The sequence below is a fragment of the Mauremys mutica genome, chromosome 11, assembly GCF_020497125.1.
Source record: "Mauremys mutica isolate MM-2020 ecotype Southern chromosome 11, ASM2049712v1, whole genome shotgun sequence".
NCBI lineage: Eukaryota > Metazoa > Chordata > Testudines > Geoemydidae > Mauremys > Mauremys mutica.
In genome coordinates, this window is record NC_059082.1 from 60,853,868 (window position 1) to 60,925,956 (window position 72,089).

Consider the following 72,089-nt stretch of genomic DNA (forward strand, 5'->3'; position numbering starts at 1 on the left):
GGGAGCCAGTTCCTAAGCTTCTCTCCAGTCCATTAGCTGATCTCCTCCAGCAGCAGTTGCTCTTCCCAGCCTCCCAGCAACAGAGGCCAGTCACTGCAGTAACTGGACTTCTGGTGTCTAGTCAGCAGTACTGACCGGACACTGCACAGGTCCCCTTTTGACCAGACTTTCTGGTTAATAAACTGGACATCTGGCTACCCTACGGATGATCTGGCCAAGATTATGAAAGTGATCTGAGACATAAAGGGGCCTGATTTTTCAGAGGGTGGATGTGTAGCGTGGCAGTGACCCCGATTCCTGGCTGAGAGGAGTTAAAAGCAGCCCTGGAGAGGGCTGCAGCTGAAAAAGGTAAGCTGATTGGGGAAACAGCCACAGCTGGGGCCACGACCCAATCAGGCCACAGCTGGCCCTATAAAAGGGATGTGAGGCAGCAGCTCAGGCAGTCTCTCTCTAGCAGCGGAGAGAGAAGGACTTGGCTGCCTGGGAGCTGAGCAGGGTGCCTGGAGTGGAGCAGGGCTGGGGGAAGGCCAGAGGATCTGGGGATCTCCAGCCTGGGAAACCCCCAGGCTGCAGGCCTTGCTGAAGGTACTGGGGTTGCAGAGGTGCAGCCCAGGGTTAGGCAAAGGCAGCAGGTCCATACCCCCCTTGCCAGTGATGAGTGGATTACAGACTGCAGTCAGCCCCAGGGAGCGGGGGCTAGATGGGGATTGAGGGTTGGGGGTTCCCCTGGGAGGGGAGACCCAGAGACTGTGGGGGTACTTCTGGGGGCTGAACCCTGATGTAGAGGGGCACCGGGGTCTGGTAGGGACATGGGGGCCAGCGGCAGACAAGACACTGGCCTGCAGAGGGCGCTCTGGGCTGGAAGAGCTAATTCCCAGGATGACCAGCAGGAGGCACCGTGCCGGCGAGTCATCGCCTCGCCACAGGATGCTTTTCACTTTTTGAAAATAATGGCCCTGTAATTGATCTCAAATTGGGCACCGAAAAATTCTGTTGTGCCTTGTATTTGCTTTTTGACATGTACTATTAACTGCAATGAGCTTTGCATCAGACCTGTGATGAGAACAATCCAGAAAATGTAAAACTCCTCGAGTAGAAACTTCAAATAAATATTTGAAAGGATGATAGTGCCTCAAAATTATTCATGAAAGCCCACTAAATGATCCCATCATGCACCTGTCATTATAATATTTAAACTCTGACTTTCCCCCTGCACTTGTGTTAATTAGTGATGGAACTGCTGCTTAAATATTAACATTTTTTTAGAACTGAGTTCAAATCAGGCTTACTCCTTTGTCTGAAACATCCAGCTGATTGATTTTTTTCATTGGAATTCTTGGTCCCAACCAAGTGCAGAAATCAGGTAACTTTATTTGTAGGAGGGCAGTAATGGCACAGTATTCTTTTGCTCTTGAGTAATCAAGGAAATGCAAATTCAAGGTCCAGTTGTGCCCCTACGTGGCCCTACTGATGCACTGATCTTGTCTGGTGGCTTTCCTTCATTATGCTCAGCATTTGTTTGAGAGGGAAGCTCCTCCCTCTCAGACAGGAAGCCAGCCCATCCAACTCATGTCACAAAGAAACCATTGTTGCATCTATGTTTTGGATGTATAAGTCTCAAGGACCCATTCTTCAGCCAATTGAGATCGAGCAGAAGAGGGGGGTACCACAACCCTGCTGGGAGAGGTCAAGTGAACAATAGTCTGGGCCAAAAGGGAGGACCACTCTTCAGGGAATGTGGAGTGAGGGGAAGTTAATGCTCATGTTAATCCTTCAGGTATTTAGGCCTTTGTACCAGATGAGTGTCTTTCGGTGAAGTGGGAGAAGAATCCAGGGTACTTGCAGATATGTAGTAACATCTGTGGTCTGGTTGGTGTTTGTCTCTGACCATACTCTGCAACCAGAGGATGGTGTCTGAGAGAGATGTTGAGTTGAGAGTCGTCTGGTAGTGCCAAGTCTCCACCTTATTACTAACCCCAATATCTTCCATGGCTGAGCTGTCCTCAGCCCAACAGTGCAAAGCCAAGTTGGGGTAAAACATGAGGTACCCACCTAAGGCAGGCGTTATGTTCATCTGCTCCAGACAGTCTGAAATGGAAGTGGATCCTTTGGGTGGCATTGCTCAGAAGGGTAGAGTCTGAAGGGAGGAGGGAATCCTCCATACCAACACTCACTGCTAGCATGAAAAAGTTAATCAGGACTAAAAGACAAAGGTTCATATATGGAGGGGAATCTGAATATTTGGTATGAGGAGCACTTATCTCTCATCTAGTATCACCTAAAGGGTAAGCCAACTGCCCAATAGGTATTACTCTCCCAGACATAACAGGCAGTTAACCAGGTTTCATATAGGTGTCACTTCCCAAGCTCTGCTATTTAAGTACAGAAGTGATCAAATAAAGATTATGCAGTTCTACTCCAAAAAGTCAGACTGTAGAAATGGCCCAATGGCAGGGCGAGGCGTGCTTATTGTCTATCAGGAATTCTGTTCTAAATGAGCTCTGCTTACACATTTAAAGTCTCTCTTCCTTGAACAGCCCTGCAAATTCCCCTTGGGAACTGAGAGTAAATCTGGATTTCTGCCGCCTTATCCGTCAACATCAGTAATAACAGTTCTACTGACCAAATTAGGCCCTTAGTGACCCCAGTGTCGCCCAATGGGCTCTCATAGGTGTAAATGTTTGGAAGTTAGTAAGCCACTCTGTAGATGATGTGCAAGAAGGAATAGAATTTCTCACTCTGTCTTAGCCTTCATGTCTATTAGGGAGGAAACACAAGAAAACCCTCTTTTTGTCAGTAGGGCAGGCAGATATAATTCTGAATACATATGCTGAGTAGGTGCCTTTTATTCCCATAGTCACTGTTCAGCACAGAACAACAATTTAAGGTCAATAGGTGCTGAATGCTTTCAAGTCGCACTGAAGTCAAAAGGAAATGAGTGCTCAGCAACTCACAGCACTGGGCTGAAACAAAATGCAATGCCTATGATTGTCATTAATTGTGGTACTCAGGCCAAATTCTCTGCTGATCTAATTCCGTTGAAGTCAGTGGAACAGACAATTTGGCTATTTTATTTTATTTAAAGTGTTGCCCGTCTTTTTTTGTTTGTTTGTTTTGTTTTCAAATGGCCCTTTTCTTTATTGGGACAGCTACTTAGCTGGGATGATGTGACATGGGACTAAGTGGCAGGCCCAATTAAACGTGCCATGTTCAGTTCTTCAGTCTTAAAATCCCACACACTTCCAAATTAATTTAGAATGGATTCAATCGTAGCCATTTAAAAGGTCTGCTGCTGGGCACTGCATGTAGCAATTTACTGGTGGGATTCTGATTCTTTTGAATGTGCAATAGCAAGAATTGCTCATGCCTCGTCCCACAGGACTAAAGAGCTGGAACTGTACGTTAGATTGTATGCTGTCTTGATACTAGATGTGCATGTCTGTTTACATTAAAATGCTCTAGAGAGTCAGGCTAGGTCTGTGAGTTAATGCTGTGCACCGCCACACAAGAATCACTTTACAGTCTCTGGTTTCTTATTACTCCCGGGGCCAAGAAGGAGCAGACTTAGGTCTTGAGTTGGAAGGAGTGCCTCCTCTTTTATCACAGTGACGCCTCTGATAATCTCGATCCCTTTACAGGCTCCCCATTTTACACCCCATCAAATTCAAGCTCCTTGTTTTCTCCTTCAAGGGCTTTCACGACTCTTATCACTACATTTTTGTCTCTTATTGGGGCAGCCCCTGCTCCCTCCAGTTGTTCCGGCTGTAATCTCCTCCAAATCCCTCTTCAAGGCTCACCTCTGCCCTGACACCTACAAAAGCCAGTCAGCCACCTAAGCTGACCAGTAGTTGGGCATAGCTGACTGTATTTATTAATTAACAAACCTTTCACAAGACATGGAATCACTAAGCTGAGCACACAGCTCACCTGTGTTACTGTGTCACCTCCTTACTGTTACCTTCCTCCTTATTCCCCATACTTGTTCTCTTGATTCAGACTAGATTGTAAGCTCTTTGGGGCTGGACTGTGTCCTTCAGCATCAAGTGCAATCTGACCTGGATCTTGATTGAGGCCGTTGGGTGCTATTGTAAAACAAGCAATTGCAATGTACTTTTCTGCCACACAAGTTATTATTGGGATATGAATAGTATTTTTTCCAAAGGGCAGAGACCTGGCCTCACTTCTTGCAGGTGCAATTTGTGTCTGGAAAAATGTGTTACTGCAGTATTTGATTAGTACTGGGACTGGCTGTGAAAAATGGACTCCCACTTCCATGAAAAATTTCAAGTTTTTGGAAAATTTATTATCCCAAATCCGGGTGGAAATCCAACACCTCAACATTTTTAATGGCAGTTTGTTTAATGGCATTTTGTTTAGTTAAGAACTAAATGTTCCCTGCAAAATGAACATTTTGGTGATTTCTGGAATGAAATATGCTCATAGGCTTGCAGTATCCTACCAGTCGAGCTATCAAGGAACTGGGGAGCTTGGGAGCCTGGGCAGGCTGCCACAGAGCCAAGGTTCCCAGGATTTCCTGGCTCATTAGTGGCTCACTGGAGTGCCTGGAAGCCCAGGCTCCCCCGCCACCTGCCAGGGGAGCTACTGAGGAGCCAGGAATGTAGATGGGCCGAGAGGCTTCCATCGAAACTTTGTCAGAATCAACATGTTCCCACAGAACTCTTCTACTTTGACCAATCAGCATTTTCTGACACAGAAAAATGTTCCAGTGGAAAATTTCTGATATCTCTCATAATCAGGTAAAGTAAATAATAATAATATCTAGTTGTTAAGTAGCACTCCTCTTCCATAGATGTCAAAAGCACTTTACAAAAGAGGAAAATATAACTGCCCATGTTTTACATTATATTGGGAAACAGGTATGGAGAGGTGAAGTGATTTGCCCGAAGTCACCCAGCAGGCCAGTGGGAAAGTTAGGAATAGAACCCAGTCTCCTGAGTTCCAGTCCATATCCTATTCTCTGGCACAAGTACTAAGGTTTGCACAAAATGTATCCACAGTAGAGAGCCAGCCCTGCTGAAAACTCACACTCCATTTTTCTGGCGACAAAGAAGCCAATTTCCCTAAAAGTCCACTACAGAGCTTTTGTTCAGACAGCACCAAAGTTTTTCTTTCTTTTCCTATAACATAGCCTCCCACTGTTTAGAGACCCTGGGACCCTAGAACTACAGGAAGCTGACTAAAGCCATGATTTCCTTCAAATCCTCTGAGTTTGAACACTGCAGCTTTTCTTTCTACATACAAAACCCCTCACAAAATCTTCTTGAACCAGAAGGCAACCCCTGAGAATTTTGGAACAGCAGGTGTTTCTGTCAGGAAATGAATACAAATCCTTTTAACAAATTCCTCCTCCACCTCCCATACAGTCTCCAAAGCATTGCATAAAAAACATAGTAACTTTTGCAGTCTTTAAAAGGACCTTGGCTGACAGCAAGAGAAGATTTTCTTCCTGATATCTGTTTTCCTTTCTGATTTTCTCCAACTTTCCAAGTGAGTCCCTAGAAGCTCAGGATAGGTTGTTTTATTTTTCACAAATGGCATGTTACCAAAAAGACAGAGAGGGAAAGATGTGTAATTAAGTACGATAATATTCTCTCAGTATTAACTACATGGTTTTTTCTTTCTTATGCCAGCTGCTCCAAACTTTAATGACATCACTGAATATGACATTATAATTCTCTGGCATCTTTAAAACCCACCTGATCCCAGAGTCCTCCACCTCATAGACAGTTGTTATTTCCAAAATTACTTCTAATTTGTTCTAATTTTTTTTCCTTACATCACTTTTGACAAAACTCTAGCCCAGGATAGAGAAGTGATTTGGAAACCAACCAGCTTCCAGGACCAGTATAGAGAGTCTACAAGAAGCATCAAGAATTGAAACCCAAGGGGAATGGAAAAATAAGTGTTTGCTTCTCACTGTCAGACCAAACCATTTCTGGAAATTTGAAGCTCCTATAAAAGAATATACTTGTGTGTTCTCATGAGTTTCTTGCGGTCAAATCCTTCAATCGCTGTACCACTTTCTCTCAGTTCTTGCTCTGGCAATATCTCATGGGTTTATAGTAAGGACTGAGTGAAAACTGAAAGCTGTATCATGCCATGTATATCTTAAGCAGAACTCCCCAACTCAGTCCTTCATTAGGGGTTTTGCTACCTGCTCACTTGTTAATGATGCCCAAAATAGTGGGCTAGATTCATAGTTTGTGTAAACTGGCATATCCATTTCAATGAAGCTGTGCTGACTTACACTAGCTGAGGATCTAGCCCAGCATTGACATGTTTTCAATCCTGTCCAGCATACTTGTGAGAGATCTCTCTTAGCAGAAGAGGAAATAAGAAAAGAGAAGTGCTAAAAGGTTGGGTATGTAGTTTGGAAATTATCTTTATCCCCATATATTCAAAAGCACACTGTCCATTAAAAAAAATCTAAATCTGTCATGGAACTGTATGTCATTTCTGTTTTTTTCTTTTTAAAGTTATAGTCTTATTGATCTCTTTTGATCTGCTGCCAACTTGTCTAACTAAGGAAAACTACTCCTCTGACATCAAAAATATTTACTGCCGTGTCAAGTAGAAAGAATTGTTATAATGCTCTCAGGTAAAGCAATCCATAGAGGACGATAATCTGAGGAAGTAATTCTTTTTTAGAACTGATTTCTTCTCTGACAATGGGAGTTCCATTTTCAGTGGGGGTTAACGTGAGGGCTACTCTAGAGGTTACCCATAATGCACACATGCCAAGCTGCAGTTGTTGCACGCACACACAGTTTTCATTGACTGAAGTTGACATTACGTGTGCATATGGACAGTGGAACTCAGCTGATTTTGAGGGCCAAAGTCTTCGCTTTTGAAAGCTCCATTTTACTTCAATGAATCTGCTACCACTTGGCTGAAAATGGCTTAGGATGAATGAATGAATAAAAATAAATGAGGAAAACGGTGATTCTGTGTTTCTCTCTGTCAGAAGCAGAATTACCAATTCATAAATTCAAAGTATGTCTAACTTTTCTACCAGCCTTGCAAAGTTCTGCTGTCTCAGGGTGACGAGTAAGTTAAAACACCATTATTTTTGTCGTCATTCTCATCAGTATAAATGGCAGAGGTGTAGCCTTTTTTTTTTTTTTTTTTTGCTCAGGCTTTTAAATTTTCATGGCAAGTTTACTAAGCTATTTAATATCGTATTAAACACATAATTTGTTTCTACCTATATCTTAACATGGTGTGTTAAGTAAGAGTTCCAGTAGGAGGGCAAATAAATCCTACACTCAGTTGGGCAAAACTTCCAAGAGTAGCCTTTAACTTCAGTTGGCTCAGTTTCTGGGATTTTCACGGTTCCTGACAGAGTTATTGACTTTCAGTGAGACTTTCCTTTTGGCTCCTTTGAAAATCTTTCAAAATCAGGCCATAGTTGTCTGTGCTTGGACATCTAAAAATAGTCACGCATCTGGTGGCCCATTCTGAAAACTGAGGTCATTGATTATGTTTCTTATTTAAAACAATTTTTCAGTGCTACACTTACTCATTTCTAGAAAATCTCTTCATGGTGAGACCTTGGAAGAGAACAGGTGCCCCAAGGGCTCAATCCAACTCCCATTGAAGTTAATGGAAAGACTCCTCAATGGGAATCGGATTTGTTTTCTTATGCACAACAATAGCCAATTTTGCGCACTGTTAATAATACTGTATTGCACATATCTCCTGGTGAAGAAGACTGATCATAGCTGAAACTTGACTCCAATAATTTGCTTATAAGATACAATAAAAGTCTCTGGATCAAGTCCTCAACTTGTGTAATTGTCATAACTCTACTGAAGTCAAATTACAGCAGCTAAGGATCCTGCCCTCTAAGTTTGTAATGGGCTTGATTTAGAATATTAGGTTAATGGTAATGGGTCACAGTAACAAACGTGCACTGAACTTAGCAGGTCTGTAAGTAAGTATTACTATCTTCTCTTAGAGCTTTCTCAACTCTCACTGAAATTAGTGGGAGTTTGCCTGAGGAAAAACTGTCTAAAAACTGAGCAGGGACCTCAAGATTTGACTTGAGGAATTTTCCCAGGGTGGAAAAATGAGTCATTCTGGAGTAGAATCCTAGCTACTTGCTCTAATCATTAAATAATGTTTTCAGTCAATAGGACCTTTCATTTATTTGTTGCAAGAGACTGTTTGATTTTTTCCCCAAATACATTTTCCTCCATACATTTAAAGTCTTGCATTATTCTTTGCATTTCTTTGCAAAACTGCCAGTTGTATATCAAGTTAGACCCCTTTTCCTCTCCCTTCAGTAATTTCTTGTTTTGCTGATAAGATTTTTCATACACAAAGGTTTTTCCCCCTCCTTTATAGTGTATTCGATGGTATTTCCAGTAGCTCTTCAGATCTAAAGCATGCTATTAGAAAAACCTAACACTCCATATCCCAAATGGGTCGCTTCCCAAATCTAAAGCTGAAATCCTTTTAGCTAATACTGTTCAGGTGACTTAGTACTAAATTATATTTTAGAAAGATATGGTCTGCCCTTTACATTTTCATGAGGCTACCATTCAGTCAATTTTAAGGCTGTAATTCTTTCTCAGAGTTGCCATGGAAACAAGTTAGTGTTCCACCGCTGCCTTCTGAAAATGAGAGAAGTGATCGTAGATCATTTTACTGCTCCTGGGTCGTTATGTAGTGTTGCTGTTCTGAGATTCTCTTCTCCTACACATGCTTTAACAGTAGAAAGCCACATGCCATTTTAGCTCTTCTAGTGCCATGTGTCAATTAGTTCAGCTGAAGCTGTGTTTAACATATGAATGCTCCATTAATTCTTCCCATCTGCTGCTCCTAGCATTAATCTTAATACACACGCCCAGTTTGGGGACGCTTGTCATTGGCGGTGCAATTTCTTGAAACTTGAGCTTTGTATCAGTTAACATCATTGGTTAACTTGGGATACTAAAGCATTTCTGGTATCCATGTGAAACTAATGATGATCTGTTCTCTATGGGTTCTTCTATCACACTCATCTGATGAGTAGTATCTGAGCACCTTCCAGCAGTGCGTTCAGTAAAAATATTTGTTACGTGTTTGTTCTCTCGTCCTCTCCTGGAGGGAGAAGTATGTGCAGTCAGTATCTTGTTTGGGAATTTTTGAAATGTATAGCGACAAGTGTTTATACATATTTTATGTCAGAGAAGACAAAGTCAAAGAAATGCATGCTGCACTTGGAGCGGAAGATGGTGACGTTTAGGATGGTCCTTTGTTCCTGAGGGGAGTTACTTCCACTGTCTTTGGTCAGCCCCCAAGAAAGCTCTGGTCTCATGAAATGTTAACAGATTTGTAGATCAAATTCTCTTGTGATGTAAATCGGTAGTGCTCTATTGATGGCAGTGGGTTTAGGCCAGTTTATACCACAAGAGAACTATTGGCCTGCAATGCTGATGGTAATATGGCAACCCTATATATACTGCTTAGGGTTATTGTACAGGAATTCATGCTGTTTTCATTTTGCATTTAATATTAAGTCATGAATGCTTCTCTAATATTGGCCACGAGGAGGTTTCTGTGAGCACTGTGCTCACAACAGAGTTCAGTTTTTCAGTTTGTCATCTTTGTTCATTTGACCCTTTTGAAAGGTTGTGCCTCAGTCTGCGATGCCAGCCATGTGCAAGAGTTGACCCAGCTTACTGAAGGGGTTTTAAGAAGCTGCTTTTATTGCATTTGCCACCTTTATTGGAGAATGCAATGAACAGAGAGCTTGCCATTCTAGTCTCTTCTTCGGTTTCTTGCCCACCATACTCAGAAATGAACACTGCATTAGTGACTAAACTGCTTTAATGGTTCTGTCCCTTGAAACACCCAATTATACTTGTGAATATAAACAAACTCTACAGACAACTCTTCCAGCTTTCATACCCCTGAAAAATAAATGTCAATCTTTAGAATCAAATTCCTTCTCCCTGCTCTTCCCTCCTCTTCCCCACCTGATCACCTTGTTTCTACCATTATGGAGTCAGATCTTTTTGCCATGCGCTGCCACTTTGGTGTCACTTCAGCTAAGACTTCATTTGGGAACAACATCAAAATTGGAGAAGAGGTAGATGCACAGGAGGATGGAACCAAATGACCTGCAGAGACCCCAGTAGTTGGGACCGTTGGGAGCTAATAAGAGGAAAGCCCAGAGCAAATCTACAGAGTTGGAGACCTTGAACTTTAAAAGAGTTTGAAATCTTAATCTGAATTTTGCAGCTCAGGCCCATTTCTTGTATAGCAGTAAATCCTCGCAAAGGAAGGAAACAGGTGAGATACAGAATAGAGCTGTAACAAAGCAGTCATGGCCATAACATTAAAGTAAACTCATCTGCATATTTTCTCCCTCAAGGTCAATATTTAATATCACTTCCTTCTTGTTTTCCTGTTTTCTGTAGTCCCAGAATTTGTGCTTGGACACTTAAATACATTAGTATTCTAGTACATCATCTATTGCAGACCAACTCATCATCTTTCTTTCATATTGGAAGAACATTCCAGACTAGTTACATGAAAACTCCCCTCATCCACTTCCCACCTAAGAAGCACTGTCAATTGGGAAAGCAGGAAGTTGGTACTTGAACGGAGGCCATCTAATCCATTACCATTCATCAAAGGGCAGTCTAAGACATATCTTCCTCTCACCACCCTAATCAGTTCTTCATTATTTTTCTTTCTTCACTTGTGCATGGCATTGGGTATATCTCTGTGAAAATTTCCTGTAGCTTCCTTCCTAGATTCCTAAAGTCATCCTTGACTCTGCAATGAAAAATCCCTTCACTTGTGTGAGTTTTCTCTCTGAAAATGATAATCTGTGGGATAGTCCCACCATTCTTCAAAAAACCCTTCCTGTCACATCTCTCCTCATCGCATTTCCTAGGAGATAACTCACCAGTTCTGTTCCCTTTACCTGTCTTGCAGCTTTTTTGCTGAAGATAAAGAGGTGACTTGATTATGGTGTATAAGTACCTTTATGGGGAGACAATACTGGGCACTGAAGGACTTTCTTTAATCTAGTGGGGAAACGCATAACTAGAACCAATGGTTTTTGGAAGCAAAAACCAGAGAAATTCAAATTAGGCACTCATTTTTAAATTAGGCACTCGTTTTTAATAGTGAGGGTGATAAACCCTTGGAATAAACTAGCAAGAAGTGGTGGATTCTACGTCTCTCTAAATCTTCAGATTAAGACAGGATGCTTTTCTGGAGTGCTTTAGCCAAAACACAAGTTATTGAGCTCAACCCAGACGTAACTGGATGAAATTCTATAGAGAGTGTTCTACGGGAAATCAGATTTCTTGATCTTCTGGCTTTAAATCCATGGATCTTGTTTGCACAATATTAACTTGTAAACTACTGTTTACAAAGCATCTCCCAAGTGGGTTGTGCATTGTGCATCTCAGTTAACAAATGCGAATGGTAAACTATGAACTACTGCATTACCCTAAATTAAACAAGTTGTTTGCTTTACTTTTAAACAAAATAAGAGAAGATAGTTTTAAATGATACTTTTACTCCTTTTTTTGTTTCTTTGTCACTATAAAAGGTGTAGTAAAAAGTGCCACCTGCAGTGACCAGACATCAAAATACTGCTGAGTGTGGAAAATAACACAACCAATTAGGGCTGTTTCACTGACCTCCAAGAGAAAAGCACCATCGAGCTGGATACATTGTGTCTTTTAGGTGTTGGGAGTTCAGAACACTGCTTAATGGTAATAAAATATGAGCAGTATCTCTTAAATACAGTTTAATCAAATGTTTGCTCACTGGATTTGCAACAAAAAATAGGGGATGTGGGACATTACCATCATGGAGGCATGAAGCATGTAGTTACAGTGCACCAATGAAAATCACCACCTCTGAGCACATGAACCAAATGAGGTTCTCACACTCAAGGTGAATAGGGGTGTCACGGGACAACTCTATTGCTACCTGGTGAACTTTGGCCAATTCAGGTGGCTTCACCATCACAAACACACACCAGGTGTGTATTTATTCTTTTCTCACCTAGCAACATCGGACAGTGTAGACTTCCCTGCAGCTCCCACTCCTCAGCCCAGGCTCACCCTTTAAGCTACCCTTTGCTTCCTGTTTCTTCCCTTTATATTCTCCCAATTACCTTGTTAGCCCAGTGATTGCCACCCAGGTGCTCACAATTCCCCAACAGAAAGTGTGTAATTGCCCCCAGCTGGGCTTGCAGCCTTCTTCAGGCTGCAGCAATGTCAGTGATCAGGATGCTGCTGATAGCACCCTGTGGCTTGGGGTCAGACTCAGAAACCAGATATGAAAAAAAACTGGATTTAATTCCCAAAGCATGCTGGGTACCGGAAGCAAAATAGCTGTCTGGCAGATAGATGGAGGGGGCTGGCTCCATTTAGGCAGACTGTGCAGGGTATGAGCTAACTGGACTCAGTGTAGGTGCAAGGCTTAGAAGCCTCTTTGCAGACACAAGTGCTAAGGCTGAGTGTCAGGCAACTTAAAAAATATCCAGTTGGGGATGAAATAGAGAGAGGAAAAATGTTGTTAGAGGTCAGATTATGGACTGTTGCTGATGCTACAGATGCTGCTCAGCCTTCTTCACAGGGCCATTTGTCCTGACGCACTGTGGTGGACTGAGGGAGACTCCCTTCTACCAAAGCCCTGCTGCTCATGCATACCCTGATTTTCTCCTCATTGTCTGCAGCTAGATCTGAGTGCTGAGTTTCCAAGTCTTTGGGTGTCACTGGACCCTAGCTGTCACATGACACAGTAGAACAAATGGCACACACAAGTATTGGGTGAACCGGGGAAATCTCCTCACCTCATGGTTTCTGCATTGACTCTTGTACGGGTGGCCTTACATGGCTGCTGATTCTGATGCCTCTTGGCTGTGAGTATCAGAAGAGGAGACAGCATGGAAATCAACACCCTGCTACCACTTATTCCCTCTTTTCCTCATCACAAGGACTTTCTCTTAGTTTGAGATTTAGGTCAAGGTGCAAATTGTTTTTTCTTCTATTTTAAGTGTTTCACCCATACTTACCGTCTGTATATCTGGGGATCAGAGTATGGGTACCCGTGTGTTCTCCCCCATACAGCCATACTTAAACATTTACACCGTCTGTTAAAGCAATTCAAATGAGCAGAACTTCCGTTTTTCTGTGGGTTTTACACAGAACTGTGGGCTGCCCCTTGTGACATCAGTGGGGGTTATCTGTAAGTAAAGCCCTGTGGATAGCTGCAGACCATGTCTGTGGATGGCGGGTTGGAAGTGAATACAAATTTTATATCCACACAGGCTCTATCTATAGGAGGAATGATGGTCTTGATGATAAGGAGCAGGACTCATCATGATGAGGTTCCTTTTAATTTCTGATTGTCCCCTTTTAGACATCTTTTGTGACCATGACCAGGACACTTCAGGCACCAGTGATTCAGCAAAGCATCTAAGCAAGCATGTAATTCTTGTTGACATCAATAGGATTTAAAGTGAAGCACATGCTCAAGTGCTTTGCTGAATCAGGACCTTAACTGCTATAAGCCTCTTTGTACAACCATAACATGTCTCTTCCTCACAGGGATGTGGTGAGACTAAAAGAATGTTTGGGAAGCGTGCTGAGTTAATCAAATGGAAGGTGCTGTGTAACTGCAGACTGTTCTTGAATATAATCAAGTAGTAAAAATGATGAATGTATTTGCACCCCTTCTTTCTTATGACCAGTTGTTCTAGCAGTGACATCAGCAAACCAGCAGTTGCTCAGATGGCATGATGGTATACACACATAGGTAGACTATTTAGAAGCTCATTTATCATAAGAGAATGATGTCTTTGTCAAATGGACATTGTAGAGTAAGATTTTTTTTAAAACAGTTTAATGTTTTATGAGTCTTGATAAAGGAGAACTGCATGCAAAACTACTGCTCAGCCTAATGGTATGGAATAGAATAGCAGATTGCTGGTCCTTCGGAGCATCGAAATGAAGTTTGCCTGTTTCCAGGAGTAAGCCTGACCCTTATAGAAAGTGACTACCTTCATTTTATTATTGTAATGTACTAATAGCAAGTCTTGGTATAACCTGCAGGGCTGGAAATAATGAGGGAGCTGAATACAATACTCTCAGGGCATGGGCTTAAAGTGATAACTATTCAAGCGTAGCCTTTGACTAATGCAGTTGCTCTTGCACATCAAATGTCAGAAATGCCACACTTCATAAGAAAGGGCTATAAAACTTCATTGTGATCCTCCAGCTCAGAAAGCCTTGCTCAAAGGACTAAAAAATGTTTAAATCTGCTGTATTACATGTAAGGAAATGTACACAGAAACTAAAGAAATTCCAGGTCACCTGCCTTACATGAGAAATGTTTCCCATAATCAGAGACTTTAGAGTACCATGTCCATACACAGGGTTCTTTCCCTCCACGAGTTTATTCTGCAATATTATATTAGCCAGATAAGGCCACTGGAAGGCAGCCAACAGAGTGATATGTTGAGAACAGCATGGATGTTTCTTAAAGCATTTTGAATCCTTCATTCCAAGCAAACCATCTTGCAGGAGTGAGTCTGATTCATCATGAGTTCACCCATCAGCTGGGTGGCAACAGCTGAGGAAGATGCAAACAGAAAGCAAAATGTTTTCCTCCCAGCAAAGGGACGTGATGTTAGAATGACGCTGTGTTGCTTTGTACTGTGAAAGAAAAAACTCTTTTCTTTTACTGAAATAGTCATACCAAAAACAACAAAAGTCTCTCTCTCATGGTGATTCTTGCCACATATTTTTGGGGACAGGGACTGTGATTTTGTTCTGTTTTGGTACAACACTTTGCTCAGTGTGCTCCTAGGTGCTGCCACAGTACAAGTCATCAATGAGATGGGCATTATTAACACTGATACCATAATACCACTTTATATGTCAGATGCATCCACTGTGAGCTGATGTCTTCAAAATGTGAGTAAGCAAACTTAGTCCAGATGACTGTTATCTATAACTTAGGTCATTCTTTCCTTTCCTTGGGTGGCCTCTGGGGAAAAAAGGCAGGCCCTGTCTAACCTGTGTGCTGGGGAACAGGAGTCTCTGGAGCATTACTATTGGCTGATTGGTGGGATTCAGTAAGATTGCAGAGCCTCTCTTGCAAATAAATATTGTAGAATCTCTCTTGGAAGTAAGAGGACAGGATTTTCTTTCTAGAGTCTTTCAACTCTGTGTAACTTCTGCCTTCAGCTACTAACTTGGTGCTAGGAAATGATTAAAGAGGTATCAAGCTGGTTGCATTAATTTCATGTTTACCAAAACTTGGATCAGATATTTAAGAGTTCATCCAAGGTTTGTTCTCAAATACTCTAAATCTCATACCATTGCCTTCAGATAAGTCATCTGGAACTTTGCCATGATTCCCAAAAGCAGCACTCCCGATGAAGACATCACTGTACTGGACATTTCTAATTGGCTAACACTATTATACAGTTGCCAAGGTGCCTTGCTTTAAGGCCTTACCTGCAGTCCTTGCTTCTAAAGACTCTCACTGGATTGTGTAAAATGCTTTCACAAAAATATATTCCAATTTTAGCGACAGAGTCCTGTGGCACCTTATAGACTAACCTGATAGACTTTCTATAAGGTGCCACAGGACTCTGTCACTTTTTACAGAGCCAGACTAACACGGCTACCCCTCTGATACTATATCCCAATTTTCTTTCAAGCAACGTCTTACCTGCAAAATTGAGCCTTTTCCCAACATTTTGCACTATGATTATTACCATTGTGCCCTGGTGCCAGGATTCCGATGTGCTAGGTGCTGTACCAACACAGAACAGAGAGACAGTCCCTTCCCCAGAAAGCTTACAATCGAAGTTAGGGGGTTACATATCAAACCAATATCAGAAATGTTAATGGTCTCATGCTAACAATGCATATCCTACTTTAGTCAAAAATGAGAGTACTAGTGCTCCAAACTTGGCTCATCTTCAATCAAAACTGAGAAGAACAGGGAGTTTCCCCATTGTTTGTTCTACAGGTTCATAAACCAGGAGCACTTCATTTTAGTCCCCTGGTTGTCTCTGGGATCTCAAGTAGCACTGGTGAGCTAACTTCTGATCACATGTTTACAATCCTTTCTCTTAGACCTGAACTTTGCCTGAGTCTTCCATAGTGTTGGGATTCCCTCCACGACCTCTTTCCACTCGGTTTCCCAAGAACTCAGTTCAACTCCAGCCTTCGTCACTCAGGTATCTTTATTTGGCGTACAGCAGTGCTATGCGCAGTTGATTAGACTCAAACACAGGGTATATCACAGCTCCAAAGTTACACAGAAACCGTCTCCATTTATATACAGTACATATCTCACTGCATTTACTATACATAACATCACACATTTTTTGATTGGCTTGGTTGCTTTGCAGTAACCAATCCCTGTGAACCATGTACTGTCCATGGTTCGACTTTCCCTCTACCTCATCTCTACATTCCTAACTTATTTTGTCCTTTATCTAGTTCATAGTAAATAATTCTCTGGCTGTTCTCCCTCTTATCTTAGTTGGCTCAGACATTGTCTTCTTAGCCTACTGACCTATTTACTTATCTTATTTAGCACAAACATTCTGTTTTCAACCTGATGATGCATTTACCTCTCTAATTCTGTCTTCCAAAAAATGAGGCCTCCCTCCATATGTTAATTACCCAGGTCAGGCCAGGCCCCAGCTACACATATCTTTGTGACTTCTTGGCTGGATCCTTTTAATGCACTGTACGTTAGCCTGCCCTTGAAGTCTCCCAGAAGCATAGGTGCTGGAACTATCGATGCTGGTAGTGCTGCCACACCCTGTGGCTTGTAGTGGATTCCATTATATACAGGGTTTACAGTTTGGTTCAATGGCTCTCATCACCCCTGCCCAGAAGCTATTGCGGGACATGTAATTGGAAACATAGTGTGCCTATTTTCTGGAGAGTTCACTGGTTCCATGTTTGACCCTAGGTACAATGAAAGCTATTGCCTTTGATATATGAAACTATATAGTTTGGGTCCTGGCTGTTTGAAAGAATGGCTCTCCCTCGTGTATCGCAAGGTGTAGTTGACCTCAAATTAGGTGTTCCACCTAACAGTCCCTAGATTAAGAGTGCTGGAGCTAGGTGCTGGTCATTCTCAGTACAGGAAATTGTTTCCCCTGGGTCGGATGGAGGATGAGTCTTTTGGTCACTGATGCTTGGTGCAAGGCACATCTCTTCCCTCAGGCTTTTAGGTCTGGTGGATTGGTGCTAGACTGCCTTCAGGGAAGGTCTGCTCCACAAAAAAAAGTTTTCTCTTTCAGATTTCATTCAGGTGTTTTGAGTTTCTATAATTAGGCCCATTTTACACATTAAGAATTATATAGAGATATAATCCATCTGTTGCTGGTGAGCATTGTGATGTTTTTATTTCAAAGGGGGCCTGTTTTATTTATTTTATTATGAAAAATGTGTGTTCTACACAGTGCTGGATAAAATACCAGAGCTATATATTCTCTCCCCCACTATCTCTTGAAATTTGGAACTGTCTGCTCTCAGCTCAGCTCATCTCTGCAGAACAGGTTGTTCTGTGCTCTAGATTACATTGGAGGCATAGATGCATTATTAGTAAAAGACGCTTTACCTTTGAAACTTTATTTTCTGTTGGTAGCTCAGTAATTCAAATGACTCAGTCAAATGACTATTGTTTAGTGAATTGTAACAGGAAGTGCTGGGCTGCAGGGGTTTCAACTCCTATGGTCCAGTAGATAAGGTGCAGAGAACTGGATTCTTTTCCTGGCTCTACCGTAGACTTGCTATGTGACTTTGGGCTAGTCATTTCCACTCTGTCTTTCTCCTCCCAACCTGTATCCATCTTGCCTCTTTAGAGTTTAAACTCTTCAGAACAGGGACTGTTCCTTCCTGTGTGGATACGTCCAGTGCAAGGGGGCCCCAATCTCATTGGGGGCCCTCTGTTACCATGAAAAGCAAAATACATCCATAGCAGCCTCTTTTTTTCTGCACTTTGAAGAACCATAGTGACCGGTACGAAAAAGTCACTAGTTGCCACTAGTTTCCACACAGCTACTCAGCGTCTTAGGTAACCAGCTTTTCCCTTTACCTAGATCTGTGCTGACGCTCTCGGGTAATGATTGGTATATCTCGTTTCATGCCTTCCACTCTGGGCATCAAATGTGCCTGATTTGACAACATCTTGGGTTGGTGTATGTTATGGGTGTATTATTAATTTGTAGTCAGTGCCCGCTGGGATGCTTGTACAGTATTTAGGTAGTACTGGACTAAATTGTCTACATGCCTCAGTCATTGACCACTGGAAATAATCCTCCTAAAGGCCCCTATATACTGTCAACCCCCAACTTCCATGTAAGCATTACCACAGTAGTACTAGTTCCCGCCTCCATCAGTAGATACTTTCATACTCTGGCTTATTAAATCATTGTGGCTTTAAGGGGGGTATGAGGTGCAGGCAGGCAGCACACTGGTGGCAGTTGCTAGAAGCATTCGAACTGCAACAGTCATCTCTGTTCATGACTGAGGAGAGCCCTCTGCAGCCCCTTTAAGAGCCTGCCAGCTGTTATGAAGTGGTGGCGGGACCACTACGACTTACCCAGTGTTTGTGCTCCCTGAATGCTGGGATTCTGGCTCACACCATGCAGTGTAAAAGGTAGGGGAGAGTTCCCTGAACCTTTCTGGTTCATCTGTGCCTCCACCACATCCCACACACAGGGAGAGCCACTGGCCCCAGCTGGCCTCTGCTGTGACCCATTTATATGGTGATTTAGCCATACCTCAGTGACCATGCCCCAGACCAAGAGCTGCCCTGCTGATGGACTGACATCATCAGCCTACCTTATTCCCCTTTGGTAGCTGCTGACACAAGGAGCAGGGCAGCGCTGGAGGACACATGGCCTGAACCAGCAGAGCAGGCCACTGATGGCTGGGAGATGCCTCTGTAACTTAGCTGAGGGGCCAAGTTGTTCCACATTGGGCTGGGCCCAGAATCTGTGATGTACAAAGTCAGCTTACAACTATCTTTGTACCCGCACCCCACCCCCAGTTCTCCTCCCTGAGAATTGCAGCTCTAAATTTGGGCAATAACTTCCCATCCATTAACTGCCTTTAGTTCCCCTCCCTCAAATAATGAGCTGATTATCAAAATCACCTTGTGACTTGTAAACTGTGTGGTATAAGTCAAAAAAAGAGTGCAAGGGTTTCAAAACAAAGTGCAAGACTTCCTGGTGGCAGCAAAATCAAGGCAGTTTCCCATATTTTGTTCTCTATTTTGCAACAGCATTTTTTCTAATGCTTTTACCCTATTAATAAAGAGCAACAGTTGATTTTTCCATAACAGTTCATATTTACTAGCCAGTTATGTCAGAAGCCAGTAATTGGGATTCTGAGTGAATATCCTTTTTCTCCATTAAGTCCTTCACACATGCAGTTCAGCAAAACAGTCAAACGGGGATTGAAAATTACACAAGTCCAAGCTGCAAGACTTGATTTATCCAGCCCTAAATCATTTACTCTCAAAACACTTGACTAAGGAACCTGTGAAGGCCTGACGTAGCTTTTAAGGTCTTATCAAACATTTGTTTCTATAACAGCTGAAAGCAGTGTGTCCTCATTTCCAAATATTTGACTTTAGCTCTAGTAAATTATCAAAATCTTTAAAGCGCATCATTCTAATTACCGTCTTGCCATTCTCCTTGCTTGCATTCTGACTTATTTCAGCAGCTTTAGAGTCACTACAGCTAGAAATCAGTGTCTGCCAGTTTGAAAATCCCCACCTTTTAAAACATTATCCATTTGTATTCTCTTAGTGTCTAGGAGCCCCAGCCACAGATCATTGGGATAGTTGTTGTGCAAACACAGGTGGTGCCTGCCCCCAAAACATCAGGGCTTGACTCTGCTGTCACTTCCCCCAGTTGGTGTAAATCAGGAGCAACCCCACTGAAGTCACTATGGTGGAAAAATCTGTTTAAAGGAGGTCAGAATCAGGCTTCAGTTCATAAATGGTCAACTGATACAATATTAGCTGTTAAAAATCATGTGGGAAAAACTCGTGCAAAGATGATTTGGCTGAAAGGTCAGAACCAACGCAGTCAGGGCCAATGAATCTCACAAACCACTGGAGTGAGACCAGTGATCAGAAATATTCTATTCTATACAAAAACCAAAGTAACTCAAAATAAGGTTTCTGTCATTTCCCAGCCGATTCTCTTTGCATTTATGCTTTTTATACACCGCCATCCAAAGCATGGATGTGTTTGCCAAAATTTACTGAATGCCTGTTCAGAGATTTACATCAGTGGAGTGTTTATCATAAGCAGGGCCGGCTCCAGCTTTTTTGCCACCCCAAGTAGCGAAGCAAAAAAAGAAAAAAAAAAGCCGTGATTGGCAGCTGCTCTACCGCGCCGCTTCATTCTTTGGCAGCAATTCGGTGGCAGATCCTTTACTCCAAGAGGGAGTGAGGGACCCGCCACCGAAGACCCGGACATGCCACCCCTTTCCATTGACCGCCCCAAGCAGTGGTGCCTGGAGCCGGCCCTGATCATAAGACAATAATTCCAAACTGTTGCAACTGTGCATTCAACCATTAGGCATTACACATAGCCCATTGTTCACTTATGTGATAATTTTACTTTCAGTTCTGTCTGGGTAATGAATAAAGACAGTTAAGACTGTAACCTATTTTCAGAAACCAGAGTTCTATCAACATGCACTTATTTATGCTAATGAAAATGATCTTTTTATAGCACTTGTCACTGAAATAGAATGATGTCCTGCCAACTGTGCATGTTTGCCAGTGGCTACAAATTAATCAGCTAAACTAGAGTGGTAATTGCAGTAAAGACAAGTCAAGGGGCAATAAGGCCAAGTTTAGCAGAAGGCGTTGTAAAGAAGAATATACCCTGTTTAGTCAGTGAAACAAAAGAACCGTTGGCTTTAAGTTGCTTACATAATTTTGTTGTTTATGTAATTCTTAGTAGCTGCTTCATCAAGGGTCTTTTGAAGATAAAACACACAGAAGATGGATGTGTGGGGGGAGTCAAACATAATCCAAAGAAAAAGAGCCCAAACTTTATTTTTTTAAAAAATCCTCATGCTTTTAAAGCCACTATCTTGATATGGAGGGAAGCTGTCTCACGATTTTTGAGCATTTGGGGTTTTCAGTGCTGTGAGTTTCCAGGTGGTGTCTGTCTTCCGTGGTACACATGGAAGTGCCTGAGATCTGGATGGACTGGGCCACCCTGAGTGTTTTGTCCCTATCTGCAACAGTTCCAGTCTCACATATTGTTCTAGCATCCATGCACTGACTTGGAAAATGAAAAATGAAACACTGAAACCAAGGGCAAAGGGTTGGTGAGGGCCTCACTGACGCTTCAGTCCCTCATTGTGCATGTGCAGAGAAGTTTGCACATGCTGCATAGCCAAAAAAGACACACATTTTGGTGATGGGCCCATTTTGACATGACAGGCTCTTTAGGTACAACTGTTGTGTAAGTGCCAGATTAAGGTATAAACTAACTAAGCTACATTTTAGGGCCTCGCAATATGAGGGGCGTCTAAAGAAGAAACAACTGACTCCATTTCAAATTTTATCAAAATTAGTTGATAAGAGATATGGGGAAAAGAAGATTCTCTCTAAATATAGACATTTTCGTTCAAATATGACAAAAATATACCCATCTGGTTACACAAATACTCTTACCCTACCCTTACCCTTCACTAATTGTTCAATATTGACAGGCAGGAGTCCAGGGCTGAGAAAAAAATGATAATGGCACTTGTAAAATTAGTATTTCTGCGAATAAGTCTATCACTCTCCTAAGGCGGTGTTCTGTTGGCCAGCTGCTACTGGTAAAATTCTGACTGTGCCATCATAATTTATTTAAATAAATCTCACTGCCGACAAAATCGGGGGAAAATGTGAGGTCGGAGATGGCAGTGTCATGAAGCAATTCTGCCAAGTTCATACTCGTATGTTAGTGTGTTCTTTCTTCTTTTGATCTGTACATACGTATAATTGTGTATTTTAGTGCGCACGCCACTTTCTGCATCATGCGCTATCCATGCTTCATGGGATTGAGTTGGCAGGTGATCCTTATGGACTTGGGTCGAGTGGGTCTTATGGACTTGGGTCAAGTGGATCTTGAGGAGGATAAATTTGCATTGGTTTCCCTCCGTCAGTTTCGGGAACTTTCACAGTAAATATCAGAGAATGCTGACGAAAGGAAAAATCGAGGGTTTTGAGAGAAGTGAAGGACGATATGTATATATATCAAAATATTCTGCATACTTGGTAAGCAAGTTATTTCAAACTATGTGCATATATGATTTATAGGCTAGTGAAGCCTATAATATTCATTATATTTGCTTGAATTAGGCTAGTTTTTCTCACTTTCTCAATGCCTGTCTAGAGATTACCACCCTTTTTTCTAGTAAATTCTTTCTCTCTTTCACACATATAGCTTGTTGTCACTCTGTGTGTCCGAGGTGTTTACTCAAGATTAATTAGTGGTCCTGGGGGAGACAGAGGATAGAGAAGTGAATGCAAAGAGAGATGTCTGCCTAGAAAAAGACGGATTTTTCTGCTCGCCGGGTTTGGAGTACGCAAGATAGTATTTTATTATAGGTAGTATGCTATGTAAAAATTCTTATACAGACTTATAAATCACATATCATGTGCATAATACATTGTATTTTTATAGTATAGCAAAAGAAAAATCCCAGCAATTCATTGTTCCATAGCGAAAATTAAATCAGAATAAACATTTGTAAATACATTTTTATATATAGTCTGGATAAACTTTGTATTTCCCTAACAAAATTAATCAAACATTTTTTTCATTTATTCATATGAAAAGAAGGATAATTTTCCTTATTCGTGATGTAAAAAAAAATTATATATCCTCTCTTGTTTTCCTGTGAGAACATAGACAAAATAGCACTAACTTCCACAGAAATATCCTGGTAAAATAACACAGGTTTTGGCATATATACATAAAATAATATATATATAATATATTAAAATATATATATTTCATCATAAGTATATAATAAAATAAAAATATTGTTTGTTGTACAGATATATAAATCTCAATATTTATAATATAAAGTTACATTTTTTACTTGTTTCAATAAAAAAAAATTTCTGCTACTAATTTTAGTACCAATATTAGGTAATTCCACATAGCCTTCTATAAAAACAAAACAAATCAATTTATTGGAAAAATACAACGCACATATAATTTCCTGATGGTTGTCTTATTGCCTGGGTGTAATTCATATTAATATAACTAAATAGTTGAGCTTTAAGCTCGTGGGTTATCCACATCCTATATCCTCTATTGCCTCTTGTATCCTCTGTTGCCATATTATCTAAGAGTCTCATTGCATCTTCAGACAAGGAATTCCACAATTTAGATGCCCCAACAGAGAAGAAAAATTTCCTGAAAACTGTTCTAGTAAATTGTAGTATTTACTGTATTTTTTATTTTATATTTTATATTGTTTACTTCTACTTTACTTACATATGCAATTAGTTCAAAGAATTAGTCTAAAACTTATTTCTGTCATGATGTCATGGTTACAAGGGGGCTGCTGAAAATGAAGATTATTATTCTATTTTTACAATGTTGCCTTTGTAGATATGCAAATATAAAGCTTTCGTGTTTCTATATTCAATTTCCTTTCGTGAAAATAATACATTCATTTTTTATGGTATGGTGCCTCTTTCACTTGTCATAGTTTAGGGCTTCAGAATGTCATAATCCAGCTCTGTGTAGTACAAATAAAATCAATTAAAAGCTAGAGCTGGTTGAAAAGTTTCTGATGGAACAGCTTTCCATCTGAAAATGCCGTTTCATTGAAATCTAAAGGATTTTCAGGAATATGTCAATTTAGACAATTTTCAATTTTATTGAAATGGAGCATTTCATTTCAGCTGTCTCATTTCATTTTGACTTTCTATTTCTTTCTTTAGATGCTTCACAATTTTTGTTCCAGGGTAAATTTTGAAATTTCAACTTTTTGTCATAGTTAGGAACTAAAGGAAATTTCAAAACAACAGAATTTCCCTTGGTATGGAAAATTCTATTAAAAACAAAACATCTTGTGAAATGAGGTGCTAACCATTTTGCTCAGGGAACCACAGAAAGAGCTTACATGGTGAGAACTCCTTCTACCATACACTGAATAAGCATTGTATTTAAAATTGCATTTGAAAATATCTTAAAGTCATAAAATGATAAAGACCTGTTCCACCAGACTGCAGTGTTGGTATCTAATTAAGCACATAATCTATCCCAAATGAGAAGACAAAAGGATTTCGTATTTGTGTTCGTCTTTACATCCTGTCATTGCACAGTTGTGCAGTGTTGTTGTGCGCTGTTAAAGGCAGTGTCTACATGCCATCCCAGAAAAGACTGCATTTCACTTATCTTGCAAGTATCTATTTACATAGGTTGACAGTTTTGACCTGGGTTGAATAGCAACAAGGCAAGAAAAAGGTTACTAGTTTGAAACAGTATTTAAAATTATGCTCAACACAACTTAATATTGATAAATTACTTCTCACCAGGGATCATCTAAAGTCTTATTGCAGGTACCTCTTTGTACATACTCAACTGCTTTTTTTCTGTAGCCATTGTTCTTTCTCTTGCCAGAGAAGTTCATTTGCATGAACAGCATGATTTGTAATTCTTAAACTCAAGTGCCTTTGTTGTATGTTCTGAGGAGTTAGAATGGTCGCTGTTGTACGGTCATGTGCTTAGCAATTCTGAGACTGTTTGCGGTCATTTGTAGTGAAGAAGGTGAACTTTGGCAGAATTGGGCCCTATTTGAGTAATACAATGTCCTGTAATTATTAAAACAACCTGTGCACGCATACAAACGCAGACACACACACACACACATTGCATTTGTGAGCTTGGCCCTGTGGAATTTTCAATAAAATGTGAGTAATTATGGTATAAGGGGTATAAAGAGCTTAGCCAAGGCACATGCTCTGATTAAGTTCCTTCAGTCGTCATTAACATCAGTCCCTAAAGGACAACAGTGCTAATAATGCGATACAGGCTGAAAACAGTGGCATTTAATAAGAAAACTCAGTGGAGTGATTTAAAAGCACTAAGCATCTCTTGCAGCCTACCACTGAGGGCCAAGAGAATATGAATGTTTGGAATTAGTTAATCCTTCCCATATTACATGTGGGCTAATTTGGATGCTCATTATTTACTTGGTATGAATTCAGCATAACAAATCAATTTATGGTGATACATGAGAGTGGAAAGTAATTCAAAATCAAAATTAAGGGGCAAGGTGAAAACTGGCTCTTTGTTTCAAACAGGAATTTAATAGGGAGAGCCTCTCCAATGGCTTTCTAGCTGCAAATGGCTGTGTATATACAGGAAAGCTTAACACAGAGGGCTCGGCAACAATTATAAGCTGATGTAGTATAGAGAAATGATCTTCTCCCATTTTCTTCAGCCCATAGTACAAGAATAGTGCAACTGTAGATTGAACGAAAAGGCAGCAGCTTCATATTTGACTGTATTGGGGCCACTTCACACAGCACTGGCATTTTCAAGGATCACCCCATGCTGGGGGATCTGCCTGATGTGAAGAGCCAGCATTGCAGGATAGACACAACCCCGACATCCTTAAGATCAGTGTAGAAGGCCTGGCCAAGAGAAATGGGGTATGGGATTCCCTGCACCTCAGCACACCCATGCTGCTGCAACAGCCCCTTAGGAGCCATTAGCAGTGAGTGTAATTTGGAGCAGCCTTCAGGGCTAGGGACCAGGCTGGCCCAGGACCAGCCAGCTCAGGACTGAGGGAGTGCAAAACTGGCTTAGAGCCACCTTGGCACATGCACATATTCCTTTGTGTTCACCTCTCAAAGAAGAGGGAGCACTGTGCGCTCCAGGGCCACAACCAATGATCTAAGCCGGGGTAGGCAACCTAGGGCATGTGTGCCAAAGGCGGCACGCGAGCCGATTTTCAGTGGCACTCACACTGCCTGGGTCCTAATTTTAAATGAAGCTTCTTTAACATTTTGAAAACCTTATTTACTTTACATACAACAATAGTTTAATTATATATTATAGACTTATAGTAAGAGACCTTCTAAAACGTTAAAATGTATTACTGGCACGTGAAACCTTAAATTAGAGTGAATAAATGAAGACTCGGCACACCACTTCTGAAAGGTTGCTGACCCCTGATCTAAACCAACATCTAATCCCCCCTTTTAGCACAATGTATCATTAACCAGTGGAATTCTCTGGCACAAGATATTAATGTGGCACAAAGCTTATTGATTTATTGAAAGGCTCAGACAATGATATGCATGAAGAATATTCTCCGTGGTTACGCTTGCTAGGATAATGTTACAAGGGCTGTCAGTTTCATGCTTCAGGAGATGAGCCAGCAATTCACCTTTACTTTGTGGTATACTGTTTTGAAATTAGTACTAGGGGAGGTTTAGATGTCCTCGGAAGCATCCAGCATTGTCAGCTGCCAGAGGCAGGATATCAATCTATATAATGTTCTCAGGTGCCAACTAGCAGGTACACATTTGGAGTAACTATTGATTTAATGGAGTTATTCTGGATTCACACTGGTGGAACTGAATCAGATTATGGCCTATGTCCTTCTGCAGTATGACAGCTTGTTTGGGTCTTATAAAGGAATTGTCTTGGTTCAGAGCTAGCTGCACCTCTGTTCCCTTTGAGATCTCTCTCTCTCTCTTTCTCTCTCTCTGAATGAATCCCTTCAGAAATCAGGCCTCTGCCTTTTACCTCTCTACATCTGCATGTTTTCCCCCACTCTCAGACCAGGGATCTGGGTTGTAGTACCCTGAGAGCCAACCATTCTTACCTTACAGATCTGACTGGGTTTGGTTACCTGTGGTTCTTGTTCCCCTCCAGGAGTTTGTAACCAGTGGGTTTCGGTCACCAGAGCCACCTTCTTAAAATGAATGTATGCTTTATTGAGGAACAAAGTATTTCAAAGAAAAAGAATGAAAACAACAAGAGGCCAGCAAATGTTTAACTTCTCCAGTATCCTACTCATGTAGGCATTTTAGGGTGAACAGATGTCCCGATTTTATAGAGACAGTCCTGATATTTGAGGCTTTTTCTTACATAGGCTCCTATGACCTCCCACCTCCATCTCAATTTTTCACACTTGCTATCTGGTCACCCTAGTAGGCATCCAAGGTAGACCCATTTCTTCAGGCACACTAGCAGGTTCTGCAATCTCAGCCTCAGTTTCCCTTTAGCTCATCTCTCTCTCCCCATCTGTCTGAATGGCCATCTCAATCTCCTGCAAAACTTGTCTCCCTCTTGCTTCAGGGAGAGTTCTTTCTAGATCAGGCAAAGTTCTTTGTTCTCTGACTCCACAAATATGAGTCTCATCACTTGCCAAACTCATTGGACAAGCCCACCTAGGCTCCTGAGCATTTGGTAGATGGATTGCTGACTATCTGGATCCACCCTCCCTTCTGCTTCCTGGCATCCATTTTCTTATAATTCTATATTGCACAAACTCAACACATGCATTCAGACAAATGTTTAGAGCATATGAGGTGCATGGGTTGCTACAGCCAACTCCAAATCTGTCTCAGGAATACAATCTAAAGCTGAGAGGTTAACTAAAAATAGGCTACTACCAATGTTGTTGGCAGAGCGGGGGTTTGGTCATTCAATAAACAGTAGATGCTTGCATCAGGAATGAAGGGCAGAGCTCACTCTGCAGTCACAGCTCAATGGGTACCAAAGATTTACCAGAAGGGTAGGCTAGAGAGCTAGTAAATAATTTTCCGTAGAAGGATTAAGAGAGGATAGGCAAGGCAGAGACGGAAGATATGGAGCATCTGATAGCTTATCACTAAATAGCCAGAGGGGTGTGAGCAAATGTCCCAATATTAAGCCACCACTTTGTTGTTTGACCCCCATAGTCTAATCCCTACTCCCGTCCCCCTCCCACACACAGCCACACACCTAACAGACTTTGTAAATAGTGTGACTTGTACATACTGGCTTGTTTTTAATATTTTTCAGGAGCTTTTCAGATTGTTCTGCCACCCCCCCTACCCTGGCTGTTGCTCAGTTCTCTCCCTGTCCCATTCAGAGGCATCGCTCCTCTTGGACATTTTCAAAGCTGCTACTGCTGCTGCTTATGAAAATGCATCTCCTGCTCCAAAGTAAGCGGATGGGCTAATAGCATAGGTGGGAAGGAGACATATGCTTTCCTCACCTCTAGCGGTGCTGATAATCCTTCTAACATGATTGATAGGTTTCATTCACAGGGTCCTGCTGGAGCCCAGATGGAAAGCAGCATTATTTTCCTAATTGCCTCATTTCACCCCCCACCCACCCAACAGAGACAGTGAGTGAAATCTACTAATCAAGTTAAACAGCCTGCCTGCAATGCCAAAGCTGTGACTGGCAATCTTGTAGCACAGCTTCAACTCCGCGATGAAAAGAAACAAGTACTGAGGGCTACTGTTTGGATTGGTGGGAATCTGTCTATTTGGCCACTGCATTATGCCAACCAGCTCTACCCAGTTAGCTACTCATTTTCCATCTCCCTTTCCTGTTTTTCATTTTCTCTCTCCTCCTCCTTAATACAAACCATCTGCTCCTGTGTGTGGGTTCAGGTCTGATAAGATTTTAAGCTGAAAGTTACAAGGCAGCTGGATAACAAGTTCAACCTGCTTTATTGTCAGGTGTATGATACTTGACTCTGTCTTTGTATCCACAATGCCCTATGTCCAGGACCCTGTTGTCCATTTGTGCTTGTTAAGTTATTGGATGCGGAAACAGCTTGATGCAGTATCCAGTGGAGACTTGCGGAAGCCATCAAAGATTGTCACCCACTTTGCGCAAAGTGTAACACAGTGGAGACTCAGGCCCAGGCATCAGATCCATTAAGAAGGCACATTTTTCACATCAGTCACTCTCCAGAGTAGAACTGCATTTGAAGAAGTGCTCACAGCCAAACAAGGCAACCACATCTTTTCCCTAACCGGACCCTACTACTACTTGTTCACTTTATTGCCCATTGTCTAAATTTTAGATTAAAAGTGCTGTAGGACGAGGAGCAAGACTCATTTTTGTCTACAAAGTGACTAGCACGCTTTGGGCATAATATAAAAAATGATGCTATGATTAGAGCTGGAATTTTGCTGGATTTTTTCAAAAATGTGTACTATTTTAATAAGTGGAATTTTTGACATAATTCAAAAAACTTTGTTGACATTTTTTGGATTGCCAAGAAATTTCAACCACCTCTTTAGCTAGCTGAAAAACCACAGAAATTTTGATCACATTTTTTGTGAGGAAGGGAGATGGTGGAGGAAGAGTTGTCAACTCTAATTTTTAATGAAAAATATCAACTCGAAAATCCAGGAAACTTCCCACCACCTCTAGCTACAATCTTTTTCTTGTCATCTGCAAATGGAAGGCCACATTGGCAGTTTGACTCCTGTGGCTACTTTTACACAATGGATATGGATCTCTGTCACGTGACCCTGGTACTAACCTTTTGTAACGCTGACCCGCATCAGGTAACTGCAGCCATTTAAAAAAAAATCTCTGTGCGGTGTCACACGTTTAGTACAGCTTGTCATTATCTGTGTGTTTGCATCCAACTATTATGGAGCGAGTAATTAAGGAAGTCATCTGCAAACACTTGGAAGGTGGTAAGGTGATAGGGAATAGTCAGCATGGATTTGTAAAGAACAAATCATGTCAAACCAATCTGATACCTTTCTTTGATAGGATAACGAGTTTTGTGGATAAGGCAGAAGCGGTGGATGTGGTATACCTAGACTTTAGTAAGGCATTTGATACGGTCTCACATGATATTCTTATCAATAAACTAGGCAAATACAATTTAGATGGGGCTACTATAAGGTGGGTGCATAACTGGCTAGATAACCGTACTCAAAGAGTAGTTATTAATGGTTTCCAATCCTACTGGAAAGGTATAACAAAGTGGGGTTCCGCAGGGGTCTGTTTTGGGACCGGCTCTGTTCAATATCTTCATCAATGACTTGGATATTGGCATAGAAAGTACGCTTATTGCAGATGATACCAAACTGGGAGGGATTGCAACTGCTTTGGAGGACAGGGTCATAATTCAAAATGATCTGGACAAAGTGGAGAAATAGTCTGAGGTAAACAGGATGAAGTTTAATAAAGACAAATGCAAAGTGCTCCACTTAGGAAGGAACAATCAGTTTCACACATACAGAATGGGAAGAGACTGTCTAGGAAGGAGTACAGCAGAAAGGGATCTAGGGGTTATAGTGGACCACAAGCTAAATATGAGTCAACAGTGTGATGCTGTTGCAAAAAAAGCAAACATGATTCTGGGATGCATTAACAGGTGTGTTGTGAGCAAGACACGAGAAGTCATTCTTCCGCTCTACTCTGCGCTGGTTAGGCCTCAACTGGAGTATTGTGTCCAGTTCTGGGCACCGTATTTCAAGAAAGATGTGGAGAAATTGGAGAGGGTCCAGAGAAGAGCAACAAGAATGATTAAAGGTCTAGAGAACATGACCTACGAAGGAAGGCTGAAAGAATTGGGTTTGTTTAGTTTGGAAAAGAGAAGACAGAGAGGGGACATGATAGCAGTTTTCAGGTATCTAAAAGGGTGTCATAAGGAGGAGGGAGAAAACTTGTTCATCTTGGCCTCTAAGGATAGAACAAGAAGCAATGGGCTTAAACTGTAGCAAGAGAGGTTTAGGTTGGACATTAGGGAAAAGTTCCTAACTGTCAAGGTGGTTAAACACTGGAATAAATTGCCTAGGGAGGTTGTGGAATCTCCATCTCTGGAGATATTTAAGAGTAGGTTAGATAAATGTCTATCAGGGATGGTCTAGACAGTATTTGGTCCTCCCATGAGGGCAGGGGACTGGACTCAATGACCTCTTGAGGTCCCTTCCAATCCTAGAATCTATGAATTATCATCTATGGGAATCTATAGTCTTCACATTTAACAAGCATCTCTGAGTGAGTGAGTGAGTGAGTGAGTGTGGGGCTTGAGGAATGGCCATTCAAGGAGCGGTAGAAACAGAGAAGGCACTTGGATTAAATTTTAAAATGCAGTGAATTTGCAAGAGAATATCAATTCTCTAAGCCTCACTTTCTATTGAACTTCCAGTCTGTGTTTCTATTCTGTTGCCTCCTGTTTATGTCGATTCCCTAAATATATACATATTTGATCCAGGATTCTACTATATTTCTAGTGAAACCATATTCCTGCCCTTTCTCCTTCCAACCCCCACAATTATTTTACCATGAATAAGGATTCATTTCTGCCAGATTCAGCAAGGTACATCAATACCTGTCTAACTTTAAGCAAGTGAACAGTCACGTGTTTAAAATTAGTCAGGTGCTGAAGTACCTTAAACTGGAATTTGCAGTCTGTGATGCAGTGAAAACAATTAGAACTTTCATTGTACTTCACTATGAGCCAGATCAGTCCGTCCCTAAGGCAGACCTCCCACCGACTGCATCATGAGTTTTGCTTGTGTAACCCTTTGGTCAGAGTTTGTTGTGTGTCCTGTGCCTGATCAACAGAGGATGTGAGAGTGTCACAGCTGTAAGTTCTGGACCCGGCTCTTTAGCTTGAACTGGAGGTCCCCAGTTTAGTCCATCCCTGGTGTTGGCCCAGGAGCAGTCATTGCACCTAAATAAAGACCACTGGTTGATATCAGCAGAGTTTATTATGCCCAACAGCTACGTTCTGCTGTACATATCAGTTGCAAGAAGAGACTCTTTTGGCTGGCTGTCAATTAATATTCAAAAGAAACAGATGCAACTGAGCTGTTGTAGGTTAACACCAAAAGTGTTTTTATTAATATTTCTGGCTAACAGTTTATTTACATTTATTTACTGATGGATAATTATGTGCTATGTTAGCAATCAAAATGAGTCTTTAAAAAATTATATTTTAAAGTAAAAGGTGTTGAAAATTGTTGACATTTACAGGAAGGGGAATTCATAACATCTCAGCATGGACTTTAGATTTTTTTTTTTTAAAAGTGGTGCTGAATATTTATTTATAAAAAACAAAACAAAAAAGATTCATGTTCAGAAAACACATGTGCTTCTGATCAGATTTTGTTAGGAAAGGACTATTAGGAAAATAACAAGTAATGACTGAGGGCACAAAAAATATTCTGATGGCTAAGTACCACACATTGAATGTTATTGCCAGAAGAAAAACTTCATTTATTTAATGCTACTCAGCTACAAATCGTATTTGCTGACTGAACCTTCCATTGTTAACTCAGCTAGTCTCACCACTTCCAGCCATCTGTGAAATGGGAATAATGCTACTCTTAAGGTGCTTTGAAATCTATGGATGAAATTTTATCTGAGATCTAAGTATTATAATTATTGAATGCCAGTGTATGACTTTAATTTTATCCTGCATCTCTCTAATAGTGCTTCCTAGGCACTATGATAATAATAAGTACTTCTACTAGTAGTAATAATCATACTGTATGATTACACCATAACGTTTAGGACATTACATGAGGCAGAATCCCTTGTGTGACCCTTAAGAATATTGACAGAACTATTCTGGGCTCACTTTTGTGAACTGTGCAATGGATAAGCAACCTGGATTTTTCATTATATATAGCAGTGATACAGTGGTTAAAACAGATGCAATGTATTCTAGGTAAACTGGTAGGTAATCAAGGTGCCCATTCTGCAAATATTTATGCAGGTGAGTAGCCCCACTCAACTTGATTAAATCCCTCACATGTGTAAGTGCTGTAAGCAGGCCCATAATTACTGCAGAACAAAACAAATTCCCATCTGCCTGCAATCCACTGATTTTTGCTGCTCAGATACATTCATATTTCAGATGATCGCAGGAACTTATTACATTTCTAGTTTTCCATAACAAAACTGCTACCCACAGACACTAATCAGATTTTTAAAACCATCAGTTCCTTCCTCTCCCTCCTCCCTTAAGGAAATGGCACAGTCAAATCATGAGAGTAGGGGACTATGGGTCACGAGACTCTTTGTGACTCTACTGCTAACTTTCTGTGTCACTTAGGGTAGAAAATCACAAACTGTCTGTGCCTCATTGTCCCCATCTGTGTAGCAAGGGTTATAATATTTACTTCCATGGGCATTGTGATGTTAGATTAGATTAAATTCATGAGGGCTACATTTTGAGTAATGACAACTGATTTGGGGTTTCTCTGTTTTTTCAGACCCCAACTTTTAAAGGGGCCTGACTTTCAGAAAGCAGGTGCTCAGCACTTTCCCAAGTGAAACAAAATAAAGGGGCCCTTCATGATGCCTCAAGTTGAGGATCCAAAATGGCTATCATTTCAGAGAATAGAAGCCCTTCTGGCTCTAAAGCATCCTGTGATCCTCCTGTGAAATGTGTCGTGCACTCTCTGCACTGATGTGGCTTATGTAAGTGCAAACCATGTGCAATGTTGGCTGCTGCCAGATTTAATGGGTATTTCTGAAATTTCAAGATGTTACCGCCATGCTGTGTGTGTGTGTGCGTGTGCAGCTCCCTTACCTGAACTGAGGAGGAGATATGAGCAGCTGAATATGTTCCTTAGCATTCAATTCAATTAATTATTTGAAGAGAAAATGCCTGGGTTAGTCCATTTGCACATTGTGAAATACAAATATCAACAGCATCAGATGGGAGGGAAACATGAACTCAGTGTCCATTTTATTTAGGTTGGAAGCTCTCATGGGCAGGGAACAACAGAATGGAGTCCCTCGCTCAGACAGAGCCTCAGGGCACTACTGTAAATAGAAACAATTAATAATATTGATATGCCCATTGACTTCAGTAGGACCAGTATTTGGCTATTCATGCATGGAGCTTTCTCCAGCTAGTCTTGGCAGATATCACAAGGTCTGAGGGAGCTATAGGTACCATCACATATTACAGGAACAAGTTTAGTTTTGGTTTGGACATTCAACTTTAATTCCAGCTGATGCCTGGTGTATGAATAATTCATTGTTTGGAACTGACCTTCGCAGAGAATTTAGTAAGTGTGAACACTGCCGCAGTGAACATATGCCTGGACTTTTTTTTTTTTTAAAAAGAGCTAGAAAATGAGGTTACTCCCAAAAAAAAGTGGGTAAAATAATTAAAATGTAAATTGAAATAAATTATTCACACTAGCAAATTTAAATAAATGACTTGAACACCTAAACTTAATTAAGCCGTGTTGTTAGAATACTTTCAGTATTGTATAGCAGATGTACAAAACCAGGAACTGGCAAAAAAAAAGTCTTCTTTGTGCATAAATGTTTTATAGGTAACAGAGTGTATACCCTAAGGGCTTTGAATATTACATTAAATTATACATTTCTAATAAAGAAAATATAAATGAATATGGAACAAATGCCAACTTTCTGCTTAAAGCCCCAAATACTTCTTTTAGGAAAGAGCCTACCATTGCATAGCAGTTGCAATATTATCTTGTTTCATGGCTTAAACACTGTTGTCAACTAACTAGCTGTGTGTGTATGAAAGGGAATAACTGCCATTGGCAACTGTTATGGAAAGTATTCTAAAAAAAGACATTTTGCTGTCTCTTCAAACTCTTTAAAATTTTCATAGAAATAACATATTCAGCAGAGGGGACTTATTAATTTGTAGTAAATCTTTTTTTTTAATGGCTCATTTGCCAGCATAAATGCAAATGTATCATCAAACCAAGATGTTAGGAAGGAATTATTCCTAACTTTCTGATGGGCACAGCAAGTAGCAGAATTTAGATGGTGAAATTTGAGGAACACTTTATATATTTGTTTGTTTATCCTTTATGCTGTGGAGCTTTATCAGCTACAATATAACACAGATGGAGCTACTTATGTATATAAAAGTTAGATGCTTAGAGTGAAAGGAGCTCTCTGTTGATGGAAAGGGAGAAGAATGGCTATAGAGAGCCTCATTTATGTATGTTACCCACAGTTCCACTGGTCACACTTGGAAATTACCCTAACTGTACCAGATTTAGCCTTTGGTAGGGAGATGAAGTTTGAACTGTGAGAAGGAAAGGGCTCTCTCCTTGTAATGAGAAGCTCATCTCCAAGTAGCAATGTCTCTTCTAGATGCTCTTGGCTTTCCTTTGCCAAGGATCCTTGGAGAGATGGTGCAGTGAGGCCTTCTTGGCAGGAGATAGCTTAGAACAGACTTCTCAGTGGGATGCATGTGGGGCAGTAACAGAGCTGAGGTGAGTTCAGAGTTCTCCTGAGCTGAATCATAAAGTTGGATCAGGTAGTGACAGCTCAAGGTGGGATTTGGTGAGCAGCTTCAGCAGGGCCTGAGCCAGTTCTGCACAGAGCACAGCCCTTACGCACCCGGAGTGGTGTTAATCACTGATCTGAACTCCGAGTGGGGTTTGTGGTGGGTGGAGTGACATGGCCCAGGAACTCTTGCCTGTTGGGCCTTCACAGAGACTCACATGGAGGGGGCTGAATGAATTCCTGCAGAATTAGAATACTCAAATCTTTATTTGAATGTTGTATTGCTGAGTTTTCCCAGAGTCTATGTCCCCATGTCCCTTCATAAAGATTTCCTTGTTTTACATATAGGCTCAGAGTCCTTTTGAGCAGAGCAGTTCTGCCTGCCCAGGGCAACCACAGGAGGATTTATTTATTTTTCCCAGAATGCCGGATGAATACTCAAGACACTGGTGTTAGTCTACAAGAGGCACCCATTGCATGTAATTCATTTCTCATTATAGTCAAGAAAAAAAGTACCCATGCAGACAGTGCAAATGAGAGAGCATGGAATACAGCCATGCAAGCCTAGGAAAAGGTATTCATTTAAACCCATAACGTCAAGGGTGAAAGAAAGGGAACCTGGCGAGGGACACAGCTCCCCCCTCCTTTGCTAAGAGCACAGCAAGGGCTCCCTCCCTTTTCCCAGGACTGGAGGAGCAGTTCTGCTATGCACCACCTCCTATTCCAGTGTTTCTCAAACTGGGGTCGCCACTTGTGTAGGGAAAGCCCCTGGCGGGCCGGGCCAGTATGTTTACCTGCCCCATCCACAGGTCTGGCCGATCGCAGCTCCCACTGGCCACGGTTCACTGCTCCAGGCCAATGGGAGCTGCTGGAAGCGGCGCGGGCCGAGGGACGTACTGGCCGCTGCTTCCAGCAGCTCCCATTGGCCTGGAGCAGCGAACCACAGCCAGTGGGAGCCGCAATCGGACCTGCGGATGGGGCAGGTAAACAAACTGGCCCGGCCCGCCAGGGGCTTTCCCTACACAAGCGGTAACCCCAGTTTGAGAAACACCGTCCTACTCCTTGACTGGCCCAGTGAGAGCTCCTCTCCTGTTTCAGTCTTTAACCACTGGAGAGCATGTATACTGCACTCCCTAAAACCAAACCACCCATGTTGCTACATCAAAACAGGATGTAGAGACAAGATATTTATACAATGCCAGTTGTCACGCAGCCTAGGCCCAGTCCTGCCCCATTGAAGTCACAGGGGCCTGATCCTGTGTTCACTGGATTTAGTGGAAAGGTTCCCATTAACTTCAGTGAGCTTTGGAACAGACCCTATGTTTTTTTAATTTACTCACCTGTGCAGGAGCGGGATTCCCTTTTAAGAAGTGTAATGTCAAGGGGTCGTGTGATTGTGGAGCTGTCTCTATTAGACAGCAGGAATGATCAGCCCTCTTCCAAAGGTAGCTTGTTCCAGTATTTCTAGCTCTGTTTCGCAGATACAGTAGGCCTGGACTGTTAGGATCCCTGGGCTGTGGCAACTGTTGTAATAATGGAATGAAAACTCCATTGTACGGAATGAGATCCCTCTCTTGGAAATCCAGGCTGAGTTGTTTTTCTCAGACACGTGCTACTGGGTGTGTGGAAGCCCTCACGTGACTGGCAAGGACAGGGTTAACCTTCTCCCTTGGCAGAGAGCATATCACAGCTGTCTGCCTCATTGCAGGAACTGCCAGCGAACCCAGCCAAAGGGAGAAGTATGCCCGGGCACAGCTGGAGTGAATTACTTTATCCCATAGGGAACTATGAAACTAATCTGGTGAGGCTGGCAGGTTTTCCTAGTCTAGCTTAGCAGACAGACTCTTCCTATGGGAAAGGGAGCAGAGGGAGGGACCTTTACTGGAAAGGGGGACTGCAATGGCAGCAGTGAATGAAACTGGATTTTTGAGTGACTTTTTATAGCCCTTTTGACTAGAGAGAACTGTTTTTCTTATTTTGGGGAGCAGTCTTAGCTTAGTTGCTTAGTTACAAGAGATCATGACAAACAGCCCTGGGCTCACTTCCAGTTTAAGTATGATGTTTCTAAAAGATCATGTTTCAGGGTTTCAGCCAGCCACCTGCAGGGATCAGGAAGAGAATGTATATTCTGGAAGGGGTTTTTTTATCTCCTTCCTTGGAAGCATCAGGGATTGCCACAGCTGGAGATGGAACACTAGCCAGGGTGGGCCAGGGCTCTGAGGTGACACTGAGCATTCTGTGTGGCTAGCTGGTTCTTGCTCATATGCTCAGGGTCTAAGTAATCATAATATGTGGGGTCAGGAAGAAATTTTTCACCAGATCACATTGGCAGTGGCCTCGGGGGAGGTTTTCCTTCCTCTGCAGCATGTGGATGAGAGTCACTGGCCAGAATTATCTGGATATATCTGTTACCGTGGGGGCATCAGGCACTGATGCACCTTAGTCCCTCCTGTTCTGTGCCTATAACATATAATAGTTTAGTCACCTGTAGGCTAATATTTTGGTCTAATTTTGGTTGTTGGGGTTAGTGTGCAAGTGGTGGGTGGTGTTGATGGTCTGTGATAGACAGGAGGTCAGACTAGATGATCTGAGGGCCACTTCTGCACTGAAACTCCACGACTGACTCTGTGACTTCATTATATTTGTTGGGTAAGCAATGGTGGATTCTCCGTCACTGGAAACCTTTTAATCAAGGCTAGGTGTTTTTCTAAGTGCATGTCTACACTACAAAGGTAAGTTGATCTATGTTGGTCGACTTACAACCACTGCGCTCATGTCCACACTACACACCGTCTGTCAGTGGTTCACGTCCTCATCGGGAGCACTTCCACAAATTTAAGAGGCACAATGGGACGGGGGCTGGGAGCCCAGGCTCTTCGCTAGACCCACAGCTCCCCGCCAGAAGCCCAGCTGCCCCCTCCCACTCTCGGCTCCACCTTCAGCTCCCTGCTAGAAACCTGGCTGCCCACTCCCACTCTCGGCTCCCTACTCCCCACTCCCCACTGCCAGGAGCCCATGGGCTCTTGGCCCGACTCCCTGCAGGTGGGAGCCCAGCTGCCTCCCCACCCCTCGGGCTTTGGCTCCCACTCTCCACCACACCCAGGCTCCCAGCTGCAAGCTCCACAGCCTAAGCCTGGCCGGCTCCCAACGGGGAGCCAAGAGCCTCCGGGCAGCTGCCGGGCTGCACCCACCTGGCTCATCACAGGGAGCCCGGTGGCTGCCCCGAGGCTCCTGGCTCCCCACCGGGAACCTGGCTGCCAGTGACAAGAAGCCAAGAGCCTGGGGGGCAGCCGGGCTCCTGGTGACAGGGAGTGAGAAGCCTCCATGCAGCTCCCAGTGGCAGGGAGCCTCCGGGCAGCAGCCCAGCTGGTGCAACTTGGCTCAGAGCGGGGAGCCCGGGCAGCAACTGGGCTGGGAGCCGGGGATCCTGGGGCAGCCGGGCTGTAGCTGGAGTCTCACGGCTTTCTTTTCAATTTCAAGGCTCCAGCATGAAGCCATGAAATTCACAAAAATAATAGCCAACTGCCGTCGTGGGTAACTCTGTCTCCACAAACACTGGCGCCCTAACTACACCGACATAAGCCCTTTGTATCTCCTGGAGGTGGAGTGATGTAGGTGTGGTAGAGCACTTCCATCAGCAGGAGCAAGGCTGTAATGTGAACGCTGACATCACTAGGTCGACATAAGCTCTAGGTCTTGTGTTGACCTAACTCCGTACCGTGTATCTTTTAGGCTTGGTCCACTCACGGATTCTATCATTATAAGGGACATCCTTAGTTTTTCCTTTTAGCTGTGCCAGCTCCTTGGCTTTTATTTAAAACCTGCTTGTGAAAATCTTTGTTCTTTTCTCCCCCCTGCACCTTCCCAAACTTACTGCAACAGAGAACTGGGTCCAATTGTGCTTTTGGTTTCCAAGCCCAGATGGGGCTGCTGTCTCCCCACGTGGCCATAATCCTCTGCTGAACTACATCATCTATTTTATTACAGAAGTAAACCAACCCATTTTCTTCCTATCCAATTACATTCTATTAAATGGCTTCTGCCTTTGCTAAGAAGATTAATTAAACTAAGAAAAATAGTCTCTATAGCTGAACTGAATGTGTGGCAGCGTAGAGGCACATGAAATGTTTTGGATTTCACAGGTATCCGGCATCACTACAAAACAGATAAATGTATGAATGGTGATCATTATTATTTTAACCTAAATGGAATTGTTCAACACCTTTGTAGTTCAAAGGATACTAGGAACAGAAGTGATTGGTTTGATTGCTCATGCAGAAGTTTCTCCAGCTGGCTCCTAGGGATTGATATTTGCTATACTGGGACATACAAACCTCAGCCGGTCATGCACAAACAACCTTCCTTCCCCAAAGAACTTCACGGTGTCAAATATGTGACTCTTTAAGTAGCACACAGATGCTGAGCATACAAACTATAGGGACAAAGCAAGTGACCTTTAATGATTCTTTAAGTCTCTCCTTGTTTTTCTATTGATAACATATATATTGATCATAGAGCTGTCTGGCGCAGAATTCCTCTGGAGAAATGCACCAGCAGAAAAGACCAACAAAAGCTTTAAGCAATGTCACTTCACTCCCTGGTCTCTGGCCATAAGAATTCAACCTCCAAGACTGCCCTTTTCACTTACTGACTTGAGAGGAGTCTCTTCCTGGCTCTGATCATGTTAGCGTTTCAGCAGCTTCTGCGCTAACTTTTAGCTTTCAGCCGAACTCCTGCTTATAGACTGCTAATGAAAACCCCGGGCAGAAACAGATGTGTGATTTGTAAGGCGCTAGGACAGTCCAGTCTGCGTCTCATTTTCTGAGAGTATACAGGATTGGAACATGTTCCAGCTCTCCTGAAAACTTCATTAGCAATTAACCTGCTAATTAAGTCATACTAGAGCAATTTAACAAAAATGTAACCAATGTCATTTCTTACACTTGTAGTTATTTCCCTGCCAACAACTTTTGTCTTCTCACGCTATCCTGTGAAGAGCACTGCCCAATGGAGGTTCTAATGACAAGGGCTGGAAATAGTGCAGGACTGATTTTTTGTTTTAATGTCTTTAATTTTCCCCCGGGTGGTCTGTCCATCTGTATACAATTCAGATGCCATGCTACTTATTTGTTATTGTAGTGTAGATTAATTGTGTGGTATATCTTTAAATAGTTTGTGAACTCTCTAGTGACTTTCACTGTGTTCTGTGTTTTAGAAACCAGCCAGACGAGTAGTATGGAAGTAGTTAGGTCATGTATGTTTAGTAAGTATGCTTATTTGGACCCCATTGTGCCAGAATGGTTCTACATGTTATGTTATTGAGTAAAGACTGAAAGAGAAAACAGTTATTCGGTGGGTTGTTTTTTTTTTTAAATCAAACTTGTAAATCCCATTCCTTAATGTCATCTGGAGAACCATCTGAAAGCCTAGATAGAGCATGATGGTATCGGGAGATATAGGTTCTAGTTCTGGTTCCATCACTGATACTCTGATCTTGAACAAGTCACTTGTATTAATTGGGTGTGGCATTGATTAATGTTTGCAAAGCACTGTAATATTCTGCAATAAAAGGCACTAGACGAATATTATTTATATTGTGCCAACAGCGTACACCAGAAGCTTTGTAGAGAGAGAGAGATGAAGAAAAGGTCTCTGCCCCAAACAGTGCACAGGATAAACACTTTGCTAAAGAAATACAAAATATCATAGATTAGGATTACTTAGTAGTATCCTGTGCAGTGATCATTATAGATAGCAAAGAGAACAGTGCATTTTAAACAAAACATGGAGCATGTGTGTAAAAATACAAATCTATAACAGTGCACTTTTCTTCAGTAAATAGAATTGGTCAAAAACTCAGATTCCCTCAGATTCAGATGGATGAGAGAAGTGTTTGTGTGTATGTGTGTGCAGCATACATTTTATATATACCAATTATAAATACTTACATCATGTTTTATGTGTAAGGTACATAATATACAGTATAGTACACAATGTTCATTATATGGATGTACAGGTTTTCTCTTCCACTAATATTCTGCCTTCCATTGTCCGATGTATTACAATAATACATCATTGGAGTGATGACAGTCTGATGGTGTATTGCTATCATTTATTACTGGAATATCATCACTGGCGTATTATTGCAATGTATCACCATAGCAGTAGCCAGCAGGAACATAACTGCAAGAGATGGGCATGTTATATCTTCTGTTCATTTCTAAATGCTAATATTAAAATTAGTATAGCTCAAAAATCAGCATACATCCTGTTTCCCTCTGATTCACACACACACAGCATGGACACACTAAACTATTTCACCCAATATTTTAACAAGACCCTGTTTTTCCAGTTGTGAATTGGCCTTCAGTGCTGAAATTTTGGATTGCAAGTCTTAGCTGGAATGTTACTACATTCATAATTATGAAATTATAGGAACCAAAAGAAAATAATTGTTTTATTTTTGTCTCTTCTTTTATTCATATTATTTGTATTGTGGTAGCAATCAGGAATTGGTGCCCTATTGTGCTTGGAGCCACACAAACACTTATTAAAAAGACAGTCCCTGCCCCAATGAGCTTGTCATCGAAATATCTTTTCATGTGTGCATGTGCTCCTATTGAAATTTAAACAACCCAGCTGAGTAAAATCACCGAAAATCAAGAACAATGACCAGGCTGTGGTATATTTACTATCATCTCTCAACTGTTGAGTTAGTAAGAAGGCACCCAATATTTAAGCATTCTTGCGGGACTATGGTTCCTCATCTTAAATTAATTTTTCCCCATCTCACACTACTTCCCACAAAGCAAGATTGTGCCAATACTAAAGTTTCTCTTCCATGCCAGGAGGAATTCTGAAAGCTATCATTTGAGAGAATGTCTGTTGAATTTATTTCTGTTTGCCACTGGAAAATATGTTCACTGTACGCTATGTAGAGAGCAACTTCTGCAAAGGCAAGCTCAGTACTGTGATTCAGTCAGGAGGACTCTGTCTTGTCCTACTGATACGGCTGCTGGATATGGCCTGCAAGGGTTCAAGTTGTAATGTCAACTGTGGTAACACAGGATGCTTGTGCAACTCCCACCACTGGATGGGGGATTGTAATAACTGGTTATATCCACTCTATTGCCTGGCCACTAGCTGCTAGAGACAACATCCACCGGTAAACAAATGTCCTCATGTTTTTAGTAGTATGCTGTTTTAGCCTGACAATGCACCTCTGATGCATCAGCTGATCTGTTCAGGATTCAGAATTGATATAGAAAATAGAATCAATATTAAGAATGAATTATACAGTTATGAAAGCCTTGCATGTTTAAAAACAAACTAGTTTCAGCATGACAGCCCCAGCAAAGACAACTAATGTGCCAAATCATGGCTGTTCAAGGCAGTGCAAAAGGGGAAGGGAGGTGCTTATTAGGGTTGATATAGTGAAAAAGTGGAACAAAACCTGAAACTGCATAGAAACAGCACTGCATCTAAATCTGGATGATTGTGGGGCTAGACTTTGGGGTGGAGCTGTCTAGTATAATAATAAGCCAGAAAGATAGAACAACAGGGCTATGAGAGAAGAGGGAGCAGAGGAAGACCTGAAATCCTAAGGAAAGTCTTCTTGAAGGGAAGATGGTCTTCTGCCTTCTTGTGAGAGGCAAGCCGTACCTATACTGGGATATTTCTGGAGAATGCCTCCCGGATACTGGCTGTGACCAGTGAAGGCACAGGGCAAGCTAGTGATGATGATAAAGAACTGCAGGTTACATCAATCTGCAAGATGGCGCCATTCTTTCTGTCTAGCGCTGTTAGCAGCAATTTATTAAAGTTTAAAAAAAAATCAGTAAATTGCAATGCAGTAAAATATGTACTGTCTGTCAGAATATTGCCACGTATTTGTAAGAACTGCAGCGAGTGCTGCTCATTGTTTTGTATAGGACAAAGGATCATGAGACAGTAGTGTGACACATACTGTATTCATAAGTTCCAGGGCCACAAGGGACCATTGTGATCATCTAATCTGATCTCCTGCATAACACAGGCCATTGAATTTCCCCAAAATAATTCCTAGAGCATGTATTTTTAGAAGAACTGTGAGCATGATCATTTGCGTTTTTTTATTTAATCTTCTACACTGACATTAATGAATCTCACCAGCAATAACCTCAGCCCACATTAGTAGTTTGGATGTCTGAGTCCTCTTGTCAATTGTCATATAGATTGGGCATCATTAAAAATGGTGCCTTTCCTAAGCGAGCATATAATCATAATCGACAATAGCTTAATCACGCTGTCTGACACATTGTAAGGAATTCAGTTCAAAAATGGTGGAAGAGATAGGGAACTAATGGAGATGTAAAATCTTTTTTGGCATACATTGGAGAAGAGAATTTAATTAAGAACAGAACTAGAGATTGATGCTTTGCTATGATCATCGGTGGCTGCAGTTTCTGACATACTCTAGTGTCTGTCATCACAAGAAAACATCTGGAGGATGGTAAGAAATTGCCAAACCTTGGCATCCATTCAGCATCATAATAATATTAAAGGCTTTTTGTCTTTTATTCCCCAAACTTCAGTGTATGGGATCAGAGAGAATGAGGGAGGGAGGGCTCTGAACCTAAGCCCGATTCAAATCCAAAAATCCACACTTTGTATGTTGCTACCATCTAGTGAGTTGAATAAAAACAATGCCTGTGTTTGCAGCAAGATGAATAATATTTGAGGGCTTGAACATTCACCACTGAAGTCAATGGGAGTGGGAGCATGTGCTAATGAAGGGGGAGATATTAAACACATCAGGCATTTGAACTGTGTATATGACGATAGGAGACATCATCCTAGAGAGTTGCACGTGTTTGTGAGCTAGATAATCGCACTAAATTGCCCAGAATAACATCACCCTAAAGGATTCTTAGCAATTTACAATTTTAAGCCAATGCAAATATGTCTGAAGGGATCAAAAAGACACAGCCAAATGGTACAAAGGGATGTGTGCTCAGGAGTCTTGCATTGCTTAAGTGAATTTAAGCCTGGGGGAATGTGCTTGATCACCAGCCTTAGAGACCAGAGATGTATGTTTTTGCAGAAAGAGGACACAATAAGGGCAGCAGCAATATATGCTCTGCCAACATTCCTCATCCCTCTTCTGGAGGAAATGCCTGTAAGGTGAGAAAGCAGCTAAGTCTTCATGCCCATTTAGGCTTTGGTGACTCTTGTCAAAAAGGCTGCTGGTTGTGATGTGGACACTTGTCCATTTAGACTGGGCCCCACCCTATCATCTCACAAGCTCAACACACCTTAATACCTCCAGTGAAATCCTGGTTCCACTGAAATTAATGTGATTTTCACCATCAACTTGGAGCCAGGATTTCACCCCATGGCTTCACTAACAACATGAATTGAGCTGGTGGCCTATAGGTGCAGTGATCCCTATCCCATTATTAATGTCCTAGGCCATTCAGCCCTCTCCATGCATCAGTAAGCCTCACTTAGCATGTGATATGCAGGGTCTAATGGTCAGAGTAGGAGGCAGGGTGGCAGGATCCAGTTCCCAGATCTCCCCGTGACTTTGTGCAAAGGCATTTCTGATGATTTTCAGAAGTTCTTAGTACTCAGAGCACTCATTAAATTTGCAGACATAAGTGATCAGGACTTCTGAAAATGAAGCTATTCATTCCGTGATTCAGTTTACGTATATGTACAAAGGTATAATGGCACTTGCCTGGCAGGGTTGTTGTAAAGCATGATTAACGAATATTTAAAAGTACTCTGAGATCCGACTATACTAGTACCAATTAATATTGTGACTTCTATTGTCTATAGATTAAAACCCCAGTTCTGCAAGGGACAAGCTACATGCCTAACTTTAAGCACATATATTGTCCCATTTACTACACATCCTTATAGTTAGATGCATACTTAAGTACCTTGCTGGATCAGGGCCTTGATTTTGATCTCACTTACATCAGCTCTACTCTTCTATACTAAGCAAGCTTCTATTCTATAAGGTTCATCGCCATAATATCTGAGCACCTTCCAGCAGTACATTACCCAATGCAACTAACATCTGTCGCATGTTGGTTGTTCTCTTATTTTCCCCAGGGCAACAAACATGTGCAATGTAGTGTCTTGTTTTGGTAGGGTTTAGCTGTTATTAGTTTACACGTGGCTTTTTGTTGATGGTTAGAGAAGGCAAGGTCCAAGAAGTGCACCTTGCACGTGGAGTGGACATGGTAAGGTTTGTGATGGTCCTTCGTTCCTGAAGGAGTTCATTTCACAGTCTCAGACTGGCCACTAAGAAAGCCCTGTTTTCTGCACAGGCGGGCTTTATCCTTATTGTAGAGAGTTTGTGTCAGAGAGGCATAGCTGTTGATTTATTTGGAGCTACTCCTGATTTACACCCAGGTGTGATCAGAAACAGACCTGTTAGTAATAAAGAATTGCTTTTTAATTCCTTTAGCAGAATTTGTCTCTTGTGACTGAAATATCCCATGACTAGAGCTGGTCAGAAAAACTTTGATGGAACAATTTTCCACCAGAAAATGCAGTTTTGCTGAAAATTGAAATCCTTCCTGAAATCATTTCAGTTCTTCTGAAATTTCATTTTGGAGGGAAAAAGCTCTGACAAATGTGAAAATGGGATGGTTCAATATTTTGGAACAAAAAAAATTGTTTTTCTTGCAAAATGGCTTTTTATTTCAACTTTTTTTAAAAAGTTGTAATCAACTAATGGGCCTAAAACAAAAACAAGCCAGTTAGACTTTTCCTATGCAGAGAATTTCTAAATGTTGGAATTTCCTACCAAACTGGAATGAAAACAAATTTGTAAATATTGAAATCCTCCGTGAAATGGAATTTCCATTCTCTGCACAGCTCTATTCACTGCCTTCAAGAAGCTTGGCTCTACCATTTTAACAGGCACTGACTTTAGGGAGGAATTTTGCTCCTTGATGTGGATTTAACATGCAGAATCATTGTATACTCCCTCCCCTCCAAAACTAATGATATTGTTTACCAATGCAGGCTTCAGTGGCTGTTATATTCTAAGGTACATTTCCTTCCTCCTTTAGTGGTTGCTTCATTATAACTTGTACTATGAGTTGCTACGTAAAGCATTATTTTTCTTTCTTCGTGGCAAATAGATGGGATCTTTACAGCAAGTGATTGTGAAATGCATCTTATCTTCCAGATCAGCCTTCGAGAAATTAATTTCCACTTAGTTTTTGGAGTCAGTCCAGCTCGTCCTCATGAGTCAAATACGGACATCAGAAAGTGGAACCGAGAATACAAAGCTAATGATCTGGTTCATGTTAGTTAGTTCTCTCTTAATCCATTGAAAGATCGCATTTCCTGTCTCTTGGTTCCTTTCACCCCACTCAGATTATAAAAGAAACAAGACAATATTTGCCATATGTTATATATCACAATTAACTGAAGAGGTAAAGATGATCTTTATAGCCATTGCTATCAGCTTATCAAAATTAGTTACATCAGATTGCAAGGACAGGATTTTCTTACCATTCATAATAATTCCCACTGAAATTTAAACTAGTGATTAAGGTAAAACTAGAAAGGACAAAGGGTCTCATTGTTCAACATTCTTATTGGTGAGAGTTCTGAGTGCACAAGGATTACAGAATTGTATCCATAATGCTCCTGAAATATTCAGACTGTCCTCCTCTTTAAACCTTTCCTCCTGCCTTCCTCGGGTATTGCTAGTACTCCTGTCTAGAGCAGAAATCTCTCAGTATCTGGTTGTGTTTGCAGAACAGAGCTCACTAAGCTGTAACTCTCAAACATCTCACTGTGCAAGATAGCACTCATCTTACCCCAAAATTGCATACATTCCAGGCCAATTAGGTGTGTCTAAAGTTGTTGGGTTTTTTGCCAGAAAATTGGCACTTTGTGAAAAGTTTTTTTTGTGGAAAATCTTTATTCCCCCGCCCCCATAAAAAAAAACCAGATGTCTGAAAACCAGACTATTTCAGCCAAAAATTAGTAGGGTTGAAGTTCAGTTGTTTCATGTCTCCCTTCTCCTCTTTGAGCTGTGCCCCCCAGCCAACTACATCTCCCATGATGCACCATGGACAGGGACTCCCATGATGCCACCTCTTCCCCTCTCCAGGCAGGAGACCATAGTTCATCATGGGAGATGTGGTATAACCACAAAGCTCAGGCAACAGGAGCATGAGGCATCCAAATTGCTGTTGCGCTACCTCATGGGAGTTGCATTTTCAAATTAAAATATCTTGTTTTGCAAACTTCTGCCAAAAAAAATTTCCCTGGAAGATTTACATTCATCTTTATTTTTCATTTTTATCTAAGTTTTCTGGGGTGGGAGAAGGGAACCCATTTTTCAAGATGCTCCAATGACCTCACTATTATTGTTGGAAATGACCTTACATCAGAAATAAAAAGTCATGGAACTAAGGTTGTGGAAAGAATGACGTGTACTAGAGGAAACCATCTCCTAGCACTTTGTTTCCTGCATGAATGCTTTTTTGTGCTCCTTTTTCTGGGTCTTTGTCTCTCATTGGATCCCACGTTTTGGCTTCGATAAGTTGAGAGCTACGCTTCAAGCTTATCTTTTGAATATTGGCAAAAATGTTTTCAATTGCAGCACAGTGACAATACCATTGGGATTGGCACAGCCTTGGGGGGGGAGGGAATTAAAATCCATTGTATTTTCTTGAATATGTTGGCAGCCTGATTTTGTAATATAGCACATTAGTTTAGTGTATGCAAAACTCATTTACAAATACATGTGTGTAATGCAGTGTCCTGGATTGGTTGTCAGAACAGCAATCAAACCCTGAACCTAAACATCTGAGCCTCTACAGTCTGAACTAAAAAACCTGCAGCTGTTAGCCTGAAGAGAGTAGCAGACTTACGAAGCTCTCTGCAGTCCAGCCACTGGAAGGAGACACCGAGCCACGGTTATATGTTCATCAGATCTGTATAGGTATCTGTCATGGGGTTTATGTACCCTACACTGGCCCAGCAACCAAGGCATTAATACAGGCACTGCCAGCAACTGCTGATTGGAAACTCAGAGTAGTGAGCAGGCCAGAGAAAGGAGCTCCTGCAAGCAAGTAGTAAACAGCTGCCCAGTGACAGCTTCCCAGAAGGGGATGAATTGACCGACAGGCTGGAGAGCCTACAGAGATCCAGGGCCAGGCAGGAAAAAGCTCAGGGCACTGTCAGAGTTGAAGAACCCTGACCCTGCTTATCTAGCTTGAGGGCCCAGAGGAGTGGGTGGGTGTGTGTTCCCCTACCAGCCCTCGATGGACTTAGGCATGGAGAAAGGTTTCAGACTCCTGGGCACCAGGAATAGACTGACAGCCCCGCTATGTGACCTCAGGGGATGCGCTATGCTTGGCCAGAGGTGAGTGCCATTGCACTGATGAATCACCCCACAATACCTTTCACCCCTAAGGTGGCGGCTGCATTTGAGGGGCAGATGAAGCAATCTCTGTATATACTCTGCATAAAGCTTTGGGATGAAAAGCATTGTTCACAAGTAAGACTATGACCACTATAGAGGTTTGTGTTGATTGAACAAGTACTGGAAAGCTATTCAGAGCAGAACTGGTTGAAAAATGGAAATAAAAATGTGAAACATTTCTCCTTTTTTTTGTTGTCCAAATTTAGAATTTGAGTATTTTTCCAACCAGTTCTGATCAGCCGTGAACACTGCTGCCCTGGCAACAGGCTTAATATCAATATTATTGGTTTGCAGAATTTGTTTATGAGGAGGTGAGCAATAGACATATGAAGCCAACAGGGGGTTTATTGCTTTTGTCTGCATTTGTTTTGTATTTTAGTGTGAGACTCTCCCAAATTGTGACTTCCATCTAGTAATTCTCCTGTTCAACACCTGGGAGAATGTTCTCTGATGCCCTTGCCCAGAAAAGCTATAGCACCTATCACGCATATATAGTGATGGGTGAATATGAAGAGGGTAGACAGTTTGGTTTAGTTCCAAACATATGGATGCCTGTTGGATGCTTATCAGAACTTTTTGAATTTCTAGTATAAGGCTACAAAATTCACAACAACTTCCTGTTCTGGCTGTGGTCAGAAACTCTGAAAGAAAGGGAAATGTATCCATTCATTTTCCAGCTGCAGGAAAGGTTTGGCTCTTAAAATGGATGAAGCTTCTTGGAAGGATCTAAACTGTCATCCATTTCTGCTGGAGATCAGGGTATCGTTTTTGAGAGACATTCATAATCTCTCTAAAAAAGATAGGCAATATTCAGATTTTGAGAATTTGCTCCCCACATGTACAGATTATACAGCTGTTGGAGGCTCAGAAACTAAAAAGACCTTGTGATGGGGTGCCGAAAGGGTTAATGTGTGGCGGAGAGGCCAATTAACCCACCTGGTTGCACTAATTAATGGTGAAACCCGGCTGGGGAGAGGCTGGATAGTGCTATGAATAAAGAAAGGTTGGAGCAGAAGGGGACTGAACTGTACAGTCACTCTCCTGGTAGTAAAGAGACTTCTAGGGAAGAGGAATCTCTTGCAGGCTGAAGAGAACATCCAAAGAGACTTTTTATGAAGAAGGTCAGGGAGGTGGCAGCAAGGAGTCTGGTGAGATAAGCCTTGAAGGTCTGTCCTAGGTCCCTGGACTGGAGCCCAGTGCTGAGGTTTGGGATTCCATACCAGCCACTGGTAAGATGGCATGAAGCCCCTCAGAAGGAGATATGGATGATTGGAAACCATCAATCATCCATATGATGATGAGAACTTCTGGGCCCAGAATTGAGAGTGGCAGACTAGATTGAGGGATCAGACATTTGTTTTTGCTGGACTTTGTTACGCCAGAAGGGGTGGGCGTAAAGCATGACCTGGGAGGGCTGGGTCACAAGAAAAGGAAGACCACTATAGGACCAGTGACCATCGGCAGGGGGCACTAGTAAATGAGGAGAGCCCACTATGCCACACCCAGCTGCGAGGGGGCACGACAGCAGTAAGTTGACCTATCTACAGACCTCAAAACACATTTGTTCTACTTTCTTCACTTTTCTACATTCAGTTCCCTGCTTGACACCAAGGAAGACAAAGGACGAGACGTTTTCAGTATCCAGCCCCAAGGAATATCCCTGTGGGATTACCGGCAGCTCCACATACCATTGAAAAAGGAAGATTAAAAGTAATAGTCATGTTAATATTATTTCACAATCCACAAACATAAATCCTCATTTGTTATTCATGAGCTCCCTCTCAGGAGCAAGATACTGCAGCATATGCAAAAATAGTACCACAAAGTAAACCATGAAGGAGGGGCAGGCTCTCAGTAGGTGGCTTTATAGTTCTTGTACAGTAAAGATATTGCAGGTAAAAGATGATATGGGTTCCTGCCTATAGGTGGTGATATACCAACCACCTATTAGTTAGCAAGAGGGTAATGCCATGCCTCTTGTGATGGCTCATAAGTGTAATGTGTTTTTGTAACTAGTTCTTTAATGTGACCCCTCCCTTAAACAATCGCTAATAAAGGCCCCAGTACTCTAGAAGCACTGGCAAGAGATACTCTGCTTCTTAATACCCTCCATTCCCGTTGATATGAGGGCATGTATCCCTTTGCCTAACTGAACTCAGTGTCTGAATAAAATATAGTTTCATTATGGAGGGAATTTTAATTAACGACAACAGCAAGTAATTCAAAACTAAATGTGTTATCTGAAATGGAGAAGGAATAGCAAGTCTCTGGGTTATTGAGATGATGGTGGTTTAATTTAGGCAGTGAGTCCATTTTTTATAACTAGAATCATCAGTGCTTAGTGCATCAGAACATTATAGGGCATTGTGTATAGTGTCACACATGCCCACGTTCTTTTAGGGGTACGTTGTGATGATGCTGTATGTGCCTCTCAAGCCACTCTGCCACTGCCTCTCAAAAGTCATGTAAAATACGCCTGCTTTTGTGTGGGTAATGGGACTTACCTAAGGCGTCCAAGTTATTGAATTGAAACTGATGTCTTAGCTTGGAGGAGGGATAAATGTCTGCTAGGAATTGAGTTGAGGCTAGACATCAGCCCAAGCAAAAACCCCAGTTCCGGATCAGAGTTTACCTGCTAGCTTTGCAGGGGGCACATGTCTCTTCAATTGAGTGAATAAGGCACCCCCAGGCTTTGGGAAAGTTCAGCTCTAGATCTAAACTTGATAGTTGGATCCTTCTGTCCATGAGCCACCAGAATCATTTCACTTGTGGTTTGAAGCCAAATTGTGATATATAGAGGTAAGACTAGTGCAGTTATGCACCACACTGTTGAGCCCCAGAGCCAATTGTCTTCAGAGTATAAAGCTATACACAGGAAATGTGTAATCAGAAAAGAACGTAAGATTCATATACAGAAAAGAAGAGATGAACCCCAATCCCAGATCCAAAGAGATTCAGAATTCAAAGCCAGATCCGTTTCATAGCTTATTTGTAGAATGGGCTGAACCAGCACTGTGAAGGGCTGCATCTAACTTTGAAGAGTTCAAACCCCATCTCCAGATCTAAATTTGATAGCTCCGGCCCATTCTCTTCCAGACAAAAGCAGCCCTTCCTGCGCAACATACTGTAGCAACTTTTGGTTCTGTAACTATACTCCCTGAATCACTAAATCTGAACTGTGCAGGGAGTTCTCCTTAGCTTGGTTAGAGCAGAGAGGGGACATTAAACTTTTACCAATGCTCCTCTTATTTCCCAATCATTTGCAAAGTCTCACCTAGAAACTAAATCGATCTCTAGTTCAGATAATTACTATCATAGAAGCAGATGAACCCTCCCATGATAGACCTGCTGATGAGGGGGAGGGTTTCATTTAATCTATAGCCACAATTGCTGTGGAAGCAGAGGACTCCCTCTCCTCCCTCCCCCCGACTCTGCCTCAGCTATATCCCTGTAGCTCTTTGTTTCCTCCAGCTATTCTTTTTTTAAGCTGATACATGTTTTCCAAAGCTGCTTGAGCTGTGACAGGAAACTTCAAAGATATCTTAGTAATTGGCCTACATGTGAGGAAGGAAGAGGTTGAGAATGACAGTCCAGGGGAAGAAACCCTTGAAAAATTGTGTATTGGGAAGCCTCTATCATAACCAGCAGCAGAGTTATGTGAAATTGTCGTATATGCAGAAAGAGCTCTTCCTCTCTGGTCAATACCTGCTCCCATATTTATAGGAACAGTGCTTGCTTTTATGTAGCAATCCTTGGTACATCAGTTTCTTGCCGTGCCTGGATTTTGTAAGCCATGTAAGCCATCTTCTGTAGCTAAGTGGAGCAGGCTTTACGTACACAACCTGTTTTATCTGAAATGTCATACATTTGGGCCCTGTTCCAGCAAATGCTTAAGCACAAGCTTAACTCTAAGCACACAAATAACCCAAATTGGGCTACTTTTAAGCTAAAGTGCTTAGCTGGACCAGAGCCTGAGCAAGCAGTGGCCATTAGATCAGATCCTCAGCTGCTATAATCCAGTATAATTTCATTGACTTCGGTGGAGGTATACCACTGTACATTAGCTGAGGATCTGGCTGACAGTGAGACACAATTTTCTTTGCAGGACTGCTGAAAATAATTGACTAAAAGCACAACAAAATCTCAAGCTGTGATAACTTTGCACATTTGTTCTTAAATGGGTGTTGAGTTCTCCTGACCTGATTTCTCGACTCTCAGGTTACAACCTGCCTGCCTGGTTTTCCAGAGAGACTAAACACCTGCAGTTCCCCTGTAGGCACTGAAGGGGCTCAGCACCTCTGATAATCAGGCCATATGTTTTAAATCCCAATCAAATATACCTTTTTGTTGTTGCCCCTTTTTGACACAAGTGTCCAGTGAAAGTTCAGGGCCCTGGGATGCTCCAGTTAGGTGGGGAAGGTGGTGATCAGCATTTCTTTGCTGCAATCTTGATTATTCACAGGGAACGTAGAAAGCCCTGTTTCTCCAAATGCCCCAGACCTCTTCAAGCATCAGACCCAAAAGCGCGCTCTCATTTTTTCCAGGGTTATGCTGTGCTCGCTGGCTTCTGTTTGGTTTTTTTGCTTTTTGCCTCTGCCTTTCCCTGTTCTCAATTTGTGTCTCCTGCGTCCCTGTACCCACCCTCACTATACTGAGCAAAACAAAGCTTCACCCACTCAGTCCAAACTCTTGGGCAGGTTCGCAACCTCCTTTTGTCTTACATGTGTGGGGCAGGGGAGCTTCAGATTAGCTCATCCTGATGCTTGTTAATTGAAGGATGTCTTTCACTCAGCTCATAACATTATTTATTATTATTATTGTTGTTGTTGTTATTTAAAGAACATATTTCCCCTTTTTTTTAACTGTTTAATGGAAGTAATAGGCAGACAGTGCCACATCTCACTATTTCAGGCTTTTGCACCTTCTGGAGTGACGCAGGTGAAACCAGGGTTTGTTTATATGAACAAATGTGGCAATAGAGATGGAAGAACAGAGTATGCTCAATATTAAACCACCCGAACATGGCTGAATAATAATGATCCCACTTGTCTTAGGTTCACCCATGCTAGGTAAAAACAACCAGAACAGGAAGAAAACAAGACCAACCGGAAGCAGGGCCCAGTTCCAGTCTCCCCAGAACTGTGACCTAGGGCAAGGAGAAGCCAGCATCAGAAGGATGGCAACAGGGGGATCTAGAGGCAACATCCTTAGCCCTTCTGGAGGGACTGGGGAAGAGGAGCAGCTGAGAACACGAACAGAATCTGCTGGAATTGGAGAGGTGGGAGAAGAGCCTTAGAGCTAGTAACAGAAGTGTGTGTGTGCATTTCACAGACATCAGACATAGTCACAGTGAGGCGACCAACATCCAGATTTAATTAAACAATCAAACAAAATTAAGGTTGTTTGGGTAGTAGAAATTGATTGGGGTGGTAGCGAATTATGTTATGGCCGTTGGGACTGACTGGATACCCTGATTGTGCAGTTCCAGTCTTTTGGGTATATGGTTTTGGGTGTTTTGTTTCAATGCGTCTATTAAAGGGAAGTTTTAAAATATTTGGTTAGGTGTTAGCTGTACGCTGACATCCTTTTAGCCTTAACTATCCTGTAACAAAGTTTTTGGTAGCAGAATTTCCTAGGTAAATATTCCTATCCTTTTTCCAGATGCCTTAGTTAATGTACCCAACTGAACAGGGTTTAGAGGAAGACACAGAAGCCTCTAAAAATAACTCTATATCTGAAAATGTCATCATTTAAAGTTGAATATCTCAGGCCTTTCCAGGGCTAATAAATGAATGCTGGATCCCAGTGGGAGGTTGGGCATTTCCCCTGCTTCATTTCCACCTCTGCAAGGTTGCAAGATAGATCTTATACATTATTTTCTAGTATAGAAAAGTTATTGGCCCAGGATTGAATCTTGTCCACCTGTAGCCTCAGGAACATTTAATTTTGAGGGGGGGATTCACCTTTGGAGAAAGAAAGTGGCAGCTGTTTGAAACCTCTCACGTAACTGGAATGTTAGAAGAAATCTAGAGATGGATTAGTGGGCAGAAGACATGTGAAGTAGTCAAAGGTGTGTCATGGAGTCCCCGGGCGATGCTCTGGAACTACTCCCCACAAAGCCAGTCAGGACTCTGGGGAGCCTCCTCTCCCTTGGAGCAGACTGTCTTCAGGGCAAGAAGCTCACACGGCTTCACCTTCCTGGGTCTGACCTTGGAGCATTCAGCATATGCCCCTCTGTGTGCTTCCCACAGCGAGTCCGCCCAGGCAGGGTTCTGGGGAAGCCAGAGGGTCCTCCATGCACCCCCACTTCGCAGTCAGACATGACTCGTAGCCAGCCAGTAAAACAGAGGTTTATTAGATGACAGGAACACGGTCTAAAACAGAGCTTGTAGGTACAGAGAACGGGACCCCTCAGCCGGGTCCATTCTGGGGCCCAGTGAGCCAGACAACCCCATCTGCCCTCACTTCCCATCCCCAGCCAGCTCCAAACTGACTCTTCCTCCAGCCCCTCCTTTCTGGCCTTTGTCTCTTTCCCAGGCCAGGAGGTCACCTGATCTCTTTGTTCACCTTTAGCTATTCCCTTGCAGGGGGAATGGCCCTGGCCATTTGTTGCCAGGATACAGAGTGTCAGCCATTTATGCACACTGGAGACTTAAGAAATGCATAGGGGAAACTGAGGCACCCACCCAGTATTCAGAGGAAACATTAAGAACAGTCCCACTTCATCACAAGGTGCATGCTAAATAAAGTGGGCCATCTGGAAATTCAATTAATCACATGGGCTTCCACATGTGTTGACTGTCTTCCCTCTGCAACCAATGTATACACCAATTTGACAGTTACTATATTCCTCAATCCATTTAGCTTGAAAATTACTGAGTGTGGTTCTCAAACAGAGAGTAATCAGGCTAGGATTATCTTTTAAAAGTTAGATGCTGCACAAAGCAAGACCTCCAGTTAAGAAGCCCGTGGGTGGTGATGCAGTATAGCATGGGATAAGCAATTTGCCAGCTTTTTAAGTTATGATTTAGGAAACATTTCCCTCCATTGTTGGTACACAATTATAATTACCTTATGTTCAGAGAAAACTGAATTTTTAGTTTTTGATCCAAATTGGAATGAGACCAAATTTTGGAATATCAGTATTACCTTTCTCTGCACAGCTCGAGTTAAAAACAGTTTGTTAAAGACTTTGAGATGCTTGATTGGAAGGCATTATTTTATAGAGTACCTTGCCCTGAGTTCTGTTTATCTATATTTGACTTATGTATACGTTGGTTTATCTTTCTCTGTGTGCACGTGTACATTACTGCTACTGCTGTTTTGGGGTCTGTCCCTGCTTGTTGCTGACTGGCTGCTAGATACTGCATGACCTCACTGACTCACTTACATAGGGTCAGACCATTAAGTATCAGGGGGAAGGTAGAGAAATTCCTCACCAGGTTCCCGAGGAGTAACAGAGATTGATATGACAGTTCAGCCAGCCCAGCTCTGCATCCAGAGTTCAGCCATTCATTAAACACCTATAAACTATATAATTTTATTGCAGTGTGCATGTTTCCAGGCACTTACAGCCAATAGTTTAAAAAAAAAAAAAGCAGCTCACATGGACTCGAGGTTAGGTCACATGCACAGACAATTAACCCCTTGGTCACCAGACTAAAATAGAACACTGCAAAGCCCACATCTGACATTCTCCACACTTGTGCTTATCTCAAACAAGTTCTGAGTGACCACTAGCCCTGCCCAACTGGAACAACTGTTCTGACAGCATCAACCCTCTGCTCCCCATGGCATAGGCACGTGGCCTCCTTCCAGATAAGAAATGAGCTCCTGATCAGAGAAGAGCTTGGCAGGGGCTACAAGAGCAAAACACAAAAGAGGAAAAGGCCAGGAGTTGCTCATCAGGAAGGGGCAGAGCTAAATGGAGAGAAGTTAAGAATGGCATAAAGAGGAAAATGAATGGAGCTCTTGGAGGCAGACAGCTGACAGAGAAGACCCCAGAGAGGCAAAGGGGAGAGGAACTGAAAGAAGGACCCTTGATACAATGAGGAGACTTGAATGGATACCACCTCTTTTCACAACAGCCTGGCATTGGGGAGGAGCAGGAGGTAGTGACTGGTTTTTTCCATGCAACTAGAACATGAGTCTATGCAGGAGTAAATAATATTTTTAAATGGCCATGTGACAGGGTTCACTCACCACTCTGGCACCTCCTCAGCCTGTCTTGGGAATTAGCTCTGCGGGTGAGTGCACCCCCTTCGGGTAGTGCATTGCTCCCATGACTCCTGCTCTTCGGCCCACGTCTCTCCGAGGACTGCGGCATTCCCTTCAATGAGACAGCCCTTCAGCCGTCCCACACACTGTGCTCCCCTCTCCTGGGCAGACCCACAGACCGTTGTTCAGCCACTTCCCATCAATGGCACAGTCTAGCCACTTCCCGCATGGCTCCAGCATCCTCTGTACCCTTGTGTCAGGGCCTCCATCTGCAACCCCTTTCAGCAGCCAGCCAGGAGCTGTCTCTGGCTCCCTTGGTCCCTGTTTGCAGCACTGCTCTGTCCAAGGTCCTGGCAGTTCTCTTGGCCCTTCAGGGAAACAGTCCTTCCTCCCTGGGCTCCCAGCAAAGAACTGCCTTCCTCTGCCTTGCAGTTCCCTTTTTATATGGGTCTACTTGGCCCTAATGGGCTGCTCCCTTCAGCCCGCCTCTGATTGGCTGCCTCCAGCGCAGCCTCCTTAGGGCTGCTTTAATCCCTTTTCTGCCAGTGAGGGGCAGCCGCCCCATCACAGGCCACCAAAGCTGAGAGGGTTTTTTTGGAAATCAACAGAATTGAATCCTCACTGGTTCTAATTGATCACTGTGGACGATATTCTGCCACGGCCCCAGTTATGCCAGTTCTTGTTACTTTCCTGAGGTAACACTTATGCATTAACGTCTTCCTGGATCCTCATGCAAACAGCACTGGAAAAGAGCATAAAACAGTCTAGATCGTTCGTGCTGTGGGTATGCCGATAGACCTACTACTTACATCGAAATTAGTGGGCATTATGTCCCTAAATACCTTTGAGGATCTGGGTCAAAGGGCTGAGCCCCAGTGGGACTATTCACATGCTGAGAGTTAGACCCATGTTTAGTGCTTTGTTGGATTGGACCAGAGTACTCAGCACCATGCAGGATCAATCCCATAATGCAGAATCTGTCACCCCATTCTGGGCAAGTGGATAATCCCTCTCATGGGGTTAATGGTGATTTATCCACCTTGTAAGCTGCTTTGAGTTCTCTAGATGAAAAGTGTCATGTAAGTGTTAAGTCTTGTTATAAGCCATTAAGCAAATTGCAATCCACAATTCAGACCAGGCACTGTACACATTTGCTCTCTATTGATGGTGGGCAAGTACTTAGGAACCTGCAGTTAACCTGCTTTTCGTTTGTTAGTGTGCCTGCAGTCAGGAGAGGCCATAAGGAGATAATTGCATGGTATCTCTGAACATGGCAGGGGCTACCTAATGGCTCTGTGGGAGGTGTACAATGAGCTCTTTGCCTATTCACAGCTTTGGGGAAGTTTTAGCATTCGAAGGCAGCTGTGACTAGAGAGGAGAAGTTATTCTCTTTAGCTGGCATGTTTTAATTATTTTAAAGACACTCAATGTTTACAAGTAATGAAACCTCTTTAATGGTTTTGTATGTTTCAGGGCCGTGTTCTTATTGGTTGAGTACCCCACCAAGGGCTCTGCAGGCGTTGGGTGATAGCAACAGTTCTCGGGGTTTGGAAGCCCCAAACGGAATCCGAGTGCAATGACCCCTTACAGTATGACAGTCAGCAGTTCTGTTCCACCTTCTGCTCAAGCATCTCCATCTTTAATGAACCTGAATTAATTAAATCTCACCACTAGAGCTGTGCAGAGAAAGGTAATTCTGATATTTCAACATTTGGTTTCATTCTAATTTGGATCAAAAACTAAAATTTCCAGCATTCTCCACAAAAGGGAATGGAGCCTTACATCTGGGGCAGTCTGTCTGGCCAATTACCCCCAAGAAGCCATGGACCCTGGAAGCCCTGGGGCCCTCAACTCTGAGGCAGTCAACCTGGTGGGCTGCCCCAGGAAGCCAGGGGCCATGGAAACCTGGACTGCTGAAGAGCTGGGAACCAGGGCTTCCAGATTCTGAGATCCCTGTCAGCCTGCCAGACAGGCTCTGAGGAAGAGGGCAGGTGAGCTGGCAGGAAACCAGGCAGGTTTCAAGTGGAACTCTGCCCAGCAGGAAGGGTTCTGTCAGAACTTTCTCAAAATCCAACCATCTTCATGGACCATTTCAGCTTCAGTGAATTGGCACATTCTGACCAGCTCTATTTGCAGCCCAGCTGTGAAGTAGGTACTTTATTGCCATCATCCTCATTTACAGCACCACTAAAAGTTAAGTGACATGTCCAAGCTCCACATCAAGTTTGTGGCTAAATTGGGAATAGAACACAAATTGCCTGAATACTCCTGTTCCCGTAACCACCAAACCATGCTTCTCTGCATCCATACCTCCTTTCATAGTGATAATATCAGCCTGAATCCAAGCCAGGAGCTATCTATTCTTATTTGGTGCCTTTTATGAAATGGTTTGCTGGTCTCAGACACTTCTTAGTGAACTGGTGTCCTCCTCACCAAAAACAGTTGCCACTAACCTTGCACATATTTGCTATTCAGATGGAATGGGCATGAAATCAGAACCATTTTCTCAGTGTCAGTAGTAGGCTTCTCTAGGTCAGAAATCATTCTTCACACCGGTCCCTGTTACAGGCCTGCCTGTCATCTGACCTGCACCTCACACCAGTGTGATTTTGGGGGAGAAATTCTGTTTTGCATGGTAAAGAAAAAACATTTTCTGTTGTGTTTCTTTGTTTTCCTATTTAAATAATGGATGTTTGAAGGTGATGAGCAATTTGGAGGGTAAACAGTAGTAGTACTACTGGAGATCAGGTTGGTGGGCAGAGTGCATGGGAGCTGGTCAAAAGTCAGTGATAAGTTTAGATTTTCACATGGCTCTGTGATGTAATTTGTTGATGTGCATGCCATAGGTAGTATACATTACTTTCAGGTGTCTAGGTTTGTGCTGTATATAATTTTTAAGACTCTTAGTTTGACTGTACGCTGTGAAATTCCTTGAGTTTGATGCGTGACTGCATTATGCAGTGAACCGTGTAATTGGCCATGATGAGCCATTGGCAGGGTTTTCCCAACTTTTAAGAGGCATCCTCCCCCTTAGGCTAGCAGTCATAAATATCCTTGTCTACTGGAGCTGAGCTGGTGACAAGACAAGCCCAGGTGTAACTCTTTTCCTGCCAGTCCTCCCACCGCCTGCTCTCCACATGCACAGGTTTAGGAAAGCTCTCCAAAAGAAAGTGAAAAAAATAAGTTGTCATTTGTATTTACAGTTTAGACTTGTTACCACATTGTGTATCTAGAAAGATCACAAAATGACTTTAGCCAGTCCCCTCTGCTGTCATTTGAATATGCTCCTCTTTACCTGAATGATACAGGCATGAGATTTTCTTAGCGTTAATAAAAAGTGGACTCTAGAAGAGAGGTTGTTCTGTAGATGAGGCCTTGCCTAATGCATATGGGATTGCACATGGTACAACAGGCAAATCAAAAAGGTCTCAAATTCTTTAGAAACGTGATTGGATAAGTCTAACATAAAAGCATTGGGGCCTATCTTATAGAGCCCTCCTCATACTGGACCAGGTTTTGGTGTTGCTGAGTCAGCTCATCCCCTGGGTTAGTTCCGTCTCAGCTCTCTCAAGGAATCCCGGAAGCCGTTTCCAGCAAGGTTAGTTGTTTTATTTTAAGCCTTCTTAATAAACAAATCAAAACTTCACAGACTCTTCCCTCAAAATCTGTGCAAGCCAGATAGTCCCTTCCCCAAATTTGCCCCTCACACCAGTAACCAAAATGTCCTGGCTTTTACCTCGGAGCCTCGTCAATAAAGAACGCCACACAGAATCCCCTCTGTCTGTTTGGTTTCTGGAGCAAGTTCTCTCTGTAGTAGCTCCAGTAGCAGTCCATTGGGAGCAGAGTCCCTGACCCCTCGGTTTTCTGGAAGGTATTGCAGTTCCCCCTCCATTTCCTGCTGCCCTTTTATAAGGGTCAGCTAATTAAGTTCCAGCTCTTTCTCAGGTGCAGTTGGTGGGGCTAATCAGCCAGCCAAACAGCTGCTGGCATCTGATCCAGAAGAAAAAAATCCAAAACCATAACGCTCCCCTACACACCCTTCTCCCACAGGGGAGAGGATGAGAGAACAAACATGTGACTGATGGTAGCCATATTACTTAATTCACTACTGGAAAGCGCTCACATACTATGGCAATGAGAATAGAATAGTCTCCGGTTAGGAAGTTGGATGTCATTACAAGCCATCAGTAAAGCTGCAGGTGAAACTTTGATCTCTGAGCCATGGTTCATTTTACAAGATGAGGAATTTCCTACTCCTAATCTGAGTAATGTGATTTATTAATGCACATAGTGTAGCACTATTCATCTTCAAAGCTCTTTACCTTAACTGATTAACCCTCACAAATACCAATTCAAGGTAGGTAAGTGCTTATGATTCTGGGGAAATTGAACCAGAGAGGTTAAGTAACATGCCCGAGGCCATAGAGGAGTCAGTGATGGAGCCAAAAATAGAATTTATGGGTTTCTGGCTGCTGCTCCTATCCTGGGACCCACTACAGCACATTCCTCCCAGCTGCACTGCAGGGCTCTTGAGTTTGTAATGGGTTTAACAATCCTTTCACTATAGGCCAGGAATTGGGGAGACCCAGTGTGGTGACACTAGTATCCTAGTGTTCTAATTAGCCTGTGAACTGAGGAGAGAGATGTGTTCCATAGTGTGTCTGTATTTCTTGCAGCTGAGCACTGTCTCTTCTCAGCCAGAAGAGTGTCATGCAGTATTATCTAGCTGTGATCTTGACCACAAACCTAACACCTCTGCATTTTGGTGGTGTTCCTGACCTCAATCCAGATCCAAAATCCACAGTTGGCTCCCAGCTCTGGAATGGATTGAACTAAACCCAAGCTCTGAACTCTTGGATGTTTGCAATGTAGATATGGTTACAACTGCTGTTGCTTTGGCCAAGCTCCAGTATTATCCTGTTTGCTCTCAGTTTAACATTCAGCATTGACGGTACCTGATATTCAAGGAGTTTCACTAGAGACCGCAGCATCGGAGAAAATATCAACACTATATTGTCCCATACCAAATGCTTCAGAACCAGCTAAGCCTGTAAGAGTAAGACCGAAAATGGTTACTCTGGCCAAGTTTTTTCTCTTGTGAATTCCCCCTTTTCATTATGATTTGGACTGAGCTTTTTCCCAGCTTTATAGCCTCCAGCACTGCCTGGGAAGATGAGACCACATTGAACTACTACACCCCCTGACAGTGAGAGTGTGCTAAATAACAAAGGCTGAGCTGTGTTTATTACAGAGAACTGAGTCCCTACTGTCCTAAGAGAGAACACAAATTACAGGGTGCTGTATTAGGCATCCTGAGCCCCAAAAGCATCTAAGCCTGGAAAGCCTATTGCTTTAGGCACCCACGTTTTTAAACCGTGAAGTAACAACAAGCCAAAGAGAGATTTGTTTGCCTTAATGCAAGTGTAGGATGTGGTGCTGTGACTTGTTGGAATCAATGTGGTTTCTTAACGATGCATGAAATGAAATCTTATTGTCCTGTGCACAGTGAATATCCAGTGTGGTGCTTTGTGATTGGCACTTCCGGAGTTGATCTGATGGGGGGGAACAACCACAAATGCCCATCACACCAGCCACATCCTCTGCCCTCCCTGGAAAGAGTTACCACCTGATATATACCAAATTGTTTCCTGTCTTTTGCTGTTCTATACTCCTCATTAGGCTAACACAGCTGTGGCATTTCAGTCAAGAGACAGAGAGAGAGCATTTTCCATGCACAACCACCACCTTTGGGGTGTTGAATCAGGCCCAGTGCTTCTAAGCACTCCAAGATCAATTGAACCAAATGTTTTTGAGCTACTTAAAACCATCTATGGCAAGATGAAACGGCAGCCTGGAAAGGGTTAAGGGATCCTCACCTATCATGTGTCCGAGTGGCATATACATGGAAGAGGAAACTGGGTCAAGGAGGGAAGGGTGAGTCCTGTTATCCCTTATGGGGGCAGCGTGAGAGAGCTTCTGTGGACGGGAGCCATGTTTGTCAGGGGAGCTATAGGTTTGCTATTACCTGTTCCTGTGTTGTTTTCAAACCATAAGTGGTGCCCTGAGACAAGGGCCTCAGACTTGGGTGTGGGGATCATCTTCCTTCCTGGAGCTGGCGAAACAGCCCATCAACTGGGGGCTAAACTATATGGGAAATTGACTGGCACAGCTATAGTGGAATGAGTTACTCCTGTATCACTATTCTGGTATAATTCCCTGTGTAGACACTTCATTCTAGATTAAAAGTGACTTGGTTAGGAATAGACATGTGCAGGAAGAGGAGGGTATGTTAATCCGCAGTTGCCTCAGTTCCTTATATCTTGTGCCCCCAAATCAGCAGGATTCTTCCCATTGTAAGTTCTTTGGAGCAGTGACTGTCTTCTCATTCTCTGTGTGCCCAGTGCCTAGCACAATGGGGTACTGACCCATCGGGCCTCCAGGCACTACCACAATGCAGATATGGAAGCGTGTGTATTATTAGTAATTAATATTCCTCGAGACTCCACTTGCTAACTCAGTTACAGCTAGATTGTCCCAGCCCTGACTCAGCCACCCCTGCAACCCCAGCTCTCTTCTTCAGCTCGGTTCTGACTGAAACGTCAGCCATGAAGAGCAGAGGAAGGGCTCCTCATTTAATATTCCCCACTGTGGGAGGATCCCTGGCTGTGTCTCACCGCCAGTCACTGATCAGCATAGCTGGACAGGCCCATATGGGTGGGATAAGCTATTCCATGGTGGTGCAGAAACTTCTCCCCCAGAGCTGTGGGGGAAGGGGATAAATTGTTACTCTGAGTTGCAGTAGCTTGTCTGGTCAGCTTCTGGTCCAGGACAGCTCCAAGCTACTCCTGGGATGGAGCAGATTATAAGGTTCCAATCTCACCCTTAGTGGCTGTGGTCAGTCTGCAGCAATCCTTTCCTGCCAGCAGCTACTCTGCTGTGATATGGACCAACTTCAACTGTATCTTCATTGGTTTAAAGCAGCTCCGGCCCTGCAGACTTATGGTTAAAATTAAGGCTTTGGCAAGTCTCAGGCAACGAGTTGCCCATTACTGCAGAACAATATAATGTAATTAATGTTTTTATGCTTAAGGAAGAGAAGGCAGATATGGTTCTTCGACTGCTGATGAGCAGATTTATAGGTAACACGTCTGAGTCAGTGCCCATGTTTATATGTTAGCATGACACATCACTTATCATCTTCTGAAGGATGTGCACCACTGCCCTGCTTCCCTAGATTTGCAAGCAGGAGCATGATACCACAGTGTGATGATAGATTTCAGGTGACACAAGGGGAGGAAGCAAAACATCAGTAAATGTTTCAGCATGTCTGTCTCTTCATAAGCAGATGTTCCTCTTAACAAGTACCATTCAGCTACACTATACTGTGCATTTTCTTAAAAGAAAACCCAGCCTGATTCCAGCAGATATTTTCAAAACCACCATAACAGCATATCTAAGCCCTTGAACTCCTTATTGAGACAAAACTCTCTCTCTCTCAGATATAAGATTTTTGCCCAGTTAAGTAGTATGGTAGTGGATCCATAGTATTTTTGCACTTCCTTTCCACAACCCCAAGAAAGGACAGATATTTTTCCCAAGGAAAGCATAGATGGGCCAATACAATGCCAACTATCTACGCAGTGCATTTGTGGATTTAATGCTACTATCTAGAGATAGTCGGCTTCATTCTCATCCCAGTTACACTGCTGCAAATCTAGAGTAAGTGCTAATTAATGCAATTAGTCCAAATTTATATTTGCTGTCACACAAAGACCCCTTGGTACCCTCTACTCACCAGATAGCATTTGGGGGATTTTACCTTGTTCTCACCAGTGCTGCCCCATGTAGTGGGGTGGACTGCCCCACTCCCTGTGAGAGTTGGCTGCAGAAGACCAGGGCACCTGCGCAGAGAGGGGATCCAATCAAAGAAGGGCTTATTGTAAGCCAATCAGGGCCCAGTTTGGAGACAGCCAATCAGGGCCAGGCTCAGACATATATAAAGGCTGCTCAGAGCAGGCACAGTCAGTCTGTCTGAGGCCTTTGAGAGGGGAAGGTCAGTCTCCAAGGGTGGAGACTAGCACCATGGACAGCGCAGGCCAGGCTCCGGGAGGCTAGGGAGCTCTAGCCTGGAGGCTGCCGGCCCTGAAGGGAAGGGCCTAGCGGGTGCAAGGGGCCGTAGGGGAAGCGGCCCAGGGAAGCAGACAGCCAAGGGGAGAGAAGGAGGACAGCGAGGCTGATGCCAGAGGGTCCCTGGGCCAGGACCCAGAGTAGAGGGCAGGCCTGGGTTCCCCCTTGCAGTATACCCAGCCATCGGCCGTAGGGAGCGGCCATTATACTACGCCAGATCCCTGACAAGAGGGATTGGACTCAGAGGGTGGTTGGACATGGTGGCTGGGGTGTGGGACTGCTGATCACCGACCCCCAGAAGGAGGTGCGGATGGACTAAGGGGCACAGCCGGAGGGCAGTGGCCTTGAAGAGGACGCCGCCGAGCAGGGAGCAGCACGGGTCCAGAGACGCCAACGGAGGGCAGAAAGATGGACAGGACACCACCAGGAGGGGTGCTCCGCCGGACAGAGCTAATTCCTGGAGTCACCAGTGGGAGGTGCCAGGTGGTGAGTCCCAACCCATTACACCCCAGTATAAGGCTGCTCCACAAGGGTACCATGCAGTCAAAAGAGAGGGATATCAGAGGCCCAGGGGCAGGGGCTCATTTGCATGACTGCCTCTTCGTGGGCCACTATATGCCAGTTGGGCAGCAATCCTGACCCTGAGTCCCACTAGCCTGGCCATGCTGTGGCTCAGTTAGCTCACTGCAGAGCTCCCCTCTGCTCAGTGAGGTCCCCCAGGATTTGGGCCATATGAGGTGCCCTCAATAATTTTATAATAGGCGTTGTGTATTCAAGTCACTATGGGATTTTTTTTCATTTACCCCAATGTAATATCAATCTGAAATCTAAATTGATCTGGGCTGTCTGGTCCTAGAATATGCCCCAGAAGGCACCACACAATGTGACAAAGCCACTATGTCTAAACATGTCTTGCTTGGAATAATCAGCATGTGACACTGATACCATCTGCCCATTACAGGCTAGGGACGGGGCCTGGGAGTGAATTATCTTGTGTCCAAGAAAGAAAAATCCTTTTTGAGTGGATCTGAGGTCACCAGCAGGCCAGCATGTTGGAAGCAAGCTTATGTTGTACTCTTAACATGTATAATGTCCTTGGACAGAAGAAGAACTTCAGTTCCCACAAATGACAGCCCCAAGGATCATGCAGATCCTCCAAGTGAAGCATTTAACAGGGCCCAGTCTGCTGAGTGGCATGTCTGTTAAATCTGCTAACGCAACACAATCAACTGTCAGAACATTCAGATTCATATTGGTGTCAACATTTGTGCTCTTCCATGTCAGTTGAGATATCCTCTTCTGTGCTTGTCTTTTGCAATGATTAGTAAGCTTTGGGAAAATGAAAGCTATTTTTGTAAACAGCTTGCTTGGATATTATAAAATGAATCCACTTTGCATCCCTCTGAAATCTGGTGACAATTCATACTTTAATCAACATAGTTGACATTTTCTACACACACACACACACACACACACACCCCACCCCACATAGGGACTTCCACACAAAGGGCTGCATTTTTCAAAGAAGTTTGCACTAGAGATGGAGCAAAAGACCTGATTCTCATTTACACTTAGGTTACACTACTCTGGCACTGAAAAGGGGACTTTAAGTGACCTTAAATCTCACTTAACCTTACCAGTGCACAGTAAAAGGGCCTTCATCCAAATGAGAGTCAGGCCTGTAGCGTTCAGGGATTTTCAAAGTAAAATAGTCTGATTTCATCCATCATGTTGATTTAATTGCAAATAAAAGTATTTAATGAAAGCTGAGAATAAGTTTCCACATTAAGATTTCATAAACACCTTAAAAACATTTTTCGACTTGCTCTAAAACTCCTAGTGTGATGGGGTGGACTAGGCCCAGAGGCCCCTGCCACACCCTTCCCAGGAAAGGAGCAGTGGAGCTAAGTCCTCCTCCTCCAAGCAGCCTAGAGAGACTGTGTGGGAAGCAGTCAATCAGGGGGAGGCTTCAAGAGGCTAATCAGTCAAGAGAGTTGCAGGCTAGTATAAAAGGAGTTGCAGTGCAGATCACTCAGTTCCTTGCTGGAGGCAGAGAAGTGCAGGTGGTCCTCCTGGCTGGCAAAGGGCACTGCAGCACCATGGACAGCTCAGTGCTTGCAGGGAGTGAGGAAGAGCTCCTGGCTGGCTGCTGGGCCTGATCATAGACTTGCCCTGAGGTAAGGGTGAAGCTATGGTGAAGGCTGGGGCTGTGGGGAAGTGGCCCAGGGAACTGAAAGTAGTTTTGTTAAAAGGACACGGTGGTATGTGGCTGCTATTCTTAGGGTCCCCTGCTTCCCTCCATAGGCCACTGGGGAACTGGCCTACAGTTAGACGGCAATAAACCCCCAGAAGGGGATATGAACTCCTTAGTGGCCCAGCTGGGGCCAGAAGGGCCCAGAGAGGGAAAAACCACTGTTTCCAAGGAGGAAGCCCTGGGGATATAGCCCGATACCAGGGCCAGGACTGTTTAAAGACTGCAGACACATCCGACCAGAAGGGGGTGCTCACAAGAGGTGGGTGCCATGCTGTTACATCTTGTAATAAGTAGGGTGAAAAACTTGTCCCCTTGGGGAAAAGTTCTGCAGTGCTATATATTTTGTTCAGGATATATAGTGGTACTAAAAATCATTAGAGTTAGACTCCCTCCCCCCTTTATTTTTTTTTTAAAGAAAAAGCAGCTAATACATGTGGACAACCAGTAAACGGTTCATATTTTAAAAACACAGAAATCAATTTCCCCCTAAAGCATTTTCCACAGATCAGACTTTTCCTTGATTCACAAATTACCCATTAAAAGCCCAAAAGTAGACAGGGGAAGGGGTGTGGTGATGGATTAACTTTATTATCCTGGCTGAGATTAAAGATAGTCCTACACCGCTTCCTCTTAAATGTACAAAGCAAAAATGATGACCTGAGACTTGTGTAGGCTACTTGGAATACCAATGCCCAGTCAGGCAAGATATCAGGTAGATGCAAGAATGAATCTGATGCTATTATCGTTTTTTGTATTACACTAGTGCCTGGAGTCCCTAACCAAATTAGGGATCCTGCACTGGGTCTCTGCAGGGGTTCTCCATCTACCCCTGGAAGAGGGAGGTCAGGGCCTGAAGTGCCTACACACTCAGGTCCATGTCTTCCGCCTCCAAGCCCTGCAGAGGCTCCTTTATGGTGCAGGTAGTCCAGAGTGGAGCGTACTGGTGCACGCCTTCCTGCGTCGCTTTTCGAGGGCTCCAATATGACCAGCAGCTCCTTTTATCTCCCTCCGAGGGGTCTTCCGCGAGACCTCTTCAGGCTGCCAGTCTTCTACCAGGATCTCCTCCAGACCTGGAAAATGTTCTCAGTGACCAGGTCCGTGGCGGCCACCAAGGGGGCAGATCTCCTCGCGGAGCCCCTGCTACACAACCCCCAGCTACGACCAGGGAGACTGGCTGGATCTCCTGATGCTTGCTCAGCACATGGGGCTCTCCAGCCCTCATACTCCCCAGCGCGTACTTCAGAAGGTGAGGGCCACTTTGACACCTGCTGCTCAGCCTACCTCGACTGGGTCCTGTGAGAGGGCACGCCCCACCCACCCTCCACCCCAGGCCCTCTGGACCTTTTCATCTGGCCCCTGCCCCGTGGACCCAACCAGCCTCTCCCTCGCCCCTTCACCATGAGCCGGCTGCACAACTTGCAGCCAGCTTGTTTCCAGACCGCATCAAGGAAACATCTCTACATGCTCGTGCTCCACACCCTTCACTTCCTCACCCTCGCATCCCACCCCGACACAGAGTGGCGGGACCTACTGCCACCTTTCAAGGGTGAGGCACTCCGGTGGGCCAGCCTATACTCTACCCTGGTCCCGAGGCCCACCGGGGATATCAATTGTCGGCTCCTTCATGGGGCCATGAGCCCAGGTGTGTACTTGGGGTGGTTTCACCCCATCCCAGACACCTGTCCCTTCTGCAGCATGAGGGAGACCTTGGCGCACATTTACCTGGAGTGCACCAGGTTGCAGCCCCTATTCCAGCTCCTCACAAATATTCTGTTACATTTCTGGCTGCACTTTTCCCCTCGCCTCTTTATCTATGCACTCCCCATCTGAGGCCCCACAAAGCCACGGGACCGCCTGGTCAACCTCCTCCTGGCCCTGGCTAAAATGGACATCTATAAAACCAGGGAGAGGAGGTTGGCCAGTGGAGACTCCTGTGACTGTCCGCATCTGGGCAGAGTTCCTCTAGGCGGCATCTGCTGGCTCCCTTGACACCTTTGAGGAGCAGTGGGCACTGTCCAGGGTTCTCTGCTCGGTGTCCCCATCAGGTTCCCTTTGCTTGACCCTTTGACCGCACTCCTGTCCCTGTTATTTCATTAGTTGTCCCCCTGGAATCACTTGGTTTCCAGATCCTGTGGATCCTCCCCTTAGGCTGGGGGGAGGCCCTTTAGCAGTGGGCAGGGTCCGCCTACTCACTTCCTGGATCCCAATAAGATCCTAGCATTTTAGGCACTGTATATTAGAGCTGAGCAAACCATTGGTTTTTCAGTTCAGTGGCCAAAATGAAAAATTCAATAAGTTTTCTTTTGGCTCAGACAAAACACTTTATTTGTTTCTATTTTTTCTTTTTGTTGTTTTAAGGTTGTTGTTGGGTGGGGTTTTCTTGCCTTTTTGTGTGTGTTTTAATGAACCTAGCTAATGTATAAACAAATCATCATTTTGAAATGGAATAATATTGCTTTTCAAAATATTTCTTTGCAAAATGTAGCGTTTTGGCATTTTGGAAAAAAGTTTTCCACCTGAAATTATTCACCGAATTCAACCTGCATTTGCAATTGCCTTCAGTTAAACCAAGCTGCATTTTTTCAAACTATCTGAAAAGCTAGTCCCTATTCCAAACGATTTTCAATCTATATAGGCAGTACAGGAAAGGAGTGAGAGGAGAAATAGACAGAAAGTGTCCTGCCTAGGATTCTGTTCCTAACTTAGGCTCATTGTCACTTAACTCTCTGCAGGTCAGTTACCCCTTCTTTAAAATGAGAAATAAGTCCTCCCCCCGCTTTGAAAATATCTTTGAGAAATATATGGGAAAAGCACTACATAAAGTCTTCATGTGACCTACAAAGCCATGTAATCTAGTTTGTTGACTTTAATGTGAGCAAAAGATTGCTTGTGGGAGTAAGAGTTAGAAGATTAGCCCCTTATTCCTGTGGATTATCCCTAAATGAAACATACTGACAGGATAATTCTTAACTATTTCACTCCTGATCACTTTAGCTAACACTGACAATTAAATCATAATCAGGGGGTTTCTACATTAATACATCATTGAGATGGTGGTTGCCATTTATATGTCTCATAGATCTATGGATTTATGCTGTCTTTCTGCAGATTCAGGCTAGCAGCATTGCACTGGGTCACATATAGAATGTCCTCTTCAAAACCTGCAACAGAAGAGCTAGAAAGGCTTTTGTTTTGTTTGTGTTCGTTTGTTTGTTTGAAATCTTCAATTTTCTGGAAACCACTTTCTTTAATGAACTGTGTAGACAGACCGTAAATCCAAATTAGAACATGTAGTTTTTGGGGTGCATATTTCCAGAGGCCTTAGAGTAAAATTTTCAAAAACACCTTAGTGATTATAGGGCCTAAATATCAAGGAAAGTCACTGGGGTTTAGGCTCCTAAGTCATGTAGGTGGTTTTGAAGATTTTACCCTTGGTCGTAAGAGGTTTAAACTCAGAATGAGAACATTGCAGGAGACTTTGGAACTTACAGCAATGGGAAAACTAGGAGAATGTCAATTAAAAAAAAAGACAGCTGAAGACAATGGAACTTTGATAGCAATTATGCATCAGTAAAAACTGCATGATCAGATTGACAGTATTCAAATACTCACATGAGAAAAATATTTAAAGCACTGATTATTATTATTACTGGCTAAAAGCCTGGAGATGAGCGATCACCTACTATTCATGATGTTATTCAGTTGCCAAACTATCGAGTAACATTTGGATTGTGCCATCTTGCTGCGTTATTTCAGCCATAAAAGGTACCCTCTAACCTGACAGCAGCTTTCTTAGTTAGAGAGGGGTGTGCCACTTACATCTAGCTGAAAGCCGGTATTTTGTGATTACAGTTGCAGTGCATTTAGACTCATTCAGCTACTTCTAGTTGAGAACAGCCTTCTTGGCTGCAAGAAATGGAGCAAATCTCTTTAGAGGGTGGATCAGTAGTACTAGCAAATCCAGAGACATGACAACAGGGCAAAACTACTGCTACCATTGCTCTGTCATAAGCTTCCTGTGTGACTGTGGCAAGTCATTTTGAGGGCCTGGTTTCTGCAATGAGTGCTTAAAACACCTACCGCCATCAATGGCAGCCGCAGGTGCTCAGCGCCTCTGAAAATCAGGCCTGTCTTCTCCAGAATGCCATCCCTGAAGTCAATGGGATACTTCCTGTTACCTTGGGGTGGGTGTGGATGGTTAGAACAGGCCTAAACTTATTAGCCATGGCCTCCATTCAGGGTTTTATTTCCCCTTTAATGACTGATGATCATAAATACAAGAGCTGGGCAATGAGTGCAGCTGCCTCTGATAGGAAGTGTTGTCTTGTATGTAGAGGGAGGTAATGAGAACCATGACTCTTGGGAGCTGCTACTGAATCACATTGTGGCCTTGGGAAAAATCCTTAAACTCTCTGTGCTTCAGTTAACCCATCAGTAATAATGCATAGTCCTACCTTTATCACCTGAGACTTGGTTACTGTGGTAAAGGGCTTTGATCTCCTTGGATGAATAGTGCTACCGAAGTTAAAATCATTATTTGCTGTTGCACAAAATATTCAGGATGGTGAACTCAAGGCTTGGCAGGCAAAAATCCATCCAGATCCCCTTTACCATTGCTCTGAACAGGTATGTGTTAAACTACACTGTGCAGAGATGTCTCTTATTCATTAACGAGCTTACTGTGTGATGAAAGGAAAAACAAACTCCATGGCTGTTTTGCTGATGTTAAGGATTTCATACAGATAATAAATTAAACATGAATGTTGTTGCCATGCATCCAT

General features: G+C 43.0%; 1 long non-coding RNA gene across 1 annotated transcript; it reads left to right on the top strand.

Moving 5' to 3' along the window:
* Positions 1-18,549: 18,549 nt before the first annotated feature.
* LOC123343708 lies at positions 18,550-50,422 on the top strand. The gene is made up of 3 exons (XR_006572327.1): positions 18,550-18,672; positions 48,043-48,227; positions 50,304-50,422. It is a non-coding gene; the product is annotated as an uncharacterized LOC123343708 (long non-coding RNA).
* Positions 50,423-72,089: the final 21,667 nt, after the last annotated feature.